Raw genomic sequence first — 72,089 nt, 5'->3', positions numbered from 1 at the left:
CCGGATGATCGTTGCACCAAGAGAACGGAGAACACCCCATTTGCTCCAAGAAGATAATTAGCATATTTCGTTTCTTCAACAGAACATTCACACTGCGTCTTTATTTAGTTTTCCTGCGTAAGAGGAATGTATGGTTTGATGAAGCATCACCGAAATGATTACAGTACTGTATGTAAAATTGCACTTTTGTACTACCATGTAATGGCAGATGGTATCAAGAATATAAACCCATTGGCATACACTTTGTGCTCTCTGCTGCCACCTCTGGGGGAAAGCAGTATGTTAGTTCAAAATGGTTTTCCAGGATTGGAATAACAGAGTTGCCTGTCCTCAGGTTGTGTGTGGTATTGCTGCCCAGTTTTATAGCAGTGAATCTGTATATTCATCAGCTCCATATATACAACCCAAATTTTCCAGACCACACTGGCTCTGAAAGAGAGACTGACAAACTCTACAGCCGCACTAAGCTCAATATATTGGGTTACAGCGCAGGTGAACAGCTTTAAAAAAAAGGGTTACTTACATTAATCGCTGCAGTACTTGCAGAGTTATGCTTTTTTGGTCTGTCAGTTTCTCTTTAAGCCTTAAAGGGGTACTCCTCTCCAAGACATCTTATCCCCTATCCAAAGAATAGGGAATAAGATGTCTGATTGTGGGGGTCCCGCCGCTGGAGACCCCTCCCCCTCCCCCCTCTCTTGCAGCACCCCCGTTTGTCAGCTGTACAGAATGAGAATCGCTCTGTGGCTGATGACGGGTGATGCAGGGGACGGAGTATTGTGACGTAATGGCTCCGCCCCTTGTGATGTCACGCCCCGTCCCCTCGATGAAAGTCTATGGGAGGGGGCGTGGCGGCCATCACTCTGTGATCCTCTCTCTGTGCAGCTGAGAAACGGGGGGTGCTGCAGGAGAGATTGCGGGGGTCCCATCTTTGGATATAGGATAAGATGTATAAGGGCGGAGTACCTCTTTAAGTCTGTGCAGTTCATAGGTAGGCTACACGGGGCACATCCATAGCATATTTCACAGTGTGGACGCGCCAATGGCAGCCGGTTGGGGACTGCAGAGCGAGCTCCCGGCTGCGGCTGGGTAGCTCTTTGTGTCCACTCGCAGTGGAGGATTTCCCGCTGTAGAAATCTGCTGCTATGTTCGGACACACAGAGCTACATGGCCGCAGCTGAGAGTTTACTCTGCCGTCCCTCTTGTGACTGCTGTCGGCGCATCCGCAGCATGAAATGCCATGCCATTTATTGATCTCACATAAACATTCAAGTTGGGCACTTTCCCTTCCTAGATATTCATGTTTACATATTCTAACAAAAAAAACACACACAAACAATTATAGTTAAAATATCAGCTTTATTCGTTCATAAGTCAAAGTAATTTAAAACATATGCAAACTCACAGTAACATGAATGTGGTCTTAAAGGGGTACTCCGGCCCTAATACATCTTATCCCCTATCCAAAGTCAGGCTACCTCTGGCAAGCACATGGAGGGCTGTGCGGCCCTCCAAATAAATGCCACCCCACACCACTACTGACCCACCGCCAAACCCGTCATGCTGGAGGATGTTGCAGGCAGCAGAATGTAATCCACGGCATCTCCACACTCTGTCACATGTGCTCAATTTGAACCTGCTTTCCTCTGTGAAGAGCACAGGGCACCAGTGGTGAATTTGCCAATCTTGGTGTTCTCTGGCAAAGGCCAAATGTCCTGCTCGGTGTTGGGCTGTAAACACAACCCCCACCTGTGGACGTCGGGCCTTCATACCACTCTCATGGAGTTTGTTTCTGACCGTTTGACCGTTTAAGTGGACACATGCACATTTGTGTCCTGCTGGAGGTCATTTTGCAGGGCTCTGGCAGTGCTCCCCCTTTCAAAAAGACGGCGGTAGTGGTCCTGCTCCTGGGTTGTTGCCCTCCTACGGCCTCCTCTACGTCTCCTGATGTACTGGCCTGTCTCCTTGTAGCGCCTCCATGTTCTGGACATTACGCTGACAGACACAGCAAACCTTCTTGCCACAGCTCGCATTGATGTGCCATCCTGGATGAGCTGCACTACCTGAGCCACTTGTGTGGGTTGTAGACTCCGTCTCATGCTACCACTAGAGTGAAAGCACCGCCAGCATTCAAAGTGACCAAAACATCAGCCAGGAAGCATAGGAACTGAGAAGTGGTCTGTGCCCACCACCTGCAGAAGCACTCCTTTATTGGGGGTGTCTTGCTAATTGCCTATAATTTCCACCTGTTGTCTGTTCCATTTGCACAACAGCATGTGAAATTGATTGTCAATCAGTGATTGACTTGGAGTTACATTGTGTTGTTTGAGTGTTCCCTTTATTTTTTTGAGCAGTGAACATTCAATAAACGAATCCAGAAAAACAATATATATTTTTGCCACTGAATGACCTAACAGGAACACAGTAGTATAAATAAATCATATTGAGCCCAGTAAAGACCCCAGGATATGTCTTGATAATAAAGCTGCATGCATTAACTAGATCCCTATAAATAACAAAATGTCAAATGGCAAAACTGTATGCTTTAGGATATGGCGACACTCCAGTGTTATTGTATCTAATAAGACACAACAACAGTGACTCTACTTACAGGACATCAATAGAAAATGCACAAAAAAAAGCAGCTATATCACAGCAATAAATACATAGGCAGGTATAATACAGACCAACTTTGGATGAACCCCAACATATATTTCACCCAAGCTTCATCAGAGGGAATGGAGAAGATGTTATAGTCAGAGTAGCTATACCACTACAAGTCATGGGCCTTGCATGTATTAAGTTCTCTCAAACATTTAAGTAGTGCACTTCCCTATCCTGTTGGATACTAGCTTGATGCAATGACATTTTATTCAGGCTTATAATTACATCAGACGCATTAACTAGGAATGTGTAGTAAATCAAGCACTTTCCATGTTTTCCTGTTTCTGCAGAAGACTCTGTTGCATTATAATTGCAGCTATGCTTTACGTCAGCACCAGGATTTATCTCATGGGATGCCAAACTGCTGGTTCAAAATGTACTAGAATAATAAGTACCTAATAGTAATACTACAAATTAACAATCCAGTTTTTACTTGAGTAGGTACAGCAGAGTTAGACTTCTACAGAACTCATAGAGAATAGTTCCCCACACAGGACCCCTCCATGAGAGTCACTATGTACGAGCAGCAAGTCAGCCATGTATCACATTTGAATTGCTTAGAGGAGTATTCCAGGCAAAAACTTTTTTATATATCAACTGGCTCCAGAAAGTAAAACAGATTTGTAATTTACTTCTATTAAAAAATCTTAATCCTTTCAGTACTTATGAGCTTCTGAAGTTAAGGTTGTTCTTTTCTGTCTAAGTCCTCTCTGAGGACACCTGTCTCGGGAAACGCCCAGTTTAGAAGAGGTTTGCTATGGGGATTTGCTTCTAAACTGGGCATTTCCCGAGACAGGTGTCATCAGAGAGGACTTAGACAGAAAAGAACAACCTTAACTTCAGAAGCTCATAAGCACTGAAAGGATTAAGATTTTTCATTGGAAGTAATTTACAAATCTGTTTAACTTTCTGGAGCCAGTTGATATATATAAAAAAGTTTGTGCCTGGAATACCCCTTTAAAGTTGACACTTCTTTAACCTCTTAAGGACCAGGCCATTTTACACCTTAGGACCCGGCCATTTTTTGAACATCTGACCACTTTCACTTTAAACATTAATAACTCTGGAATGCTTTTAGTTATCATTCTGATTCCGAGATTGTTTTTTCGTGGCATATTCTACTTTAACATAGTGGTAAAATTTTTGGGTAACTTGCATCCTTTCTTGGTGAAAAATCCCCAAATTTTATGAAAAATTTGAAAATTTAGCATTTTTCTAACTTTGAAGCTCTCTGCTTGTAAGGAAAATGGATATTCAAAATATTTTTTTTTTATTCACATATACAATATGTACTTTATGTTTGCATCATAAAATTGACAAGTTTTTACTTTTCAAAGTTCAGCAGCAATTTTCCAATTTTTCACAAAATTTCCAAACTCACTATTTTTCAGGGACCAGTTCAGGTTTGAAGTGGATTTGAAGGGTCTTCATCTTAGAAATATCCCACAAATGACCCCATTATAAAAACTGAACCCCCCAAAGTATTCAAAATGATATTCGGTCAGCCTTTTAACCCTTTAGGTGTTTCACAGGAATAGCAGCAAAGTGAAGGAGAAAATTCACAATCTTCATTTTTTACACTCCCATGTTCTTGTAGACCCAATTTTTGAATTTTTACAAGGGGTAAAAGGAGAAAATGTATACTTATATTTGTAGCCCAATTTCTCTCGAGTAAGCAGATACCTCATATGTCTATGTAAAGTGTTCGGCGGGCACAGTAGAGGGCTCAGAAGGGAAGGAGCGACAAGAAGATTTTGGAGAGTACGTTTTTCTGAAATGGTTTTTGGGGGGCATGTTGCATTTAGGAAGCCCCTATGGTGCCAGAACAGCAAAAAAAAAACACATGGCATACCATTTTGGAAACAAGACCCCTTGAGGAACGTAACAAGGAATTAAGTGAGCTTTAATACCCCACATGTGTTTCACGACTTTTGCATATGTAAAAAAATAAAATAAAATTTCACTAAAATGTGTGTTTCCCCCCCCCCCCCCAATTTCACATTTTTGCAAGGGTTAATAGCAGAAAATACCCCCCAAAATTTGTAACCCCATCTCTTCTGAGTATGGAGGTACCCCATAAGTTGACCAGAAGTGCACTACGGGCGAACTACAATGCTCAGAAGAGAAGGAGTCATAATTGGCTTTTTGAGAGCAAATTTTGCTCGGGGGCGTGTCGCATTTAGGAAGCCCCTATGGTGCCAGGAGAGCAAAAAAAAAACCACATGGCATACCATTTTGGAAACTAGACCCCTTGAGGAACGTAACAAGGAATAAAGTGAGCCTTTATACCCCCCCCCCCAGGGGTTTCACGACTTTTGCATACGTAAAAAAAAAAAATTTCACAAAAATGTGTGTTTCCCCCCAAATTTCCCATTTTGCAAGGGTTAATAGCAATAAATACCCCCAAAATTTGAAACCCCATCTCTTCTGAGTATGGAGGTACCCCATAAGTTGACCTGAAGTGCACTATGGGCGAACTAAAATGCTCAGAAGAGAAGGAGTCATATTTGGCTTTTTGAGAGCAAATTTTGCTCGGGGGGCATGTCGCATTTAAGAAGCCCCTATGGTGCCAGGACAGCAAAATAACCCCCACATGGCATATCAATTTGGAAACTAGACCCCTTGAGGAACGTAACAAGGGGTACAGTGAGCATTTACCCCCACTGGTGTCTGTCAGATCTTTGGAACAGTGGGCTGTACGAAATTTTTAATTTGCACAGCCCACTGTTCCAAAGATCTGTCAGACACCAGTGGGGTGTAAATTCTCACTGCACCCCTCATTACATTCCGTGAGGGGTGTAGTTTCCGAAATGGGGTCACATGTGTTTTTTTTTTTTTTGAGTTTGTCAAAACCGCTGTAACAATCAGCCACCCCTGTGCAAATCACCTCAAATGTACATGGTGCACTCTCCCTTCTGGGCCTTGTTGTGCGCCCCCAGAGCACTTTGTGCCCACATATGGGGTATCTCCGTAGTCGGGAGAAATTGCATTACAAATTTTGGGGGGCTTTTTTCCCTTTTACCTCTTGTCAAAATGAAAAGTATAGGGCAACACCAGCATGTTAGTGTAAACAATTTATTTTTTTACACTAACATGCTGGTGTAGACCCCAACTTCACCTTTTCATAAGGGGTGAAAGGAGAAAAAGCCCCCAAGTACGGCGATACCCCATATGTGACCCTAAACTGTTGCCTTGAAATACGACAGGGCTCCAAAGTGAGAGCACCATGAGCATTTGAGGCCTGAATTAGAGATTTGCATAGGGGTGGACATAGGGGTATTCTACGCCAGTGATTACCAAACAGGGTGCCTCCAGCTGTTGCAAAACTCCCAGCATGCTTGGACAGTCAACGGCTGTCCAGCAATACTGGGAGTTGTTGTTTTGCAACAGCTGGAGGCTCCATTTTGGAAACAGTGGCGTACCAGACGTTTTTCATTTTTATTGGGGAGGGAAGGGGGGCTGTGTAGGGGTATGTGTATATGTAGTGTTTTTTACTTTTTATTTAATTTTGTGTTAGTGTAGTGTTTTTAGGATACAGTCACATGGGCGGGGGATTACAGCGAGTTTCCCGCTGCGAGTTTGAGCTGCCGCGCAACATTTGCTGCATCGCAAACTTGCAGCCTTACCCACTGTAAGCCCCCTGCCCATGTGAATGTACCCTGTACATTCACAGGGGGGGGGAACCTCCAGCTGTTGCAAAACTACAACTCCCAGCATGCACAGTCTATCAGTGCATGCTGGTAGTTATAGTTTTGCAACAGCTGGAGGCACACGGGTTGGGAAACACAGAGTTAGGAAACAGACAATGTTTCCCAACCAGTGTGCATCCAGTTGTTGCAAAACCACTACTCCCAAACATTCTCAGGCATGCTGGAAGTAGTATATCGGCAACATCTTTAGAGCCAGATGTTGCCGAACTACAACTCCCAGCATACTTGGAGTTGTAGTTTTGCAACACCTGGAGGACTACAGTTTGCAGACCACTAATACAGTGGTTCCCAATCTGTGCCCTTCCAGATGTTGCAAAACTACAATTCCCAGTATGCCAAAATTGTCCAGGCATGCTGGGAGTTGTAGTTCTACAACATCTAAAGGGCCAGATGTTATAGAACTACAACTCCCAGCATGCCTGGACAGTAAGGGCATGCTGAGGATGTGTAGTTTTGCAACATCTGGAAGGGCACAGTGGTCTCCAAACTGTGGACCTCCAGATGTTGCAAAACTGCAACTCCCAGCATGCCCAGACGCCAATGGCTGTCTGGGCATGCTGGGAGTTGTAGTATACAGGGTCCATTACAGAAAGGCATGTCGCTTTACGGTGACGTGCATTGCTGTAAAGGGCCCGACCGCGGCTGAAGAGGAACTCACCTGTCGCCGCCACCGCCGTCTTCATCGCCGGGATCCGGGTCTTCGGGGAAGAGGTAAGTACCGGGGCTGGGCCCCAGCACTCCCCCGTCCCCCTCCGCGTCCTCAGGTCTCTCCGGACTTCCAGGGGCCGGGCAGGGCGGGAGGAAGTAACCGCCCCCCCCCCCCTGCGATTGGTCGGTTAGCTAACCGACGGATCGCAGGGGATAGGAGGAGGTGGCCGGCTTGCCACCTCGCTCCTATACTTCAGCATGGTCCTGGCTGTCTGTGACAACCGGGATCATGCAAAATTACTGGGCGGACGGGTCCCAGAGACCCGATCAGCCCGGTATCGCCGCAGATCGCAGGGGCGATTTCCCTCACGATTTGCGGCGATCGCCAACATGGGGGGGCAGACATGGCTCCCCTCGGTGTTTGCCCTGGATGCCTGCTGAAGTATTTCAGCAGGCATCCGCTTCCGATCTCTGCCCGGCGCGCGGCAGGGACCGGAAAACGCCAGGGCGTATAGATACGCCCTGGGTCCTTAAGGCCCAGGGTGTGAGGGCATATCCATATGCCCTGGGTCCTTAAGAGGTTAAAGGGAACCTGTCAGCCTGCATAAGTTCCTGATTTCCCTGTCTACTGCCATGCCAAGGGAAAAGTTACGGTCTGTGGCTACTGCGCCAAAGCCCCCTTGCCTGAAGAGCAGGAGCCAACCGTTTCATCTGCAGCTCCAGCAGTGGGAGCCGCATCAATCCAGGTGGTGGTCAATGTGAGCCCCCATATTTCTGGCTCACAATTGTAAAGGGTCTCCTGGATCCAGAGCATTGTGACTCCGTCAGAGGCTCCTTATCCACCACGCCACCTGATGAGGAAAGAAAAGGAAGTGTGGTGAGGGGTGTGAAGAGGGCAGATGTTGTCACTCTCAGGGCAGATGTTATTAACCCTTAGTATTCGTGATGCCAGAGCGTGGTTATCCACTACATCACCCAAGGTATGGCCGCTGGTTCCTGGGCCAGGCGCAGGGCAAATAATCACTCCGATGCAAGGTTACGGAACAATGGCAGCTTTACTGAGGCAGACAGATGTTATAATCTTTACAGCTCAGTTTAGGCCCAAGGAGATGATCAGTGACTTTAGGAGACTTGCAGGCTCGTTGGCACTTGGAGTGGACTTGGACTCAATTGTGCAGTCGCACGCTGACTTATCCTTGACAGACTTGACTATGCTGACTAGACTTCTCCCCTGTATTTAGGCTACCAGGCTTTGAGTTTCACCTGTAGGGGGTTCCACGGATAGCGGCTGCGTGGCTGCGTGGTAAGGTCTTGGTCTCCCTCAGGACACCAGACACTCTCAGGTCTTCACTCAACTGCACCTCAGCTAAGACTGACTAGGATATGTTACTTTATGTGCTCCGGCCGCACATGCTGGCTGTGAGCGCATGGTCCCGTTACCTGCTGCTGCCGACGGGGCTGGGATTCGCATCGCAGGACGCGCCCGCATGCAAATCCCAGTCCATCACACACCAGGTGCTTCTTCTGCCCCCGCCTCTGCTGCAGCAAGTTCATCCCGCTTTGCGGCGGGCTCTGGTGAAAACCAGCGGCACCTTAGACTCCGCTCCCTGGTACGGTCCGAGTCATCTGCCACACAGCTCCAGCGGATCCACTGGTGTTCCTGCCTTCTAAAACGTGAGTTTTACAGTAAGATCTGGCCATGGATTACGCTGAGGTACCCCTGCCCGAAGTTGTGGATCTTCCCTCCATTGTCGTACGTCAATCGCAGCAATTGGTCCGACAGGTGCAGCAACTTACCCAACTGTCTGCTATGATACAACAGCTTTTGGCCTTGCAACAGCAGCAGCACCCGCAACCTGTCCACCTCCCTCCTCCAGCTCCTGCAGTGTCTTCTGGCTCCCAGCTACGTCTACCATTACCCAGGGCCGGTTTTAGACTTAGCGTGGCCCTAGGCAAAATCAAAAGAGGGGCCCCAAAAGTTGTAATAGTGCACTAACCATATTTGCACATTTTTGGTCACTTCAAATACCATAAAAAATATCTAAAAAAGCTATTGAAAAGTCCCATCAAAACAAAAATGGTACCGATAAAAACTACAAATCACAGCGCAAAAAATGACCCTCATACATCCCCATATACAGAGTTATAGGGACCAGAATAGTACAATTTTATATTTTTGTATAGTTCCCCCACATTAGGTTGGCAGTATAGTTCCCCCCACACTAGGTTGGCAGTATAGTTCCCCCACATTAGGTTGGCAGTATAGTTCCCCCACATTAGGTTGGCAGTATAGTTCCCCCCACATTAGGTTGTAGTTCCCCCACATTAGGTTGGCAGTATGTCCCCCCACATTAGGTTGTAGTTCCCCCACATTAGGTAGACAATATAGTTCCCCCACATTAGGTTGGCAGTATAGTTCCCCCACATTAGGTTGGCAGTATAGTTCCCCCACATTAAGTTGGCAGTATGTTCCCCCACATTAGGTAGACAGTATAGTCCCCCCACATTAGGTAGACAGTATAGTTCCCCCACATTAGGTTGGCAGTATAGATCCCCCACATTAGGTTGGCAGTATAGTTCCCCCACATTAGGTTGCAGTTCCCCCTAATTAGGTTGGCAGTATAGTTCCCCCATATTAGGTTTGCAGTATAGTTCCCCCCACATTAGGTTGGCAGTATAGTTCCCCCCACATTAGGTTGGCGGTATAGTTCCCTCCCCCCCCCCCCACATTAGGTTGCAGTTCCCCCTAATTAGGTTGGCAGTATAGTTCCCCCATATTAGGTTTGCAGTATAGTTCCCCCCACATTAGGTTGGCAGTATAGTTCCCCCACATTAGGTTGGCAGTATAGTTCCCCCACATTAGGTTGGCAGTATAGTTCCCCCACATTAAGTTGGCAGTATGTTCCCCCACATTAGGTAGACAGTATAGTTCCCCCACATTAGGTAGACAGTATAGTTCCCCCACATTAGGTTGGCAGTATAGATCCCCCACATTAGGTTGGCAGTATAGTTCCCCCACATTAGGTTGCAGTTCCCCCTAATTAGGTTGGCAGTATAGTTCCCCCATATTAGGTTTGCAGTATATTTCCCACCCCCAATAGGTTGGCAGTATAGTTTCCCCCACATTAGGTTGGCAGTATAGTTCCCTCCCCCCCCCCCCACATTAGGTTGTAGTTCCCCCACATTAGGTTGGCAGTATAGTTCCCCCACATTAGGTTGTAGTTCCCCCACATTAGGTAGACAGTATAGTTCCCCCATATTAGGTTGGCAGTATAGTTCCCCCACATTAGGTTGGCAGTATAGATCCCCCACATTAAGTTGGCAGTATGTTCCCCCATATTAGGAAGACAGTATAGCTTCCCCACATTAGGTTGGCAGTATAGATCCCCCACATTAGATTGGCAGTATGTTCCCCCACATTAGGTTGGCAATGTGTTCCCCTACACTAGGTAGGCAGTATGTTCCCCCACATTAGGTTGCAGTTCTCCCCCATTAGGTTGGCAGTATGTTCCCCCCATTAGGTAGGCAGTATAGTTTCCCCACATTAGGTGCAGTATGTTCCCCCACATTAGGTAGGCAGTATAGTTTCCCCACATTAGGTGCAGTATGTTCCCCCACATTAGGTAGGCAGTATAGTTTCCCCACATTAGGTGCAGTATGTTCCCCCACATTAGGTAGGCAGTATGTTCCCCCACATTAGGTTGCAGTCCCCCTCCCATTAGGTAGGCAGTATGTTCCCCCACAAAGCCTGTGTTCCAGATCTTCTGCTATCCTCATTGACTACCTTGCCGCCTGCCCCGACCTTCTGCTACGTCTGACCTTGCCTCTGTCTAGTCCTTCTGTTCCACGCCTTCTCAGCAGTCAGCGAGGTTGAGCCGTTGCCGGTGGATACGACCTGGTTGCTACTGCCGCAGCAAGTCCATCCCGCTTTGCGGCGGGCTCTGGTGAAAACCAGTAGCAACCCTAAACCGGTCAACCGACACGGTCCACGCCAATCCCTCGCTGACACAGTGGATCCACATCCAGCTAGCCGAATCATAACAGTAGATCCGGCCATGGATCCCGCTGAGGTGCCGCTGCCAAGTCTTGCTGACCTATCCACGGTGGTCGCCCAGCAATGGCAGCAAATTGCCCAACAAGGACAGCAGCTGTCGCAGTTGACCGCCACGTTACAGCAACTTCTGCCACTGCTACAGCAGCAACCATCTCCTCCGCCAGCTCCTGCACCTCCTCCGCAGCGAGTGGCCGCTCCTAGCCTCCGCTTGTCCCTGCCGGACAAATTTGATAGGGACTCTAGTCTCCACCCGCATTGACATGCGTTTTTCTGAAAGACATCAGGAGCTCCGCCAGGAAAAAGATCTTGATCTCTGGGCACCTCTCTCACAGTATCCTTTGCAATCTACCCCTGTGCCTCCCGCCGAGGAGGCTATGCAAGTGGATCGGTCTCGCCTGACCCATGAAGAGAGGACTCGCCGTAGGGATAAAAATTTATGTCTGTACTGCGCTAGTACCAAACATTTCTTGGTGGATTTCCCTATTCGTCCTCCACGTCTGGGAAACGCACGCACGCACCCAGCTCACGTGGGTGTGGCGTCTCTTGGTACGAAGTCTGCTTCTCCACTTCTCACTGTGCCCGTGCGGATTTCTCCTTCTGCCAACTCCTCCTTCTCAGCCGTGGCCTTCTTGGACTCTGGTTCTTCTGGAAATTTTATTCTGGCCTCTTTGGTGAATAGCTTCTGCATCCCGGTGACCCGTCTCGTCAAGCCGCTCTACATTTCTTCGGTCAACGGAGTGAAGTTGGACTGCACTGTGCATTACCGTACAGAGCCCTTGCTTATGAGCATTGGACTGCATCACGAGAAAATTGAATTTTTCGTCCTGCCCAATTGCACCTCTGAAGTCCTCCTCGGTCTGCCATGGCTCCAGCATCATTCTCCCACCCTTGACTGGACCACCGGGGAGATCAAGAATTGGGGTCCTGCTTGCCGCAAGAAATGCCTCACGTCTGCTCCCAGTCCCGTCTGTCAGGCCTCAGTGTCTCCTCCTGTGCCTGGTCTCCCCAAGGCCTATCGGGACTGTGCCGTGCCTCCTCATAGCCCCCATCCTGGTGACACCCTGCCCCGTGACAAGCTTCACCCTCTGCCCCCCCTCCCCATTCCAACTTCTTCTGGATTACCGGCCGCTGATGTAGCTACCCAGGACTTTTTTTTTTCCAGAAGGAAACTCAAGAGGCGCCCCCTATGTTCTCTTCTCAGTTAAACGGACAAGGAGACAAAGAGAGGGGATACCTAAGGGGGGGGGGGTACTGTTACGCTGAGCGCTCCGGGTCCCTGCTCCTCCCCGGAGCGCTTGCAGCGTTCTCCTTTCTGCAGCGCCCCGGTCAGACCCGCTGACCGGGAGCGCTGCACTGTCATTCACGATGGGGATGCGATTCGCATAGCGGGACGCGCCCGCTCGCGAATCGCATCCCAAGCCACTTACCCGTCCCGGTCCCCGGCTGTCATGTTCTGGCGCGCACGGCTCCGCTCTCTAGGGCGCGCGCGCGCCAGCTCTCTAAGATTTAAAGGGCCAGTGCACCAGTGATTGGTGCCTGGCCCAATCAGTCTAATTAGCTTCCACCTGCTCCCTGTGTATATCACCTCACTTCCCCTTCCCTTCCTGGCCAGATCTTGTTGTCTTGTGCCAGAGAAAGCGTTAGTGTTGTCCAAAGCCTGTGTTCCAGATCTTCTGCTATCCTCATTGACTACAAACGTTGCTGCCTGCCCCGACCTTCTGCTACGTCTGACCTTGCCTCTGTCTAGTCCTTCTGTCCCAAGCCTTCTCAGCAGTCAGCGAGGTTGAGCCGTTGCTGGTGGATACGACCTGGTTGCTACCGCCGCAGCAAGACCAGAACGCTTCACGACACAGTTTTTTTCACTACACCGGCGCTGCAGGAAATGAGTGACATCCCTGATGCCGCATAGAGGACCCGGCAGGACACGTCACTCGTCATATTATTCACACAGCCCGCAAACCCGCCGTTTTAAAGTGACCGCTGCCGGGATCTTTAACAAGCAGCCATCGCTGCGGACACTTTAAAACAGTTGCCCCCCCTACTGAGCAGCCGGCAGGGGGCCCCCTGGGGGATGGGGGCCCTAGGCAATTCCCTGGGTTGCCCTCCCCACCCCCCCCCCCTAACGCCGGCCCATAGCTCTGTTTACTGGTATCCACGGTTACCTTCACAGAACACACACGTATAATAAAGGAGATGCGATGACGCAAACTAGAGGCCGAATGAAGTGGGTTGATCCCACGAAACTACCGGTGTAGCCTCCAAGCACTTCTAGAAGACGCCGATCCCACCCGTGTCCCCGGACTCCAAGGATGAATGACCGTAGCCCAGTGGTGAGTGCATACTACCTTTTTTCTTTGTATTACTTATGATACTGCAGCTTTGTAATGTGCACCGCGCAGGTGGTCGGATTATTAGGATACCTGGACTGCCATATATTGAAGCACACATGATTTAGATTTGCCGCAGCATATGAGAAGGCTTTAGACAGCAAATACCTCACGAGTGCCCCCATTCGCTCTCTTGTATGTTATCAGAACGGCAACAAGGCTCGAAAGAGGTCCACTGCACTCTCACACTAAGGCCAGCTGTTTGTGTTTTGTCAACTTCACAAGTTCAGTAAAAGCAGTTAAATGTAACCTTAAGTCAGTGTTTGTGTCTGGCCCAGGAAGACTGCTTCCCACCTTCAGACTGTGGTGGGCTGGCGTCTCAAAGTATTCAAGGTACGTCCTTCTAACACCCAGTAGTAATGTGATGTACCATCTGCAACTTTAGGAAGTGCAGCACAGTAGATAACAGGCGCTGTGGGGAAGTGAGGGAGGTAAGTAGAGACTGTTTTTTTTTATCAGACAGCCTGGGCACATTGGTTAAATAAGAAATAATTGGATAACCAATTTAACTATGGAAAGATACTGTGTTTTATTGCAGATCATTTATTTGTCCAGATATGTCTTGTGCATCTATAATCTTTGTTCCATAGAAATCATATCTCATACATGATGTAAGCAACGAATCAATTAGGGTTGCGCAACCGAAAATGGAGCAATGCGCAATAGTTGTTGTTATTTTTTAATTCACTTCTGGGATGTAAGGATATGCAAAGCAGCTCTCATACCACTGTTCATAGTGGCTTTCCCTTGAAAGTGTTTTGCTCCAACTAGGAGTCTTGGAAAATGACTGGGAATGCATGCCAACCCAGAGATCTCTTGAAATGAAAAAAATCCTACAGACATCTACAGACAACTGGGTTCTGGCTGATAAGGGAAATGCCTTGTTGTTGTATGACTAAAGGGGTAATGTTTTACTTTGAGGAGCAAAGACATGTGGGAGCTTAAATGCTATTTACACTCCACTGGGAAGAAGGGATATGCAAAGCAGTTCTGGCATGCCCTTAAAAGCGAATGGAGGAAAGTTATCAGAGTTGTGAAGTGATTTTCTACACTGTTCATAGTTGAAGTGTTTTTTTTTTGTGTACTTGTGCCCAATTTATCAAACACTATCAACCAACTAACTTGTCCACACACCTAACTAACTCATCCACACACCAACCTAACTTGTCCACACACCTAACCTAACTCGTTGTTACGTTATGCGCTCCGGCTGCACATGCTGGCCGTGAGCGCATGGTCCCGTTACCTGCTGCTGCCAGCGGGGCTAGGACTTGCATCGCAGGACGCCAGTCTGTCACTCACCTGGTGCTTCTCCTGCCCCCACCTCTGCATCTCTTCTCCGGCGCGTGTGTCCCTGTCCCCTAGGGCGCGCGCGCGCCGGAGCTTTAAGATTTGAAGGCCCAGTGCGCTCATTAGTGTAGTTCACCTTTGGCTCATTGATAAATTCCTCCACCCTCCTCACTTCCCTGCCGGATCTTTGTTGCCTTGAGCCTGAGAGAAAGCATTCCTATTATTGCCTTGCCATGTATCTGATCCTTTGCACTGTGACCTGACCTTGCTCCTCTGCCACCTGCTTACTGACCTCCTGCTATGTCCTGACTACGCTACTGTGCTGCCTGCCCTGACCTTCTGCTATCTTGACTACAAGCTGCCTTATCTCTCCTCTGCCTTGGGTTTCCTCAGCCGCCTGTGTGGGATAGCCACCTGGGTGCCGCCTGCCGCAGCAAGTCCATCCCGCTTTGTGGCGGGCTCTGGTGAAAACCAGTGGCACCTTTGACTCCGCTCCCTGGTACGGTCCAAGTTCATCCACCACACAGGTCCAGCGGATCCACTGGGGTTCCTGTCTTCTGAAACGTGAGTGTTACACTTGTCCACACACCTAACCTAAAGGGGTAATGTTTCACTTTGAGGAGCAAAGACTTGTGGAAACTTAGATGCAATTCACACTCCACTGGGAAGAAGGGATATGCAAAGCATGCTCTTAAAAGTGAATGGAGGAAAGTTATCAGTGTTGTGAAGTGATTTTCTACACTGTTCATAGTTGAGCTGTATGCTGTATGTTAAACTAGGTGCACACACATAACCTAACTCGTCCACACATCTAACCTAACTCGTCCACACACCTATCCTAAATCGTCCACACACCTATCCCAACTCGTCCACACACCTATCCCAAATCGTCCACACACCTATCCCAACTCGTCCACACACCTATCCTAACTCGTCTACACACCTAATCTAACTCTTCCACTAACCTTTCCTAACTCGTCCACATACCTAACCTGACTTGTCCACACACACCTAACTCATCCACACACCTAACCTAACTCGTCCACACACCAACCTCACTCATCCACACACCTAACCTAACTCGTCCACTCACCTAACCTAACTCATCCACACACCTAACCTAACTCGTCCACACACCAACCTAACTTCTCCACACACCTAACCTAACTCCTCCACTCACCTAACCTAACTCATCCACACACCTAACCTAACTCGTCCACTCACCTAGCCTAACTCGTCTACTCACCTAACTTAACTCGTCCACTCACCTAATCTAACTCGTCTACTCGCCTAACCTAACTCGTCCACTCACCTAACCAAATTTGTCCACACACCTAATAACCCGGTAGCGGACACAAAATAATAAACAATAATGGCTTTATTTGCTTTATTTTTATGTGTTTTAAGGGGACCTGTTCCCCTATTCCTCAGGTCCCCTCGAAATGCGTTGTCCCTTTTAAGGCAAATAAAAGGCCGACCAAGTGTCATCTTCTTAACCTACATGGTGAGAGCCTCCATTGATTCCTTGAATTGTCAGACAAACTATAAACCCTCATATCTTAGGAACGGGAGAACATATCAGAAAACCGTAAAAAGGGTGACAGTAAAACCTAAATTGTGGAGGTTGGCCACAGATCCTCTTTAAAGAGAACCTGTTAGGTTGAAAGCGCAGAAGAAAACTGCTTTAATTCATTTTGTTTCTTTTCCACCTATCTTTTCACACTTTTTTTCCTTACTTTCTTGCTATACATTCTCCTACTAGTGGTGACAATGTTGTAGTGCACCCCTATCAGATTGAGAGTGAGATCTGAAGTGTTGAGAGATGTTTTCTTTTGCCTATGTTCGGATAGATCTGGTTATCAAGTTCACTAGCGAGAAATCATATAGTAAAACATGAATAAGGGTGATTTCACACCAGGTTTGTGCAATAAGTTTTCCGTATACGATTTTTGTTAAAAAAACGCATTTCAGGAAACCTTATAAAATCGTGTGTAACCGTATGCGTTTCGAAACCGTATACGGGTTGGAAACGTATATGCTTTTTTATATATTGTCAAATACGGTAACATCCGTTTTCCAAGGCAAAAAAACGTATGCGTTTTTTTCCAAGGCTTTTCCAAGAATATATTTTCAATAAAGTTTTCCTTGTTCTGTTGAAATTCCAATAAAAAGGGGTTATGGTACATGAGAAAGGGGGGTGGGGTCTTCTGGCCACTCCCAGATATATCTTTCTAGAAGGTGGGGAGGAATTTTCTGTATGCAATGCGCATGTGCGAAAATTAAAAGTGCATTACGATTCCCGTATGCGCATACGGTTGTATACAGTTTACATTAAGGACAATGTTAAAAAAAAAAGTATACGCTCGTTATACAGTTTTCAACCGGACCTAAAACCGTGGTAGGCTACGGTTTTGGGTTCGGGAAAAAAACGTTCAAAACCGTACAAGAAGACAAATGGACACAACCGCATGGCTAAAAAACCATATGGTTTATAATGTTAACTCAATGAAAACGTTTTGAAATACGGTTCCATACGTTTTTTTTATTAAAACCATATACGGGAAACGTATTGCAAAAACCTGGTGTGAAAGCACCCTAATTCATATGGATTGTTGTGTTGGTTTTCCCTAGTGCATCATGATACTTTCAACAGTTCCATAGAGTACCGGACCTCAAAGTGGGCAGTGCTTATGCAGCCTTGCAATAAAATGGCCATGAATGTCAGTCTTCCTATGTTTGCAAATGAATCAAGGGTGAAAATAACAAAGAGTTTCTCGTAGTATCGATTCCCCATTGTGCACTCTGTAAATGTGCAGACATGTTCAGATAAGTTAAAGGGGTCGTTCCAGGTTATCTCCTAACCATATGATCACTAAGGATCCAACCTCTATGACACCTTGCAATTTCTAAAACGAGGATACGAGTCTCCTGTCAGAACAGACCAATGATCACCACCGAACAGTTCATTCTCTAAGGCAGGTGCTGGGTACTGCCAAGTTCAGCACTTTGTTATCTCTGGTAGCTGTCATAGAGAATGAATGGAGTTGTGGTCATGCATGTGCAATGCCACTCTATTCTTAGGGGTCCCTGAAAACAGGCCTTCCGCTGTCATACAGTTATCCCGTATCCTGTCTGTGGACAACCCCATTAAAGTGGACCTGTCGTTTGCAGAAAATCATTATATAATGTAGGTAAGAACATGTATATCTGTGATATACATTGGTAAAAAACAAAATTATATTTTTGGGTGAAAAAATGCTGTCTTGCCCATGCAGCTATTGTCTGTGTTCCCTGTGCAGAGACGAAATACAGGAAGTGTGGAGACAGGACATGCAGGGCTCTGTGCAGGCACCTGGCTTGTCAATCATCCTGCTGTGTGAGCCGGTAGTGTGTCAAAGAGCCTCAGTGGACAGAGCCCTGCTTGTCCTCAGTGCACAGAGCCCTGCTTGTCCCCAGTGCACAGAGCCCTGCTTGTCCTCAGTGCACAGAGCTCTGCTTGTCCTCAGTGTACAGAGCCCCGCTTGTCCTCGGTGTACAGGGCCCCGCTTGTCCTCGGTGTACAGGGCCCCGCTTGCCCTCGGTGTACAGGGCCCCGCTTGCCCTCGGTGTACAGGGCCCCGCTTGTCCTCGGTGTACAGGGCCCCGCTTGTCCTCGGTGTACAGGGCCCCGCTTGTCCTCGGTGTACAGGGCCCCGCTTGTCCTCGGTATACAGGGGCACCGCTTGTCCTCTGTGTACAGAGCCCTGCGTGTCCTCGGTGTACAGAGCCCTGCTTGTCCTCAGTGTACAGAGCCCTGCTTGTCCTCAGTGCACAGAGCCCTGCTTGTCCTCAGTGCACAGAGCCCTGCTTGTCCTCAGTGCACAGAGCCCTGCTTGTCCTCAATGCACAGAGCCCTGCTTGTCCTCAGTGTACAGAGCCCTGCTTGTCCTCAGTGCACAGATTCCTGGTGCTACAAACCAAGTATACATATATATATATATATATATATATATATATATGCTTGTGTGTGTGTGTTTGTTTGAAAGTATTTAAATGTATGCGGAGACTACATTTGGTTTGTTCATCTTTTTGACACAGTTCAGGTAGGTCACATGTATATCAGGATAGCCATTTACTGGTTTTCCAACTTATAAACATGGGATATGGCTTACACCATGGTGTATGGGGTAAAAGGTCAAAATACACAATCATTTCCATTCACATGCCCCCAATCCTGCTTTTTAATGCACATTAACATATACCCTATTTATTTTGGACCTGGTCTGCAACAAAATTGGGACTATTGACCCAAAGGGAGGAATGTTATCTGCACTTTGCAAAAACACATGCATTTACAGAGCATAGGAATGGAGTATATACTGTGCAGTGTGACATCCCTGTATCTATCATCACTATATAAAGCAGCACCACAAATTCTCTCTGCAGTTACAATAGAGTCCAGATTTTGATCATATATTTCCATGTACACGCATAAGGTGTGTGTTCATATAGACATCCATGGATTCTGGCACTTCCTCCATGGAGATAACACCCTCCAGCCTTTATAAAGCTGCACAGCAGCACTGTGTGGCAGTTCCCTCGCATAGCAGCTGTACAGGTGCACAGACCCAGGTAAGAGGGAATACCGAAGGAAAGTGGGAAAATAATAATTATTAATATTGTTTTATTGCTGAAACACTATATTATGTCATTTTATTTAAAACTCTATTATGCTTATATTATTAATTTCATTATTATTTGTTACCATTATCTCATTCATTCTATTTGTTAATATCATTATTATTTTTGGAAAACTATTATACATTTTAAAATGTGTGTGTGTGTGTATATATATATATATATATATATATATATATATGAATATATATTGTTTATTTATACATTATATATGTATACACACAAAATTTATATATACCAAATGATCTGACACCAAATTAGTTAGAAAAGGTCAATGTCAAGATTTCAATCACTGTAGTAAAAAATAAATAAATAACATACATAAATGATTTATATTAATTATACTGTATATTATATTATGCACATTAACCTATGCCCTATTTATTTGGGACCTGGTCTGCAACAAAATTGGGACTATTGATGACCCATAAATAAATAAAGAATAAATAGATAAAATACATAAATTATTTATATTAATTATACTGTATATTATAATATATATATGTGTGTGTGTGTGTGTTTATTTTTTTTTATATTGTATATATGTATATATTGTATGTATGTATTTATTTATTTTTTACTACAGTGATTGAAATCTGGCCCTCTTGACACTGATAATCCCAGAGGGGGTACTTACTTTTTCTAACTAATTTCTTGTCAGATCATTTGATCGGTAAATTATAAAAAATAAATAAAATAAATAAATAAATAAGGAATGATTTATTGTTACATTAGATGAAAATCTGATGAACTTCTAACATTTTAGGTCAAATTTGCTTATTATCATTGTATTTTACTTTTCTGTTAGTTTTATGTCTTATCTCCTATCTAGGAATAAGTTACCAGATGTATAAGCATCACGCTTGATGTATTAAGCTTCTGCAGCGGTGCTTTTTAACCACGGTGCCTCCAGCTGTTGCAAAACTACAACTCCCAGCATGCCCGGACAGCCTTCGGCTGTCCGGGCATGCTGGGAGTTGTAGCTTTGCAACAGTTGGAGGCACATTGTTTGGAAAACACTAGGGAAGATTTATCAAAACCTGTTTAGGGGAAGAGTGGTGCAGTTGCCCATGGCAACCAATCAGATCGCTTCTTTCATTTTTCACAGAGAGCTCTTTAAAAATGAAAGAAGCAGTCTGGTTGCCATGGGCAACTGCCCCACTCTTCCCCAAAACAGGTTTTGATCTATCTCCCCCACTGTTTTAGAGCAATTTTTACTTCTATTTTTCATGTGCTGTGGATGGGTATGAACTGCGTCTTTACGTTCTCAGGGCCGCTTCAATATGGAGTCTACGGAGGTGAAAAAATCGGAAGAAGGCTGGTTTGAATTTTATGGCTCCTTCACAGAGTTGTTTGAGTTCTTCTGCGATAACACCACCATCCACGGCACGATCAGACTGAACTGCTCCAGGAGGAATAAAATGAAGACCGGCTTTTGGGTTGTCCTTTTCTTTTGCTCCTTTGGGATGATGTATTGGCAGTTTGGAGACGCCGTCAACCAATATTGGGCCTATCCAGTTAAGATAGCTATTCAGATACAGTCCAAGAAAAATATATTTCCTGCCGTCACTGTCTGCAATCTTAACCCTTACAGGTATGACCACTTATTAAAGCAAATAGTAGAGGAAATAGGACCATGGGGATAGGAGTACGAAGGTAAAATGTATGCTCACTGAATTGCACCTTAAAGCGGTATTCCAGGCAAAACCTTTATATATATATATATATATATATATATATATATATATATATAGGAAAGAACAAGGTCCGGCACTAGGTTGCAGGTAAAAACTTCTTATTTCTTTATTTGAAGATTCTGCAGTACAGGGTAGAAAGTCTGACGCGTTTCGCTAAGGAGCTTAATCGTAGTCTACGATTAAGCTCTTTAGCAAAACGCGTCAGACTTTCTACCCTGTACTGCAGAATCTTCAAATAAAGAAATAAGAAGTTTTTACCTGCAACCTAGTGCCGGACCTTGTTCTTTCCTCTACAAGCGAGTAGCCGGAGGCGGTACCGGCCGGTCTACGGCACAGGTGGCGAGGTGGGCGTGCATGGGGTGAGCGACTCACAAATCAGCCTTTGAGAGATATATATATATATATATATATATATATATATATATATATATATATATCTCAACTGGCTCCGGAAAGTTAAACAGATTTGTAAATTACTTCTATTAAAAAATCTTAATCCTTTCAGTACTTATGAGCTTCTGAAGTTTTCTGTCTAACTGCTCAATGATGATGTCACGTCCCGGGAGCTGTGCATGATGGGAGAATATCCCCATAGGAACTGCACAGCTCCTGGGACGTGAGTCCTCAGAGAGCAGTTAGACAGAAAACAACAACTCAACTTCAGAAGCTAATAACTATTGGAAGGATTAAGATTTTTTTAATAGAAGTCATTTACAAAATCTGTTTAACTTTCCGGAGCCAGTTGATATATAAGAAAAAAGTTTTGGCCTGGAATACCCCTTTAAAGGGGTACTCCAGAGAAACAAAATGGTTTTCAAATCAACTAGTGCCAGAAAGTTATACAGATTTGTAAATTACTTATTTTTAAAATTCTTAATCCCAAAAATCTTAATCCTTCCAGTACTTATCAGCTGCTGTATGCTTCAGAGAACGTTTTGTAGTTCTTTCCAGTCTGACCACAGTGCTCTCTACTGACACCTCTGTCCATGTCAGAAACTGTCCAGAGCAGGAGAGGTTTGTTATGGGGATTTGCTCCTACTCTGGATAGTTCCTAACACTGACAGAGGTGGCAGCAGAGAGCACTGTAGTCAGACTCGAAAAAACCACACAACTTTCTCTGGAGACTACAGAAGCTGATAAGTACAGGAAGGATTAAGATTTTTACATAGAAGTAATTTACAAATCTGTAGAACTTTCTGGCACCGGCTGATTTGAAAATATTTTTTTCCCTCTGGAGTACCTCATAAAGTACATCTGTCACGTCTTTTATACATGTTTAATTGGAGACACATTGCAGTAGCTGTTATCAAGCCTATTCTTTGCTATATATCCATAAAAAATCCCTTTTTTAGACTGTTTCGAAGAGGCGAGGCTAAATGTCCCCTACACCCACCAACATCATGCTCGCGCCTCCTATGGATTGACACACAGAACTCACCGGCCCATGCCGATTCTGTGGTTAGTCTGGTGGGGCAAGCTGTGTTGAGGTAGCTTGCCCCCTGACTGGAGAGCAGTTAAGGGGTTAAGCAAGTTTGATAGAAGTTTCACTCCCCCTCCCCTATCTGTATCTGCCTAGTAATAGAAGTGCTATGTCCCAGGAGTGATGCACCTATCAGGGTGCTCAAGTTTTTCCCGGGCATTAGGGGCTCCTCCCCTGGGTATTTATAGTGCCGACACTCCCCTTCCCCCTCCTCTTTGCTGCCCAGGACCCAGAGTTTTGCCCTCCCTCCCTTTTTGTATTTATTTTGTTGTAAGTTACAGCTTAGCGGAAAGAAGATGGTGAAAGCGGGGTCAATCCGGGGTAGACCTGCACACTGGACGGTGTGGCAGCACCTCTCGGGTTGGCAAGAAGCCAACGGTGCCTTTTTTTTTTTTTACAAATATTTGTTATTTATATAGTTATTTTTATAAATAAAGCTGTGGCCGATCCCCACCCACACAAAGCTAAAAGTTGTTGTTGTCTCAGTTATTTATTTAATTATTATTGGTAATTGGAGAGGGTCAGCTACAAACCGTTAGGAGGTAAGTGGGTCTCAGACATATTTATTACATATGAGCAAACTACCCACAGGGTTGCCACGGGCTTGCGAGCCCAGGGAGTCAATCAACAGGAGGTTCCAGCATGATGTCAGCAGAGAGAGGTGTTGCAGCCTCAGGGCATAACAGACCCCATGCCCCATCTCTCTGACACTTACACACAGTCTAGAAAATATAATATAAAGCGACAAAAAGTATGCCTAGAATAAGCTTGATAACAGTTACTGCAATGTGTCTCCAGCTAAACATGTATGAAAGACGTGACAGATGCACTAAAGGGGTACTTTGGCAAAATTAATTTTTAAAACTTGTTAATAAAAACATTTAATGAAAAAAAAAAGTTTATTTTTTTTAATGCCGGTAGCCTGGGCATGTTGAGAAAAAAGATTTTTGCCCCTAAAGGCTTCATGTCTCCCTCGGGTTGGCATAAGGGGATAAGATGTTAGATCACGGGGTTCCTGCCGCTAAAGACCCCAACGATCTCCTGGCTTGCAGCTACAGCGTACGTAACACAGAAGCCTGCAGCTTCCGCGTTCGTGACATCATGCCATGCCCCCTCCATTCAGGTCTATGGGAGGGTCGTGACAGCTAGTACAGAGCCGTCACGCCTCCTCCCATAGACTTGAATGGAGGGGTCATGACGGCCTGCATCAGTTGTCACCAACCCAAATGACAGGGGTGCCGGCCCGGAGATCGGGACCCCTGCTATCTGACATCTTATAGGGGAAAAGATATGTGCGGCGGAGTACCCCTTTAACCAATAGCTCTGAACACTGCATTGTAACAGACTGAGGTTGCCAATTTTTGTGATCCTACTCTATTGGAGGGGTCCCCTAAAAAAGCCCATAAGAAGCCAAAAAGTGTATTTTTTTCCTGTAGTGCTACCACAGGAGAAATACGGCAAGGTGTGGACATGATGAGACCTCCTCAGGGATAGACTCTCTCTTAGAAGACAATCCCTTTATTGTCTAATAGATGAGGTCCTGGTAGGGGGATTGCCAACTATTTAAAAAATGAGTTTTCTAAGGCCATGTCTACACGTCCAGAATGTCCACACGGAAAATCTCGCTAGGACCACAAAAGAATGCGCCGTCTCATAGAGGGCTATGCATTCCGTGTGGAGTCTGAATTCAACAGGACTCTGCTGCAGCAGAATCTCTGTGCCGAATTCCAATGCGGACTCCGCCACAGAAATTCCGATGTGTGAACATGGCCTTAACCAGACAACATCTTTATTCTGAGACTTTCAGCTGCCCAATGTTGTTGTTTTATGACTTCAGGTATCTCTGAGAACCTTATTCAGCATATTCCGTTTTGCCCTCAGTTACATGCCCTTAAAGAGCTCTTTTAGTATCAAACATTTTATTATATTATGCTGGGGGCATGGTCAAAATAAAAAATAAGTCAAATTTACGTACCCCAGTCTAATGTAGCTCCCATTCCAGCGACATGAGTTCCCCTGCTGGTCACCGCTGGTTGATACTTTTTAGATAAGATGTCTCAGCAGGCCATGCCCGCTCCGCCAATCACTGGGCACATTGGCATCCCGTTTCAGCCAGTAAGAGCTTTTCTAAACACCAAAATTGCACCAAGCTTGTCACTAAGCAGATATGTCATGTCTCCATCTAGGTTTGGACAGGTTAATGAATATCTTAACCAGCTGGATCATCTGGCAGAGGAAACACTGAGCACGATGTATGGTTACAATGGTTCCCTGCATTTATTCAAGGAAAGAGAAATTATTGATCTTGAGGACATCATGAATAATATGACTATTACAGACAATGGAACTTTTCGTTTAGACAAATCAATATGTCTGATGAAAATTACTACGGAGGATGGGACCCAAAACACTACCAGATCAAGGCAAAAAGTGGGATTTAAACTGGTAAGAGACTGTTATACCTGCCCCTAGAGTCCTATTGTTTATGACCAGCACTAGTGACTGATGGAGGGATTTGGGATGTCCGCAAATAAACTTCAATTAGAAATAAAACATAGGTAGATGAGCTCAAAAAAAGAGATAATGGCCCAGATTTATCAATCTACCTGCAACCAAAACTGTCTGGTTATGCACATAACAACCAACCGATACCTTAAAAGAGTGGTCTAGTGCAGACTATTCCAACTTCATTGTGCCCGGGCTGAAGGAAAAATTAAACAAACTTTCACTCACCTTCCTGCGTTCCCCCAGAGCGCCGCTACAGCTGATCGGTCCTCCAGTCCCATATTCTGCCTTCTTCCTGTGCACCTACCGTCACACGGCACTCAGCCTATCACTGGCCGCAGCAATGTCCTGCCTCGACCAGTGATAGGCTGAGCGCCGTGTGACGCTCCGTGCACAGGAAGAAGGCAGAAGACAGGACCGGAGGACCAATCAGCTGTAGTGGCGCTCCGGGGGAATGCAGGAAGGTGAGTGAAAGTTTATTTTCATTTTTTTTCAGCCCGGGCACAACGGAGTTGGAATAGTCTGCACTAGACCACTCTTTTAACAAGCTCTCTGCCTTAGTTCACGTAAAGCAAAGGTATTGAAATCAACAGTTTTAATGGGTTCTATGAGACTTTGAGGCCAAATGTAGCGTTATGTTAAACCATGGACTAATACCCTACAACTTTTGTATTCCTTACATGCAGAATTTGTTACGGATCAGTTGCAGGTGACATTTGAGTGCTATATGCAGGATAGTGATGAGCATTTGATGATCCATGGGGTCCTACCACTAGAATCCCAATAACCACAAGAACAGAGGTCCTGTGTCCACCTGATTGAATGGAGAGGTGGTTGGATATGTGATGGTTGGACATGTGGGCAACCATTCTATATAACACTTCAGCTAACTTTGTCAGGCCTGTAAAGTTGAAAGGAGCATTAGCGCACATGTCCAACCAATGCTCTTTCTAAATGGGGGACACCGGACCCCTATTCTCATGATTTCAGAATGGGAAAATATCTGCTGAGGGTAAGCAGGTAATCTGTAGGAAATATAGATTTTCTGATCTGTTCACATTTTTGGTATGTATTTTTCAAATTTAAAGGGGTACTCTGTCCCTAAACATATTTTCCCCTATCCAAAGGATAGGGAATAAGATGTCTGATCACGCCTTGTTTGTATAATCTCATACATCCCCTTTAGGTTCACACATATAGAATCCATCGCATATTTGATGCGTAAGATTTGAAACTGTAGACTTTATGCTGCAGATTTCAATGTAAAGTAAATGACTGAACAAAGCTTCATATGCTGCGCATCAAGTATGTACAGGATCCTGTACGTGTGAATACACCCTTAAAGTATTAAACAAACAAGATTCTAACCAGTCACTGCATACCATATGACCTGTATGCTTCTCTTTGTTAGTGTGATTCTTCTGGGAAAGACTGCTACAACCGCTCATTCTGGTCAGGAGTGGATGCACTTCATGAGTGGTATAAGTTCCATTTTATGAACATCATGTCCGAAATCCCCTTGGTGCTTCAGATACCGGATAGGTTGGTGAAGAAGTTCATTTTGACTTGTGACTTCAATGGATTCATATGTGACAGGTTTGTGCCCAAAATACCTATTTGTAAAGTTTGGGTTGTTTCTATATAAAAGATGAATAAGTATTATGTACAATCATTTATATTTTATCCGGTGGAGTGGACCAATACTAGTATATTTGTAACCATATTTGTAATAGTCCCATAATGTGAATTTTTAAAGGAGTAGTCCAGTGGTGAACAACTTATCCCCTATCCTAAGGATAGGGGATAAGTTTGAGATCGCGGGGGGGTCCGACCGCTCGGGTCCCCTGCGATCTCCTGTACGGAGCCCCGACAGCCCGTGGGAAGTGGGCGTGTCGACCTCCACACGAAGCGGCGGCCAACACGCCCCCTCAATACAACTCTATGGCAGAGCCGAAGCGCTGCCTTTGGCAATCTCCAGCTCTGCCATAGAGATGTATTGAGGGGGCATGTCGGCCGCCGCTTCGTGCGGAGGTCGACACCCGCTATCTGGCCGGAGAGCCTGGCCCCCGTACAGAGAGATCACAGGGGGCCCCAGCGGTCGGACCCCCGCGATCTCAAACTTATCCCCTATCCCTATTTTTTTTTCACAGTATACCACAGTGATCACCCCTCTCTGCTTCCAGCTTGTGTGGTTTAAAGAAGACTTCTAATACTACTGTGTGAGACTGGCGTGCGAATTTTCGCATATGCTTATGCCAATTTTTGTATATGCTAATTTTGGCATACGCGAATTTTCGCATATGCGAAAATAAAACGTGAATATTACGAATATGCGAATTTTGAGAATATATGACGAATATTCGTCCATATATTCGCGAAATATCGCGAATTCGAATATGGCCTATGCCGCTCAACACTACAAATATCTCTCAGTCTGCTGACTGGGAGCACATAAATTGGTAAGCTTTGTGATTTGATCCGTTTGTGTGGTGTTGTGCGGCGACTGTTGTTGCTCCAGTGCTGTGTCTGCGGGATGATGTGGCAGAAATCTGAGGGGCTTAGTATTTAGCGAGTTAGCCGGGCTACTGGGTCACTCCCCTGTTGGCACTGGTGTTGCAGTGATGGTGGTCGCTGGGCCACACTACGACTTTCAGGTTAGGGACCTATCTCAATGAGGTGGCCATGAAGTGGCAAGAAATGTTGGAAAATTTCACCAAAATCCATAACTACATGATGTTATTTTTTTTTGTGGAAATGTGACCATATTCCTTTTCTTTTTCCAAATGTATAGTACTCTGAAAAAATTCTCTCAACAGAACAACAGTTTTATAAAGGTTTTTTTTTATTAGTAATTAGGTACCCATCTGAGGTATCGGCCCCAAATTAAAAAAAAAATTGATTTGCAATATATTTTTGGTAAAGAAAACAAAATGAGACATTCAAAAGTACAATTGGTCCCACAAAAACAAAACAAAAAAAACTGATATGGCTCTTTTATTGGAAAGTCAAAAGCGTTAAGGCTTTTAGAAGGCGAGGAGTTAAAAAATCATAACACACAAATGAGAACTGGCTGCGTCTTTAAGGGGATAAATTAAAATCCTTCATTTTTTGAGGCTAGTGACATAAATTCATACAAGTATGACACGGAATAGTGAGAGGGTTTGTGTGAGGAGAGTTCCTTCACAGTGATTGACTGCCAGGAAGAACTGACAGAGGCATGAGGAATCTTCTATGTTATCCCCCAGTCCCATAAATAAAAGACAGAACAAGATGGCTACACATAATGGGGTAGATTTATCAAAACCTGTCCAGAGGAAAAGTTGCTGAGTTGTCCATAGAAACCAATCAGATCGCTTGTTTCATTTTTGAAAAGGCCTCTGAAAACAGAAAGAAGCGATGTGATTGGTTGCTATGGGCAACTCAGCAACTTATCCTCTGGACGTGTTTTGATAAATCTCTCCCATAATATGTAGACTGAGGCCATCTAAGGATTAATGACATGTATCCTTGGACTCATCACAAGAAAGCAATATAAATCATAGAAGCAGCATTACAATATTCCTGCTGATATTGTAGTACAAAAATCTATGTAGAAACCCAAGAATAACAGCAAAACACATAAAAATCAACTTCTACCTATCTTCGCGGTCTATGTTTATTCCCACGTGCAGGATCGATGCCAATCTTCTAAGAGTTAATGAGGCCTGTAAGCCTGTCTATACTAGAACACGAGCTGTGCCTGTCCAACAAGATAAGTTAAAAGAAAACTTTTATGGTGTCCAATAACCGGCCAGTGAAAAGCAACGAGAGGTAACTCGATATTTATAGCAGTACGTCTCCCTTTTATGCTATTTATAGAATAGAGGCCTCACATTGTTCTTTCATGGAATGAGACATAAGATCACTTTAACTCAAGATAGCGGAGGGGTAGAGGAACACCTGGGTCAGGCTAAGTTCACATTGCCATTTGCATCCGTCCCGTTCAGCTCTTTTTTTTTTTCTTGCGCAGAACGAACCCTAAAAGGGGTCGGAGCACAATGGACACTGCCGGGTCATGACGGACTCCAGTCACTTGAATAGGGAATGTTGGAGATACGGTAGTTTACCAGAGAAAAAAAATGTGCATGTGCTATTATTTTCTACACTAAACCCCCGTCGTTCTGACGGAATTGCTGACAGAATTCTGAATAGTGGGGCATGACGGTGTGGTGGCCCAGTACAGGAGTTGCTCTCCTGTACCCTTTTCTGTCCTGTGTGGTGGACTCTATTTCAGTGCCCCTGAGTCCACTTCCAGTCCACCAACCCTAAATGGTTAACTGGGCCTTATGTGATTTATTAATCTGCCTTTTTAATGTTCATATGCCTTTAAATGTTGTTACCAAATCATGTAACCAGGGAAGGTGTCAGTGACCAGGTGACTTGTGTGGTGACCTATAGGACCCCTCCAAATTGCTCCCTCATTAACCAAGGGAGGAGCTAGCTTATTCAGATGAGTTTAGACCTTGCTGAGGAACAGTACAGTCAAGACCTGAGAGTGTCTGGTGTCCTAAGGAGACCTTGGCCTCACCATGCAGCTACGCTTCCACCAATCGTGTACCCCTTCAGGTGAAATTCAAAACTTGGTAAGCAACCATAGGGGAGAAGTCAAGTCAGTCATAGTCAAGTCTACAAAGTCTGCTAAAGTCAGCGTGGGTCTGCATTATTCAGTCCAAGTCCACTACAAGTCCCAGCGAGCCCGCAAGTCTCCTTAAGTCACTTGTCATCTCCTTGGGCCTAACTGAGCTGTAAAGACTATACCATCTGTCTTCCTCAGTAAAGCTGGCATTGTTCCATAACCCTGCATTGGAGTGATTATTTGCCCCGCGCCTGGCTCAGGAACCAGCGGCCATACCTTGGGTGGTGTAGAGGATAACCGCGCCTTGGCGTCACGAACACAAAAAGGGATAATTCCATCTGCCCCTGGGGTAATAACATCTGCCCTACCATCAACACCCTCACCACAGTGGCAATGTGAGCTTAGGCTTAATATATTTTGGTAGGGATGGGGGTCAATCATCACTGAAGTTCTTTTTCCGACCAGAGAACGTGGCTAGAATATTGCTTTTTGTTTAGTGGGGGTCTAGTTCAACTACCAGGAAGCCCAATGATCTTCAGAATGAAAGGGCCATAGTGCTTGTTTAAGGTGTTATCCCAAGATTAAAATTATGCCCTACCAAAAGGAAAGGGGATAGCTAGCTAATCGGTGGGGGTCTAACTGCTGGGACCCCCACCATTCATAAGAACAGTGATCAATTTTCCCTGAATGTAGTAGCAGCAGCGTGCAGGCTCAGCCAAAACTCCATTCACTGTCTATAGGACTTCTAAACATAGAAGAATTCAGTGCCCAACAATGTTCAGAAGTCCCATAGAGAGTGAATAGACCTATGGCTGAGCATATGTGCTTCCTATTCATTCACTTAAGGGACAAGGAGCCTCCATTCTTGTGGTCAGTGGGGATCATAGTGGTTGGACTATTCCCTATCCTATCCTAACTATTCCCTATCCTATGCAGATATAGTAGAAAGTAGTTGCAGCACCGCTCAGTCCTAAGAAAAAAATGGGTGCCAACGTCCAGACCAGATCAGGGCCTCCTTTAGACAAAAAACTCCAATGACGCAGCACTCCAATAAAAAAGGTGCATTTATTCACACATATCTCAATACAGCAACGTTTCTGCTCCTATGGAGCCATTTTCAAGCCTAGTGATACATACAGCTTCAGGGGTATTTATACCCAAACCAGGTGCAAAATACAATTAAAGTGCCACAAGTGAATCATATCACAATCAATAAACAATTACATAAATATTCATATATTAAACATTATTTCATATTCGTGTTATACATCATAAAGTGCATTGTAAGTGTCAAAGTGCATAAAGTGAATCAGCTTGAAAAAAAATCATTCCACAGGAACTGTGCAAAAATTCATAATATTAATTCCTCCTAATTAATCACAACATCTGTGTGCAAATTATAATTTTACATAAACAAATGATTATGTATGTAAAACTTACCACCTCCTTCATTTGTTTATGTAAAATTATAATTTGCACACAGATGTATATTGTGATTAATTAGGAGGAATTAATATTATGAATTTTTGCACAGTTCCTGTGGAATGATTTTTTTTCAAGCTGATTCACTTTATGCACTTTGACACTTACAATGCACTTTATGATGTATAACACGAATATGAAATCATGTTTAATATATGAATATTTATGTAATTGTTTATTGATTGTGATATGGTTCACTTGTGGCACTTTAAAGGGTACCTCTCATCCCCAAAAATTTTTTGATATATTATAGATTAATGTATGCAGAATAACTTTACAATTGCATGTTATTAAAAAAATATGCTTCTTTCTATTTAATTTTCCACTTTGAAGAAATGACCACTAGGGGTCTCCCTACCAGTCCTGGCAGCAAGCATTTCAGACTCATGCTGGAGTCCTAAACACTACGAGCTGCCAGTCTGCTTTGTTCACAAAGGAGAACACTCGGAGCTGCCAGCCTGCTTTGTTCACAGCCTGTTTGGCTGTGAACAAAGCAGGCTGGCAGCTCTGAGTGTTTGGGACTCCAGCATGAGTCAGAAATGCTTGCTGACAGGACTGATCGGGAAAAATACAATAGAAAGAAGCATATTTTTCATTAACATGCTATTGGAAAGTTATTCAACATTCATTAATCTAAAATATATCAAAAGTTTATTTGATGAGAGGTACCCTTTAATTGTATTTTGCACCTGGTTTGGGTATAAATACCCCTGAAGCTGTATGTATCACTAGGCTTGAAAATGGCTCCATAGGAGCAGAAACGTTGCTGTATTGAGATATGTGTGAATAAATGCACCTTTTTTTTATTGGGGTGCTGCGCCATTGGAGTTTTTTATTCCCTATCCTATGGATAAAGGATAACTTATAATCCTGGCAAAAGTCAGACCCCCTATTATGAACATGAATAACAGGAGGAGACCTAAACCAGCTATTCAATACTCGTAGTCATCAGCCTAAAATGTATAGTTCACTAGTCTACGTTTTCTTGTTGGTTTTAGTGATTTTTAGTTCATTGACCCTCCTAGCTCTATTCTGGGCCACCTGTACAACCTCATGGACCACCAGTAAAATACACATGGAAATCAGCTTTATGTTACATATGATTTATAATGATCTCCATTGAGCTGCATAGAATATAAACAAAGTGCTCATTTTGTATATTTAATAACGCTCTTCTACAGGTAAAAAGTTGCGAGCATGAAAACAGCTGTTCTTACATAATTTTGGGGTCCTAAAAATGAAAATAACATACAAAAATGTATATTGGCTCTAGTTTCCATGCTATAAGCCACCAACTAATGAAGTAAGGTTTATACAATGCATGATGCAACTTACACCATAGATTACATAGTCCGTATTGGTGACCAATAGAAACCGCCAAGATGATACAATATTATCTATTATTACGTCACAAAAATTTTATAAATGTTCCAGTATCTGTTGCTTGGCGAGTTCAGGCTGGGTTCACACTGCATTTACTAACTATGGGAACCGGCCCTCTTCTAATTTTTGCCCCTTATTCGGTTTTTAGTCCGGTCAGAAAATCGGATACAGGGCAAAAATGAGCCGACCGGAGTCACTTGAGAGCCCTTAGCCTCTCTCCCATGACTAAGTCAGCGTGAGCTGACGAAACGTCGGGTTGTGGAGGGCTATCGGTGACAGTTTTAACTAGCAGCCAGTAGTGGTCATTTCAGGACTATTAGATGCACCCACTGGATAAACCATAGAGTACAAAGACTGTATACTTTATGGGTGCATCTTAATACCAAACTCACACACTTGGCTGTGTTTTTAAACACACATTCACAAGGGATACTTTGTTTTAATAGATATTAATAAAGTATTAAGTTTTAGGGGGGGTTTCTAGTTTAGGGTTAACCCCTTGGGGGGCCACCCCTAAAGGTTGTTGATACTATTGGATGCCCTGAAATCCCTCAGGGAGTTTTGTTGTTGGTTTATGGTTTTCTATTGGTCACCAATACGGACTATGTAATCTATGGAGTAAGTTGCATCAGGCATTGTATAAACCTTACTTCATTAGTTGGTGGCTTATATCATGGAAACTAGAGACAATATACATTTTTTTTAATGTTATGTTCGTTTTTAACACTCCAAAATTATGTAAGAACAGCTGTTTTCATGCTCGCAACTTTTTACCTGTAGAACAGTGTATTTGCCTATTACCTGTAGTTGGAAAATGTTAAATATCCGTTGCATAAAAACTAGAGCCAACTAACAAATTTCATTATTATACTGTATTTGAATTCATCATGTGAAATTAATTAAGAAATGGCACATTTGATTTCTGAAACCCAAAAAAAAATTTGTACAACAGTGTAATCCTATTGAGATAAAACAAAAAATAAATAAATACATAACAGCTTTCTTTCAAAAACAGCGCCACACCTGTCTTCAGGTTATGTGTGATATTACAACTTGTACCCATTCACTTCAATGAAACTGAGCTGCAATACCACAGATAAACTGAGGACAAGAGTGGTGCTGTTTCTGGAAGATAATTCTGATAACACCTTTAAAATGGATCTGAATTCTTAAAACAAACTGTATAGTAAAATAAATGGATCTTCATTATACAATCATTGCAATGACATTTAGAACTGGTCCTAAGTACTAGAAACTGGCAACAAAACTAGGCTTTATACTGGCATTGTCTATTTACCATTACATCGTATATGAACGTTACAGTAATATTATTGTTCCAAAATAGCTATACTGTATATAGATTAGTAAATCTCTCTTTTCTGCCATTTATAGAACACTAGGTCACTCACACTATTCTTTCTATTCTTAAGAGTCTATTTGTCATTGTGATACTACTTCCATAGAATACCATATAGGAGAATGTGGATATTGTTCCTATAATCTGTGTGGTTATTGATGCCAAAGGTTATTTTTCGACTCACACAGTAAAAGGGTTCAAAATGGAGGCGGGAAAGAGGAGAATTTAGTTTAAAGGGGTACTCCGGTGGAAAACATTTTTTTATTTAAATCAACTGGTGCCAGAAAGTTAAACAGATTTGTAAATTACTTCTATTTAAAAAATCTTAATCCTTCCGGTACGTATTAGCGGCTGTATACTACAGAGGAAATGCTTTTCTTTTTGGATTTCTCTTCTGTCACGACCACAGTGCTCTCTGCTGACCTCTGCTGTCCATTTTAGGAACTGTCCAGAGTAGGAGAAAATCCCCATAGCAAACATATGCTGCACTGGACAGTTCCTAAAATGGACAGCAGAGGTCAGCAGAGAGCACTGTGGTCGAGACAGAAGAGAAATACAAAAAGAAAAGCATTTCCTCTGTAGTATACAGCTCCTAGAAAGTACTGGAAGGATTAAGATTTTTTTAATAGAAGAAATTTACAAATCTGTTTAACTTTCTGGCACCAGTTGATTTAAAAATAAAAAGTTTTCCACCGGAGTACCCCTTTAATATATCTTATGTTTGTGGTGGGTTGGCTCGAATGCCAGGAACCCCACCAACCTTAAGAGTAAAGCAGACCAGTACATGGTGGCCTGGAGGGATGCTTAGCCGTTGTAACCCAAGTAAATGCCACTGGGTAAATACTGATCAGTCGTCACGCCCCCTCCCATAGACTTGCATTGAGGAGGCGTGGCTGTGATGTCACGAGGGGCATATCTGACCCCCGCAGCGCGAAAACAGTGTTCGGAACATTTAATTCCGAACACTGTACAGTGGAGTACCCCTTTAAGGGAACATTTTACAGTATAAAACAACTTTGGTGAAGCTTCGGCACTCCATGTATTGTGTACATGGAGGGAAGGAGTAGACCTAAACTGGCCATCTAACAATTGTGGTAAAGTTAATAGTTACGTTTTCTTGTTGGTTTCACTGATTGACTTTTATGGATAGGATGCATAGAAGAAGAAAAGAAGTATTGGTGTATTGTGCCATAGGTTTGTTCTTTTCATAGTTCTGTCTTTCTTATTCCCCAATAGTAATTACTCATATTTTCACCACCCAACCTACGGTTCCTGCATTACTTTACATGGAAACATGAATGACAGCAAACTATGGACAGCAATACATCCTGGCAAGATGTACGGTAGGTTATAGAATATATAGTCTATATTTCAAGATGGGTGTTGACCATGGTGGCCATAATTACAGGGGCGAACTGGTAAGGCCTCGCTCCTTCTTGTAGTCTATAGTTGTGGATACATTATTCAGCACCTTCCACTTTATATACATATGGCCCTCATAACCCGTACTGTTTAGGTTGTATAACAGCTCGATTTAGATTTTGTGAATATTATATAATATTAAGATTGCATATACCGTACATGTTTTATATAAGTTGAGCCCATGGAAATCCAGTCAACATTGACAGTATATAAACCGGTCAGAGAATCCAAATTCAGAAACATAGTTAGTTTGATTGAATAGGTTCTTACCAGCACATGTGGTTTGTGTGATAAAAACATTACTTTTGTGGAAGTAAGTGTCTTATGTCTTACGATGGAAGGGTTTAGGCTGTGATAACTACAGTAGAATCTCCCTTAGCGGACACCTCCCAATAGCGGACACCTCCCAATAGGGGACACCTCCCAATAGTGGACACCTCCCAATAGCGGACACCTCCCAATAGCGGACACCTCCCAATAGGGGACACCTCCCAATAGCGGACACCTCCCAATAGCGGACACCTCCCAATAGGGGACACCTCCCAATAGGGGACACCTCCCAAAAGTGGACACCTCCCAATAGCGGACACCTCCCAATAGGGGACACCTCCCAATAGTGGACACCTCCCAATAGCGGACACCTCCCAATAGGGGACACCTCCCAATAGGGGACACCTCCCAAAAGTGGACACCTCCCAATAGCGGATACCTCCCAATAGGGGACAGTTTTTAATTCCCCATTTAAATTTGTATATAATTTAATATATAATATAAGGTATAATATAATATTAATACATAAGTAAATATATAATATTAATAAAATAATGTAATAATAATAATAATAATACAATATTCAGCTAGTGCTGAAATATGATCTACTTGACTTTATCCATGATATATTCTCTTGGTACAATCACTCAAAGATTACATATACATGTTTTATATAAGTTGAGCCCATGGAAATCCAGTCAACATAGACAATATATAAACCGGTCAGATAATCCAAATTCAGATACATAGTTTGGTTGAATAGCGACACTTTCTTACCAGCACATGTGGTTTGTGTGATAAAAACATTACTTTTGTGGAAGTAAGTGTCTTATGTCTTACAATGGAAGGGTTTAGTCTGTGATAACTACAGTAAAATCTCCCTTAGCGGACACCTCCCAATAGGGGACACCTCCCAATAGCGGACAGTTTTTAATTCTCCAGCAGAGTCCCATAAGACTTAATGTATTTGCACCCTCCTAATAGGGGACATTCCCAAAAGTAGGTGCAGACACACTTTATAGGGGACAAAACTCTCCCAATTGGAGACAAAACACTCCCAATAGGGGACATAACACTCCCAATAGGGGACAAAACACTCCCAATAGGAGACAATACACTCCCAATAGGGGACAACCAGGCTTATGTGCAGGCCCTACCTTGTACACAGGGCCGCTGTCAGGGGGTACAGCCAATACATCAGTAAGGGGCCAAGAAGGTTCCCTGATATCAAATGCTTTGGAAAAATCCAGATATACGACATCCAGCGATTGCCCCTGGTCCAGTCTGGAGCTCACCTCCTCATAAAAGCTGATCAGGTTAGTTTGACAGGACCGATCCCTCATAAAGCCATGCTGATATGGAGTCATACATTTATTTTTATCAATGTACTCCAAAATAGCATCTCTCAACCCTCAAACAATTTACATACAATGGAGGTTAAACTAACAGGTCTATAATTCCCTGGGTCACATTTTGACCCCTTTTTAAATATTGGCACCACATTTGCCATGCACCAGTCCTGTGGAACAGTCCCTGTTACTATGGAGTCCCTGAATATTAAAAATAGGGGTCTATCTAGTACATTACTTAATTCCTTTAGAACACGGGGGTGAATGCCATCTGGACCTGGTGATTTGTCTATTTTGATTTTTTGTAGGCGGCACTGTACTTCTTCCTGGTTAGACAGGTGACCTGTACTGGGGAGTTTACCTTATCTTGCTGTATTTCACCTGGCATTTCATTTTCCTCGGTGAATACAGTGGAGAAGAATTTTGTTTAATATATTTGCTTTTTCCTGATCCCCGTCTATAATTTCTTCCTCATCATTTTTTAAAGGGCCAACACTTTCATTTTTCACCTTTTTGCTATTGATATAGTTAAAGAACATTTTGGGGTTAGTCTTACTCCCCCTGTTCCAAATCATCCCCCCTCTGGCACAGACGGGATCAGGGGGAAATGATGTGGCACAGGGGGTAAGGGGGGATGATTTGGCATAAAGCACAGAGGGGATAAAGTGGCACAGGGTATAAAGGAGGGGTGACTTGGTACAGGGGGTGATAAGGGGTGATTAAATGTCACTGGGAGATTCTACTGTAATACTGCTTTTTATCGTGTTTTTAGGTAATTTTAGTATTCGGTCATTTAGAAAGATTTTTGAGCTTTATTTCTCAATAGGGGACACTTTTTTATTCCCCATGAGTGTCCGCTATTGGGAGATTCTACTGTATATATAATAAGGATGGTCCTACATGACCATATGTCTCATTACTATTGATAGAAGTAAGGTCTCCTGCCTATTTATAGGGTTTTTATCCTTCCCTTTCCAAAAAAAAAAAGTATAAGAAATGGGTCATTGCACAAGATAAAAAAAAATATATAAAAAATACAGAACATGCATTGTCAGCTTTATTGTTGAATTTTAAAAATATGCAAATTATACTTTATTTTAGGATTGTCCTTGATCCTTAAAACAGACCAGAATGATAACATGCCCATTTTGTCGAGTGCAGCGGGGGCTAAAGTCATGATTCACAGCCCTGACCAGTCCCCTTTGGCAGAGCATGAAGGGTTTGATATATGGCCCGGGACCGAGACTTCAATCAGTATTAAACAGGTTGGTGAATGATCCAGGTTTTCTGACAATAATCAGTTAAAGGGGTGTTCCAGGCAAAAACATTTTTTTATATATCAACTGGCTCCGGAAAGTTAAACAGATTTGTAAATTACTTCTATTAAAAAATCGTAATCCTTCCAATAGTTATTAGCTTCTGAAGTTGAGTTGTTGTTTTCTGTCTAACTGCTCAATGATGACTCACGTCCCGGGAGGTGTACAGTTCCTATGGGGATATTCTCCCATCATGCACAGCTCCCGGGACGTGACATCATCATAGAGCAGTTAGACAGAAAACTTCAGAAGCTAATAACTATTGGAAGGATTAAGATTTTTTAATAGAAATAATTTACAAATCTGTTTAACTTTCTGGAGCCAGTTGATATATATAAAAAAGTTTTTGCCTGGAATACCCCTTTAACTTTGTATGATTTATGTGACCTTTTTTTCAAGGTGGTTTGTGACCCTGGGATTCTGTCCTGTGTAAGTGGCGGCAAGGTGCCGACATCAATTGCCTTCTGTGTATGGACCAGTGTTTTCTAATCAGGGTGCCAATGGCTGTCCAGGCATGCTGGGAGTTGTAGATTTGCAACAGCTGGAGGCACCTTGGTTGGGAAACACTGGTATGGACTTTTTGAAGATTATATTCACAAAGGTATTTCTTAAAGGATTGTCTATTTAGAAGAATCATTGTTATACACCCCATTGTGAGTTAATAGAGGAGAGTGATTACTTTTCTTGTTCTGGAGGACCTGTCCTGTCCTGTATTACACAGATAACACATTGATGTGAATTAGTGCAATGTAATACTTTATGTCCCCTGTGGGGGTGCTGCAGGTAATTTTTTTCTTTTTTTTTTTTTTATCAACTGGTGCCAGAAAGTTAAACAGATTTGTAAATTACTTCTATTTAAAAAAATCTTAATCCTTCCAGTACTTATGAGCTTCTATATGCTCCACATGAAGTTCTTTTCTTTTTGAATTTCTTTCCAGTCTGACCACAGTGCTCTCTGCTGACACCTCTGTCCATGTCAGGAACTGTCCAGAGTAGGAGAAAATCCCCATAGCAAACCTCTCCTGCTCTGGATAGTTCCTGATATGGACAGAGATGTCAGCAGAGAGCACTGTGGTCAGACAGAAAGGAAATTCAAAAAGAAAAGAACTTCCTCTGTAGTATACAGCAGCTAATAAGTTCTGGAAGGATTAAGATTTTTAAATAGTAAACTTTCTGGCACCAGTTGATATAAAAAAAAATCCACTGGAGTACCCCTTTAATGGGATTGTCTGGGACCACCCTTTTCTGGGACCATGAGCAAATTTCAGTTTTTTTCATTAAACGGGTTATCCAGGAAAAAACTTTTTTTTAATATATCAACTGGCTCCAGAAAGTTAAACAAATTTGTAAAAAACTTATGAGCTTCTGAAGTTAAGGTTGTTCTTTTCTGTCTAAGTGATCTCTGATGACACCTGTCTCGGGAAACGCCCAGTTTAGAAGCAAATCCCCATAGCAAACCTCTTCTAAACTGGGCGTTTCCCGAGACACATGTCATCAGAGAGCACTTAGACAGAAAAGAACAACCTTAACTTCAGAAGCTCATAAGTACTGAAAGGATTAAGATTTTTTTAATAGAAGTAATTTACAAATCTGTTTAACTTTCTGGAGCCAGTTGATATATAAAAAAAAAGTATTTTCCTGGATAACCCCTTTAATGTCAATAGAGAGACATGTAATATGTGGGGTGTAGTTAAAGGGGTTATCCAGGAAAAAAAAACTTTGTTTATATATCAACTGGCTCCAGAAAGTTAAACAGATTTGTAAATTACTTCTATTAAAAAATCTTAATCCTTTCAGTACTTATGAGCTGCAAAAGTTGAGTTGTTCTTTTCTGTCTAAGTGCTCTCTGATGATACCTGTCTCAAGAACTGTCCAGAGTAGAAGCAAATCCCCATAGCAAACCTCTTCTACTCTGTGCAGTTCCCAAGACAAGCAGAGATGTCAGCAGAGAGCACTGTTGCCAGACAGAAAACAACAACTCAACTTCAGCAGCTAATAATTATTGGAAGGATTAAGATTTTTTAATAGAAGTAATTTACAAATCTGTTTAAATTTCTGGAGCCAGTTGATTTAAATTATATATATATATATATATTTTTTTTTTTTTTTTTCCTGGAATACCCCCTTTAATAATAGGTATGACTTTTGTTTTAGCAAGGCACAGAGTTACCCATTATTACAATGTACTAAAGTATTGTATGCTGTACATGGAATATAACAGTAATTGTACCCAATGTTTATGGGTTCCCACAGGATCAGGTGAATCGCTTGGGAGCACCATACAGTGAATGCACTTTTGATGGTAGCGATTTAGGTTTCCAGCTGCTGTACAATTCTTCATATACACAACAGGTGAGCTCAAACTATTCCTGTGTCAATGTTTATCCAGAAATGTAGACCAATCCTTAATTTTAACCCCAAAGTGTAAAATCCACATGAACTGTCTAGTGGGGTCTGTAAGGAGGGCAGACCTGGTGACCTGTGACCTGTGAGGAACCTGTACCACGGTTCTCTCTCTCAAAAGACTGTTATGTTCCATGCCGTTGCAAAAAATATACAGTAAAGTTACTTCAAGTTTACTTCATAAAATCTGCTGTGGACATTCCGTTATTTCTCCCTGCCGTTTGTGGGACGGTTGGCGGTAGGACCATTACAGTGAGGAAACCTCACCCTGGCGTCACGACATTCAAGGGTTAACACCACCAGACCCTACACCGTTACCGCAACACCCAAGACCACCACACAAGTCTATGGGAGGGGGCGTGGCATTGAGGGGGCGTGACGTCACTACGGGGCGTGTGCGTGACGTCACGACCCTCGCTGACTGCACCCAGCATTCCGAACAAAATGTTCCGGACGCTGGGGCAGTGGATACCCCTTTAAAAGAAAATGGCCGCTATACATGATGTAGTGGTCTTCACTGTATACAAGGAGTTACAATAATCGGATGTTCTAGTTAGATAACAATCATTTTCCTGCCTTTTTAGACTTGTCTACAATCTTGTTTCCAATTCAAAATGATAGAGAAGTGCGGGTGCGGATATTACTTTTATCCATTGCCTCCGGGGACGGAGTACTGTGACTACAACAAGCATACTGGATGGGGTAAGGAGCATCATGGGAAAAGATCTATATGCAAAATGTAGACTGTTTCCATTACATTTATAGTATTTATAGGCAGGGTAATGTTTTTTTTTAATAACTTCTTTATTTTGTGAAATACTTACCTGCCAAATTTGCCCCTTGCACCCAGATTTTTTCCTCATTTTATGTCAACTCTCATTTGTTATCCAAGGTTCTTTGTAACGCATAACCTTGTTATAATAGGCGCCATCTGTTAATACATGCGGTGGGCTTTTGCTTAAACACAACAATCCTTCTACACAGACAGGGGGAGATTTATCAAAACCTGTGCAGAGGAAGAGTGGTGCAGTTGCCCATAGCAACCAATCAGATTGCTTCTTTCATTTTCCACAGGCCTCTTTAGAGGCCTGTGGAAAATGAAAGAAGCAATCTGATTGGTTGCTATGGGCAACTGCACCACTCTTCCTCTGCACAGGTTTTGATAAATCTCCCCCACAGAGCTTAAAGGGGTACTCCGGTGGAAAAGCTTTTTTTTTTTTTTTTTTTTTCAATCAACTGGTGCCGGAAAGTTAAACAGATTTGTAAATTACTTCTATTAAAAAAATCTTAATCTTTACAGTACTTATTAGCTGCTGAACACTACAGAGGAAATGGTTTTCTTTTTGGAACACAGCTCTCTGCTGGCATCACGAGCACAGTGCTCTCTGCTGACATCTCTGTCCATTTTAGGAACCGTCCAGAGCAGCATACGTTTGCTATGGGGATTCTCCCCTACTCTGGACAGTTCTTAAAATGGACAGAGATGTCAGCAGAGAGCACTGTGCTCATGATGTCAGCAGAGAGCTCTGTGTTCCAAAAAGAAAACCATTTCCTCTGTAGTATTCAGAAGCTAATAAGTACTGGAAGGATTAAGATTTTTTTTAATAGAAGTTATTTACAAATCTGTTTAACTTTCTGGCACTAGTTGATTTAAAAAAAAAAGTTTTCCATGGGAGTACCCCTTTAAAGAATCTGTGAACTGCAATTCCTGTTCTAAACTGCCGAGACTGTTTAATAGTTGTTAGGGCAAGAAGTAACATGGTACCTTTCATAAATCTGCTTGGGCTTCCAGAAGGTTGAAAAATGCCTAAAGGGGTATTCCATGCAAAAACTTTTTTATATATATCAACTGGCTCCAGAAAGTTAAACAGATTTGTAAATTACTTCTATTTGAGAACGGATTTCCGGTTGCATACGGTTTAATACATTTTTTGAAAGAAAAAAAAACAGATACGGTTATATGTTTGTCCTTAATTAAATAAAGTTCTTCTTGTTCTTTTTGTGGGAAGAACTATCGGTGTGCACTGCGCATGTGCAAACTGCAAAACCGTATTGTGCAAATCGGATGGAACCGTACGCACATACGGTTCTGTACGGTTCCCATTGACCACCATTTAAAAAAAAACGTTGTAGACTGTGGTTTTGTGTACGGGGAAAAAAACGGATAAAACCGTAAATGGTGCAAAACGTACAAAACCGGATGCTACATTTGGCATACGGTTTTCAATGACATGTCTATACATACGGTTTGCAATACAGTTCCATGCGGTTTTTACACTGAAACCGGATACGGGAACCGTATTGCAAAAACGAGATGTGAATGCAGCCTAAGTTAGAGTCGCTGGCCATATACTTTATCAGCGCCCAATAGCGAAGCAACTAAATAAAATATGACATTCCTAACATGCTATTAGTGTCTCTCTCGAAGCAACACAGATTGTGCTGTAGCAGACATACATGGCTACCTACCACTGCAGGTCAGCACATCCCTAGAGGAGATACCAGGGCTCCTGGACTGTCACAGGTATAGGCGCATGTACTGTTAGCCCACGTGGCAGCTCCCTCCAGATGACTTGGCCCCAAGATTTTACCCTTGGCTTGACAGTAAAATTTCTGGTGGAAAACTTTTTTTTTTTTTTTTAATCAACTGGTGGCAGAAAGTTAAACAGATTTGTAAATTACTTCTATTAAAAAATCTTAATCCTTCCAGTACTTATTAGCTGCTGAATACTACAGAGGAAATTCTTTTTCTTTTTGGAACACTGCTCTCTGCTGACATCATGTCCACAGTGCTCTCTGCTGACATTTCTGTCCATTTTTGGGACTGTCCAGAGCAGCATATGTTTTCGATGGGGATTTTCTCCTACTCTGTACAGTTCTTAAAATGGACAGAGGTGTCAGCAGAGAGCACTGTGCTCGTGATGTCAGCAGAGAGCTCTGTGTTCCAAAAAGAAATTAATTTCCTCTGTAGTATTCAGCAGCTAATAAGTACTGGAAGGATTAAGATTTTTTTAATAGAAGTAATTTACAAATCTGTTTAACTTTCTGGCACCAGTTGATAAAACAAAAAAAAAAAAAGGTTTCCACCGGAGTACCCCTTTAATTATTCCTAAATATTTGCTACTTGGGGATTTTTGTGATCGGATCCTGGAATATTCAGAATAACTGATGCAGTGGGGTGATCCACTCACACACCATACAGTATGGTTCTAACCAGTAGGGACCCTGTCATTGACTTGTTGTTACTTTCTTTAACATATAAGCCAAAATGTTCTGATGTAATAGTCTTAATGCTAAGTTTTATTATATACTCCCGTGAGGACATCACACAGAGGGATAGAAACGTCTCGGGAGTGGTGTGATAGACTGCACGGAAGAACAGTTTTACACTTAATATCTGTAGCAGTGTATACAAGGCCTGTGACTTTCATATTAGTTTGGTATTAAAGGGGTATTCCAGGCCAAACCTTTTTTTATATATATCAACTGGCTCCGGAAAGTTAAAGAGATTTGTAAATTACTTCTATTCAAAAATCTTAATCCTTCCAATAGTTATTAGCTTCTGAAGTTTTCTGTCTAACTGCTCAATGATGATGTCACGTCCCGGGAGCTGTGCATGATGGGAGAATATCCCCATAGGAACTGCACAGCTCCCGGGACGTGAGTCATCAGAGAGCAGTTAGACAGAAAACAACAACTCAACTTCAGAAGCTAATAACTATTGGAAGGATTACGATTTTTTAATAGAAGTAATTTACAAATCTGTTTAACTTTCCGGAGCCAGTTGATATATAAAAAAAAGTTTTGGCCTGGAATACCCCTTTAATTATTTTCCCCTCTTGTCTTTTTATGGCAGTGGGCTAACACTATTTATTTATGGTGCAATAAAAAAAAAATTGAAATAATAGTTATATTTTAGGTACCTCTCCTTATACTTAATGAGTGTTTGGAAAGTACTGACAATATTGATAAATATTGTGATCACTGGCAGGACCAAAGGGGTATTCTTAAAGGGGTATTCCAGGCCAAAACTTTTTTTATATATATATATATATATATCAACTGGCTCTGGAAAGTTAAACAGATTTGTAAATTACTTCTATTAAAAAATCGTAATCCTTCCAATAGTTATTAGCTTCTGAAGTTGAGTTGTTATTTTCTGTCTAACTGCTCTCTGATGACTCACGTCCCGGGAGCTGTGCAGTTCCTATGGGGATATTCTCCCATCATGCACAGCTCCCGGGACGTGACATCATCATTGAGCACTTAGACAGAAAACTTCAGAAGCTAATAACTATTGGAAGGATTACGATTTTTTAATAGAAGTAATTTACAAATCTGTTTAACTTTCCGGAGCCAGTTGATATATATATCTATATATATATATATATATATATATATATATATATATATATATATATAAAGGTTTTGCCTGGAATACCCCTTTAATATATGCCATTAGGGACCAATAAGGAGGAGAAGGAGTCCTAGTATTCTAGCTGATTTTGAGAATTAAAGAGTACCTGTCATGATCTTGATACATGTTATAATCCTCCCAGGTCACTGCCCCCATCATGATAAACCACCCCTGCCTTTATTTTTATTATTTGTTAGTTTTCTATCTTGATATTGTTCATATTTTCATCTCCGTGAGCTCCACAGACAGGGAAGAGGCATCCCCCAGCAGGTGTGACATGATCTGAAACCCTGCTGGGGAGAACTTCCTCCCTCTCTCTGGTACACAGCCGAGAGTAGTTCAGTGTGAAATGAGCTGTGATTGGCTGAGGTCGCACACACCCCCTTCAGCTCTCTTGTTACGCCGAGCGCTCCGGGTCCCCGCTCCTCCCCGGAGCGCTCGCTACACTCTCTCCGCTGCAGCGCTCCGGTCAGATCCACTGACCCGGGGCGCTGCGATTCTGCTGCCAGCCGGGATGCGATTCGCGATGCGGGTAGCGCCCGCTCGCGATGCGCACCCCGGCTCCCGTACCTGACTCGCTCTCCCTCGGTCCTGTCCCGGCGCGCGCGGCCCCGCTCCCTAGGGCGCGCGCGCGCCGGGTCTTTGCGATTTAAAGGGCCACTGCGCCGCTGATTGGCGCAGTGATTCCAATTAGTGTCTTCACCTGTGCACTTCCCTATATCACCTCACTTCCCCTGCACTTCCCGGCCGGATCTTGTTGCCATTGTGCCAGTGAAAGCGTTCCTTGTATGTTCCTAGCCTGTGTTCCAGACCTCCTGCCGTTGCCCCTGACTACGATCCTTGCTGCCTGCCCCGACCTTCTGCTACGTCCGACCTTGCTTCTGTCTACTCCCTTGTACCGCGCCTATCTTCAGCAGCCAGAGAGGTTGAGCCGTTGCTAGTGGATACGACCTGGTCACTACCGCCGCAGCAAGACCATCCCGCTTTGCGGCGGGCTCTGGTGAAAACCAGTAGTGACTTAGAACCGATCCACTAGCACGGTCCACGCCAATCCCTCTCTGGCACAGAGGATCCACTACCTGCCAGCCGGCATCGTGACAGTAGATCCGGCCATGGATCCCGCTGAAGTTCCTCTGCCAGTTGTCGCTGACCTCACCACGGTGGTCGCCCAGCAGTCACAACAGATAGCGCAACAAGGCCAACAGCTGTCTCAACTGACCGTTATGCTACAACAGTTACTACCACAGCTTCAGCAGTCATCTCCTCCGCCAGCTCCTGCACCTCCTCCGCAGCGAGTGGCCGCTCCTGGGCTACGCCTATCCTTGCCGGATAAATTTGATGGGGACTCTAAGTTTTGCCGTGGCTTTCTTTCCCAATGTTCCCTGCATCTGGAGATGATGTCGGACCTGTTTCCCACTGAAAGGTCTAAGGTGGCTTTCGTAGTCAGCCTTCTGTCCGGAAAAGCCCTGTCATGGGCCACACCGCTCTGGGACCGCAATGATCCTGTCACTGCCTCTGTACACTCCTTCTTCTCGGAAGTCCGAAGTGTCTTTGAGGAACCTGCCCGAGCCTCTTCTGCTGAGACTGCCCTGTTGAACCTGGTCCAGGGTAATTCTTCCGTTGGCGAGTATGCCGTACAATTCCGTACTCTTGCTTCAGAATTGTCCTGGAATAATGAGGCCCTCTGCGCGACCTTTAAAAAAGGCCTATCCAGCAACATTAAAGATGTTCTGGCCGCACGAGAAATTCCTGCTAATCTACATGAACTTATTCACCTAGCCACTCGCATTGACATGCGTTTTTCCGAAAGGCGTCAGGAGCTCCGCCAAGATATGGACTCTATTCGCACGAGGCGTTTCTTCTCCTCGGCTCCTCTCTCCTCTGGTCCCCTGCAATCTGTTCCTGTGCCTCCCGCCGTGGAGGCTATGCAGGTCGACCGGTCTCGCCTGACACCTCAAGAGAGGACACGACGCCGCATGGAGAACCTCTGCCTGTACTGTGCTAGTACCGAACACTTCCTGAGGGATTGTCCTATCCGTCCTCCCCGCCTGGAAAGACGTCCGCTGACTCCGCACAAAGGAAAGACAGTCCTTGATGTCTACTCTGCTTCTCCACGTCTTACTGTGCCTGTGCGGATGTCTGCCTCTGCCTTCTCCTTCTCTACCGTGGCCTTCTTGGACTCTGGATCTGCAGGAAATTTTATTTTGGCCTCTCTCGTCAACAGGTTCAACATCCCAGTGACCAGTCTCGCCAGACCCCTTTACATCAATTGTGTAAACAATGAAAGATTGGACTGTACCATACGCTTCCGCACGGAGCCCCTTCTAATGAGCATCGGATCTCATCACGAGAGGATTGAACTTTTGGTCCTCCCCAATTGCACCTCGGAAATTCTCCTTGGACTTCCCTGGCTTCAACTTCATTCCCCAACCCTGGATTGGTCCACTGGGGAGATCAAGAGTTGGGGGCCCTCTTGTTCCAAGGACTGTCTAAGACCGGTTCCCAGTAACCCTTGCCGTGACTCTGTGGTTCCCTCAGTAACCGGTCTCCCTAAGGCCTATATGGACTTCGCGGATGTTTTCTGCAAAAAACAAGCTGAGACTCTACCTCCTCACAGGCCTTATGATTGCCCTATCGACCTCCTCCCGGGTACTACTCCACCCCGGGGCAGAATTTATCCTCTCTCTGCCCCAGAGACTCTTGCCATGTCTGAGTATGTCCAGGAAAATTTAAAAAAGGGCTTTATCCGTAAATCCTCCTCTCCTGCCGGAGCTGGATTTTTCTTTGTGTCCAAAAAAGATGGCTCCCTACGTCCTTGCATTGACTACCGCGGTCTTAATAAAATCACGGTTAAGAACCGCTACCCCCTACCCCTCATCTCTGAACTCTTTGATCGCCTCCAAGGTGCCCACATCTTTACTAAATTGGACTTAAGAGGCGCCTATAACCTCATCCGCATCAGAGAGGGGGATGAGTGGAAAACGGCGTTTAACACCAGAGATGGACACTTTGAGTATCTGGTCATGCCCTTTGGCCTGTGCAACGCCCCTGCTGTCTTCCAAGACTTTGTCAATGAAATTTTTCGTGATCTGTTATACTCCTGTGTTGTTGTATATCTGGACGATATCCTAATTTTTTCTGCCAATCTAGAAGAACACCGCCAGCATGTCCGTATGGTTCTTCAGAGACTTCGTGACAATCAACTCTATGCCAAAATTGAGAAATGTCTGTTTGAATGCCAATCTCTTCCTTTTCTAGGATATTTGGTCTCTGGCCAGGGACTACAAATGGATCCAGACAAACTCTCTGCCGTCTTAGATTGGCCACGCCCCTCCGGACTCCGTGCTATCCAACGCTTTTTGGGGTTCGCCAATTATTACAGGCAATTTATTCCACATTTTTCTACCGTTGTGGCTCCTATCGTGGCTTTAACCAAAAAAAATGCCGATCCCAAGTCGTGGCCTCCTCAAGCGGAAGACGCCTTTAAACGACTCAAGTCTGCCTTTTCTTCGGCTCCCGTGCTCTCCAGACCTGACCCTTCCAAACCCTTCCTATTGGAGGTTGATGCCTCCTCAGTGGGAGCTGGAGCTGTTCTTTTACAAAAAAATTCTTCCGGGCATGCTGTCACTTGTGGTTTTTTTCTAGGACCTTCTCTCCGGCGGAGAGGAACTACTCCATCGGGGATCGAGAGCTTCTAGCCATTAAATTAGCACTTGAGGAATGGAGGCATCTGCTGGAGGGATCAAGATTTCCAGTTATTATTTACACCGACCACAAGAACCTCTCCTACCTCCAGTCTGCCCAACGGCTGAATCCTCGCCAGGCCCGGTGGTCTCTGTTCTTTGCCCGATTTAATTTTGAGATTCACTTTCGTCCTGCCGATAAGAACATTAGGGCCGATGCTCTCTCTCGTTCCTCGGATGCCTCAGAAGTTGAACTCTCTCCGCAACACATCATTCCACCTGACTGCCTGATCTCCACTTCTCCAGCCTCCATCAGGCAAACTCCTCCAGGAAAGACCTTTGTTTCTCCACGCCAACGCCTCGGAATCCTCAAATGGGGTCACTCCTCCCATCTCGCTGGTCATGGGGGCATCAAGAAATCTGTGCAACTCATCTCCCGCTTCTATTGGTGGCCGACTCTGGAGACGGATGTTGTGGACTTTGTGCGAGCCTGCACTATCTGTGCCCGGGATAAGACTCCTCGCCAGAAGCCCGCTGGTTTTCTTCATCCCCTGCCTGTCCCCGAACAGCCTTGGTCTCTGATTGGTATGGATTTTATTACTGATTTACCCCCTTCCCGTGGCAACACTGTTATTTGGGTGGTCGTTGATCGATTCTCCAAAATGGCACATTTCATCCCTCTTCCTGGTCTTCCTTCAGCGCCTCAGTTGGCTAAACAATTTTTTGTACACATTTTTCGTCTTCACGGGTTGCCTACGCAGATCGTCTCGGATAGAGGCGTCCAATTCGTGTCTAAATTCTGGAGGGCTCTCTGTAAACAACTCAAGATTAAATTAAATTTTTCTTCTGCATATCATCCCCAGTCCAATGGACAAGTAGAAAGAATTAACCAAGTCTTGGGTGATTATTTGCGACATTTTGTTTCCTCCCGCCAGGATGACTGGGCAGATCTCCTTCCATGGGCCGAATTCTCGTATAACTTCAGAGTCTCTGAATCTTCCTCCAAATCCCCATTTTTCGTGGTGTACGGCCGTCACCCTCTTCCCCCCCTCCCTACCCCCTTGCCCTCTGGTCTGCCCGCTGTGGATGAAATTTCTCGTGACCTTTCCATTATATGGAGAGAGACCCAAAATTCTCTCTTACAGGCTTCTTCACGCATGAAGAGGTTCGCGGATAAGAAAAGAAGAGCTCCTCCCGTTTTTTCCCCTGGAGACAAGGTATGGCTCTCCGCTAAATATGTCCGCTTCCGTGTCCCTAGCTACAAGTTGGGACCACGCTATCTTGGTCCTTTCAAAATTTTGTGTCAAATTAATCCTGTCTCTTACAAACTTCTTCTTCCTCCTTCTCTTCGTATCCCTAATGCCTTTCACGTCTCTCTTCTTAAACCACTCATCCTCAACCGTTTTTCTCCCAAATCTGTTCCTCCCACTCCTGTTTCCGGCTCCTCGGACATCTTCTCTGTCAAAGAGATCTTAGCCTCTAAAAAGGTCAGAGGGAAAACTTTTTTTTTAGTGGACTGGGAGGGTTGTGGTCCTGAAGAGAGATCCTGGGAACCTGAGGACAACATCCTAGATAAAAGTCTGCTCCTCAGGTTCTCAGGCCCTAAAAAGAGGGGGAGACCCAAGGGGGGGGGGTACTGTTACGCCGAGCGCTCCGGGTCCCCGCTCCTCCCCGGAGCGCTCGCTACACTCTCTCCGCTGCAGCGCTCCGGTCAGATCCACTGACCCGGGGCGCTGCGATTCTGCTGCCAGCCGGGATGCGATTCGCGATGCGGGTAGCGCCCGCTCGCGATGCGCACCCCGGCTCCCGTACCTGACTCGCTCTCCCTCGGTCCTGTCCCGGCGCGCGCGGCCCCGCTCCCTAGGGCGCGCGCGCGCCGGGTCTTTGCGATTTAAAGGGCCACTGCGCCGCTGATTGGCGCAGTGATTCCAATTAGTGTCTTCACCTGTGCACTTCCCTATATCACCTCACTTCCCCTGCACTTCCCGGCCGGATCTTGTTGCCATTGTGCCAGTGAAAGCGTTCCTTGTATGTTCCTAGCCTGTGTTCCAGACCTCCTGCCGTTGCCCCTGACTACGATCCTTGCTGCCTGCCCCGACCTTCTGCTACGTCCGACCTTGCTTCTGTCTACTCCCTTGTACCGCGCCTATCTTCAGCAGCCAGAGAGGTTGAGCCGTTGCTAGTGGATACGACCTGGTCACTACCGCCGCAGCAAGACCATCCCGCTTTGCGGCGGGCTCTGGTGAAAACCAGTAGTGACTTAGAACCGATCCACTAGCACGGTCCACGCCAATCCCTCTCTGGCACAGAGGATCCACTACCTGCCAGCCGGCATCGTGACATCTCTGAACTCTACTGTACACTCTATACAATGTGCTGAGCTGAGGTCCCACCTGCATTTCCTGACTTTTGTCTCTGCCAGCCTGCTGCAGGAGACAATCTGCTGGCAGGACCAGAAGGAGGACCCCCTGGTGGCCAAACTTCAAGGGGTTAATTTAACACATAACTTATCAAAATGTTATTAATAAGTATATTGGAAAGGTAATTCAAATAGGCTTATCTATAATATATTCATTTTTATTACTAATGATAGGTACCATTTAAGTAACAGCAATGCTAGGAAAGCCTTTCGGCCCTTAAAGTCATCCAATGGTATACCTACCTAAAACAAAGTGAGCATAGCCAATGAAAGCTGAATGGGTGCTGCCACCTACAGTCTATTTTCCCACTGATCAATGTAGAATAGCCCCATGAAATAATGCTGTCAGGATTGTACACAGTGCTCGATCTTCTGGACCAATCTGGATCGCTGGTTATTCTGTTGTCATTCTCTTCATTTCAGGATATTGCTTTTATCGACTGTATAAGAATCTGCTAGATCACACTCATGACTGTTTTAAGAAGTGCCCAAAGCAGTGCAGGTAAAGTGATTTTTGGATTCCATTATAAATGAGGCTTATAAATGGGAATAGTATTGTATACCTGATGTTATATATATATATATATATATATATATATATATATATATGTATACAAATGTCAAATGTAAAATGTGTATTAGTTGACGCCCTTTTATGCTATCTTCCACAACTTTTTCATATAATCTGTGTAAGGATTTCACCCTGGGGATACCTCTAGGATCGTCCTTGACACAGCCACAGGACACATTTCTACTTCATTCTGCAGGCAAACAACAGTTCTTAATGCAAGTCTGGCTCCTCGCCAGCTTTATTAGACAGGTTGCAGGATAAATAAAAGCATAACACAGGAACAAACAAAATCCTAGACCATCCAGTCACTAACTAAACAACCCAGCATGCCCTGACTATCAACTGGAGGGCTTTTCCCTGCCAGTTAAAACATAAGTTTCCTGCAACCTTTCACTCACTGTTCACACACAACGTTTGCAGCCTCTTGCTGTGGGTACTAAGACTCCTTGTCTTGTCCACTTCACTGTTGTGGGTGTCACTCCAAGCCCTGGCTGTGTGCTCATCGCAAGGACCCCTGCCTCCCCCCACAGCCACCTTGCTGTCTTCTGGGGAGAGCCCAGACTATTCTGTTTCCTTTCCTTATATGCAGACTGCTGCAGGCCTCATTAATTAGGCACCTGATGAGCATCCCTGCTTGTTCACCTAGGATAAAGGACTGGGAAAAACACCCTTTCATTGCCCTCAAACCTGCCTCAATGCCACATCTGTTACTGCAAATAGACTTTTCTATATGAGAGTTGCAAATGCAAATAGTTGGAGAAGCTAGGCCAGTGTTTCCCAACCTGGGCACTTCCAGCAATTGCAAAACTAAAACTCCCAGCATACCCGAACAGCCTTCGGTTTTCCGGTTATGCTGGGAGTTGTGGTTTTGCAACAGCTAGAGGCACCCTGGTTGGGGAACACTGGATTAGGCATTAGCCTTGCAGAGGAAAGTTGGTATTAGATGGTGGCTACTGGTAGTAAGTAGGTTGGACAGCTTGAGTCTGCAAGAAGAGGAGCTGCATCCATCAAGCCTTTCTCTGTTCTTAGAAGGCTCCAAGCAGGAGACACCTACCTCTATGAAGTCCATATGCCATTATAAGGTCTATGGACAGGGGTAGTCTTCATGAGACAACCCTTCAAAGCGTACCTGTCATATCACAGAGAAAAAAAACCTTATATGTGTTACTCACTAAGTCATTCAGGTTCTTTACATGTCTTTTATATGTGTCTAGCTTTGGTATTTGGCTCACAAATGTCTCTGTTCTGCTTCTCACTCATTCTGACTTCCACTGCTTAGGAAGGAGCGTATCCTAGGCAAGCACTGAGCCTGCCCTCACTCACCATGCATTCACTTCCTTCCTGAGTCTGCTGTGCTGTGCTGGGTCTCTTCATCCAGTCACTGCAGGCTGCTCTGTAACCCCCTCCTCTCTGTTTTCATGCTGCAGTCTGATAATACAGGAGTGGGCACAGAGGAGTGCTAGTCCCGCCCTCACTTACTGGACTTTGTCCCAGCCTGTGCTTCAGCTGGGACAAAGATAATGCTGCAGTCGGACAGGATTATGTTCTGGGTAGTATGGGGACCCCTATTGGTCTTTTTTAAGACATGATTTCTATAAAAAGAAAATCCTATTTTTTATGAAGTATATTAAACTGGTTAGTGTTTTGTCAAGATGTACAACATATAAAATGTTTTTCATTTTGACAGTGCTCTTTTAAGTGAACACCTCCACAGTATAGAAAGAAAAGTTTAGAGACAAGAGAAAATACATTTATGTGCTAAAAAGTCTGTTTTCTGGGGGGTCTAGTCTGGCATCTGTCTTGGGGGTCTGGCTTTGGGTCAGGTCTGATACTACGTCTTGTTAGGGTCTGGGTTAAAGGGGTTGTGCGCTGCCCTGCAGTTCGGAGCTCCGCTCACAGCGTCCGGAAGTTCATTACTCCGAACGCTGTGTGCGGGCTTCCGTGTTCGCGGCCGTCCGGGCATGCTGGGAGTTGTAGTTTAGCAACATCTGGAGGTCCGCAGGTTGAAGACCACTGCTCTATACTCTATTATAGTGTGTCATAAATTCTGCATCTTTATTTTAACAGTGAAACAATGTATCAGCTGTCAGCAGGCACTGCTAAATGGCCAACATCTGTGTCTAAGGTGAGTGCTATTCCTTTATCTAGATCATTGTAGGCCTCAGCATTGAAAGGGGTTAACTCCTTAAGACAACCTCTGTAAGACACGTGGATGACGTAGTTAGAGTTCCCCCACTCTAAACGGGTCTGTATGGTCTCCAGGTCATTCAGTACGTAACATGTAGGCCGGACAAGACTTCTGGCCCTGTGATGACCACCTAACTGTTCAGCAGCTTTTTAGGAACAAGGTTGTTTTAACAGGGGTACTCCAGTGGGGAAAACAATTTTTTTTAACCCCTTAAGGACCAGGGGTTTTTCCATTTTTGCACTTTAATTTTATCCTCCTTACTTTAAAAAATCATAACTCTTTCACTTTTGCACCTAAAAATCGATATGATGTTTTGTTTTTTTTTGCACCACGAATTCTACTTTGTAATGACCCAAAAATCTACGACAAAACGTGAAAAAAAATCACTGTGCGACAAAATAGAAGAAGAAAAACAGCATTTTGTAACTTTTGGGGGCTTCCGTTTCTAAGCAGTACATTTTTCGGTAAAAATGACACCTTATCTTTATTCTGTAGGTCCATACGATTCAAATTATACCCTACTTATATAGGTTTGATTTTGTCGTACTTCTGGAAAAAATCATAACTACATGCAGGAAAATGTATACGTTTAAAATTGTCATTTTCTGAACCCTATAACTTTTTTGGGCTCATTTTTTGCGCCGTGATCTGAAGTTTTTAGCGGCACAATTTTTGTATTGATCGGACTTTTTGATCGCTTTTTATTTATTTTTTCATGATATAAAAAGTGACAAAAAATACACTATTTTGTGGTTTAATTAACAATATATTTTTATAATTTGGACATTTCCGCACGCGGCGATACCATATATGTTTATTTTTATTTTATTTTATTTACACAGTTTTTTTTTTTAGATCTATATGGGAAAGGGGGGGGGGTGATTCAAACTTTTATTAGGGAAGGGGTTAAATGATGTTTATTCTCTTTTTTTTTTTCTTTTTTTTTTTTTTTTGCAATGTTATAGCTCCCATAGGGACCTATAACACTGCACACATTAATCTTTTACATTGATCAATGGTTTCTCATAGGAAACCATTGATCAATGATTCTGCCGCTTCACTGCTCATGCCTGGATCTCAGGCACTGAGAAGTCATTCAGCGATCGGACAACAGGAGGCAAGTAAGGGGACCCTCCTCATGTCCTACAGCTGTTCGGGATGCCGTGATTTGACCGCGGCGATCCCGAACAGTTCCCTGAGCTAACCGGCATTGGTTTACTTTCACTTTAGACGCGGCGTTGAACTTTGAACGCCGCGTCTAAAGGGTTAATAGCGAGCGGCACTGCCGCGCACTATTAGCCACGGGTCCCGGCCGTTGTTAGAGGCCTGGCCCAACCCGCCGTGGCCCCTGCGTTATAGTAAGGGTTAGGACTTAGGATGTACCAGTATGTGTTTGGTCCTTAAGGGGTTAAAGGAGATGTCCGGTGCTCACTTTTTCTTATTTTATCCGTTCCGGGCTGAAAAATAAAAGAAAACAAATTTTCTCTTTCCTGCCTAGGCTCCCCCGGTGCTTCAGTACAGGTGTTCGGTCCCCGGGCTGTATTCTTCTTACTTCCTGTTAGCCCGGCACGTCACACGGAGCTTCAACCTATCACCGGCCGCAGCGATGTCCCGCCTCGGCCTGTGATAGGCTGAAGCTCCGTGTGACGTGCCGGGCTAACAGGAAGTAAGAAGAATACAGCCCGGGGACCGAACGCCTGTACCGGAGCACCGGGGGAGTGCAGGCAGGTAAGAGAAAGCTTATTTTCTTTTCTTTTTTTGCAGCCCGTAATGGATACAATAAGAAAAATGAGCACCGGACATGTCCTTTAAATCAACTGGTGCCGGAAAGTTAGACAGATTTGTAAATTACTACTATTTAAAAATCTTAATCCTTCTAGTACTTATCAACTTATCAGGGGAAGTTGTAGTGTTCCTTTCTGTCTGACCACAGTGCTCTCTGCTGACACCTCTGTCCGTGCTAGGAATCCCCATAGCAAACATATGCTGCTCTGGACAGTTCCTAAAATGGACAGAGGTGCCAGCAGAGAGCACTGGGGTCAGACTGGAAAGAACTACACAACTTTCTCTGGAGCATACAGCAGCTGATAAGTAATGGAATGATTAAGATAAAGGGAGTACCCCTATAAAAGACAAGTCCTCTATGATATCTCTATTTCAAGTATCTGCTTATCTTGTTGCAGGACTGGGTGACCGGAGTACTATCCAATAGGACTGGCTACAACAGGACTAGTAATAGGTAAAGTGTGACATCTATGTTCCAGTTACCAATACATTTATGTCCGTACATAATTGGTACAGAAAATCAGTACATGCAATAGATGGAGATATGTTTTTGAACCACCCTCTTTGGTAAAGTTTTTGGAAATTCTTTTGCATGTTTTTATTTTAGCTGAACTAGTTTTAGAAGATTGACAGCAATGCTGTGCAGATTTGATGCTACGATTAGAGATGAGCGAACTTACAGTAAATTCGATTCGTCACAAACTTCTCGGCTCGGCAGTTGATGACTTATCCTGCATAAATTAGTTCAGCTTTCAGGTGCTCCGGTGGGCTGGAAAAGGTGAATACAGTCCTAGGAAGGAGTCTCCTAGGACTGTATCCACCTTTTCCAGCCCACGGGAGCACCGGAAAGCTGAACTAATATATGCAGGATAAGTCATCAACTGCTGAGCCGCGAAGTCTGTGATGAATCAAATTTACTGTAAATTCGCTCATCTCTAGCTACGATGTTATAAATTGGTTAAAAAATGTGTAAACACATACAGTTCCAGAATATGAGATTACAACTTTTACTTTGATCTCTTCTAGAAATGATATTGCAAGGCTAAATGTATATTTCCAAGAACTGAATTTCCGCTCATTCGACGAAACCCCTGCAATAAACGTAAGTGTTTAGAGATTAAAGGGGTTATCCAGGAAAAAAAACTTTTTTTATATATATCAACTGGCTCCAGAAAGTTAAACAGATTTGTAAATGACTTCTATTAAAAAATCTTAATCCTTTCAGTACTTATGAGCTGCTGAAGTTGAGCTGTTCTTTTCTGTCTAATTGCTCTCTGATGACACCTGTATTGGGAACCGCCCAGTTTAGAAGCAAATCCCCATAGCAAACCTCTTCTACTCTGTGCAGTTCCCGAGACAAGCAGAGATGTCAGCAGAGAGTACTGTTGCCGGACAGAAAACAATAACTCAACTTCAGCAGCTGATAATTATTGAAAGGATTAAGATTTTTTAATAGAAGTAATTTACAAATCTGTTTAACTTTCTGGAGCCTGTTGATTTTCCTGGAATAACAATATAGCTCTGCTTACATGTTGGCGGCATTGTCCCACCATTAAATGATATTGCATAGATTAATGCTTCCCAACCAGTGTGCCTCCAGCTGTGGCAAAACTACAACTCCCAGCATGCCCGGACAGCCGTTGGCTGTCCGGGCATGCTGGGAGTTGTAGTTTTGCAGCAGCTGGAGGCACACTGGTTGGGAAACACTGGCATAGATCATACAAAAATAAACAATCTCCATTTATCTGCAGTAAATAAAATTAATCCATCCACTGATGAGGGCTGACATTTACTTTTATAGCATAGTGCCACCTAGTGTTCAAAGTAGATAGCTATGTGCACGTCCACATGATCTGAATGTGCTGTGTGCTTAGTCACTCTCCCCAAATGTGTCTGCATATCCTTGTTTCAGTGTAGAACAGCAGTATAGACCTTTAAAGGGGCACTCCGCCCCAAGACATCTTATCCCTTCCCCCCACAAACAGGCATCTTTATCCCCTATGCTTTGGATAGGGGATAAGCTGTCTAGGGGCGGAGTACCCCTTTAATAAAGTGGATCCCATAATACTTATCTTCAGGTTAAAGGGGTACTCCGGTGGAAGACAATTATTTTTTAACCAACTGGTGCCAGAAAGATTTGTAAATTACTTTCTATTAAAAAAAAATCTTCATACTTCCGGTACTTATCAGCTACTGTACGCTACAGAGGAAGTTCTTTTCATTTCAAATTTATTTTCTGTCTGACCACAGTGCTCTCTGCTGACACCTCTGTCCGTGTCAGGAAGTGTCGAGAGCAGGAGAAAATCCCCATAGTAAACCTCTCCTGCTCTGGACAGTTCCTGACATGAACAGAGGTGTCAGCAGAGAACAGTGTGGTCAGACAGAAAAGAAATTCAAAAAGAAAAGAACTTTCTCTGGAGAATACAGCAGCTGATATGTACTGGAAGGATTAAGATATAATAGATGTAATTTACAAGTCTGTTTAACTTTCTGGCACCAGTTGACTTAAAAACAAAAAAAAATTCCACCGGAGTACCCCTTTAAGTACTATAGCTGCCAGAAGAAGAAGGAGACTGATTCAGCCCCCAGCATTGCAGATTTGCAGCAGCACTAAAAGGGGAACAAAGAAAGCAAAAAACAGATGAGAAATGTATATTTTTTATTTGCTAGAAACTCTGCAAATTATTTTAAAACTGTTTTTTTTTTTTTTACTTTTTGGTACTTATGAGTTCAAGAATAATACATTTAGGCCGCTTTCACACTAAAAAGTTGCTCCGTTTTAAAGACCCCTTATAATGTCCCGTTAAGAAAACCCTTAAAAACCACCGTTAAACGGCCATTACAAAATCCCATTCAAGTCTATTGGATTTTTACATTATCCGTTTTCACCCGTTATAGCCGTTATGAATAACGGACATTATTTGTGACGGAAGAAAAAAACGTTACATGCACTCATTTTTCTTCCATCACAAATAATGTCTGTTATTCATAACGGCTATAGTGTGTGAAAAAGGATAATGTAAAAATCCCATAGACTTGAATGGGATTTTGTAACGGCCATTTAACGGTAGTTTTTTAAGGGTTTTCTTAATAGTGTTGCTCGCGAATATTCGCAATACGAATTTTATTCGCGAATTCGCGCATATTCGTGAATATAGCGCTATATATTCGTAATTACGAATATTCGTATTTTTTTTTTTTTTTCACAGTACACATCACAGTGATCACCCCTCTCTGCTTCCAGCTTGTGTGGTGTAAAGAAGGCTCTAATACTACTGTGTGAGACTGGCGTGCGAATTTTCGCATATGCAAAAATAAAACGCGAATATTACGAATATGCGAATATCCGCGAATATATGACGAATATTCGTCCATATATTCGCGAATATTCGCGAATTCGAATATGGCCTATGCCGCTCAACACTATTTCTTAATGGGACATTATAAGGGGTCTTTAAAATGGAGCAATCTACAGTGTGAAAGGAGCCTTAGATATGGCACTCTATCCTAAGAAGAAAAAGCAATAGCCCTGAACTGAGTTCAATCAGAATAAGTTCCAAATGTCCTCCTTCCAAACATATTATCCCATTCCATCTGACATTGGCATGAAGAGGTGCAACTGCAAGATGGAAAGGCGGGGGGGGGGGGGCCTCTCAGCGGATAGCACTAAATCACAGACACTAGTGATCCCCCCCATCCTGACAAATCTGAATGGCCATGTCCTTTACGATCAATTTTATTTTATTGCTCCAGCGTGTCAGATATGAAAACACTAGGCAACTTTGCAAATCGTTTTTAGAGAAGTTCTAGTTCTAGTTACCCTTTTCTAATATACTTCTTAAAAAATGTATCACTTATTTATAGAAATCATGGCTTATAAAAAAAAAGACCACTAGGGGTCCCCATACGATCCGGAATCCTGTCTGGGTGCGGCATCATCTTTGTCCCAGCTGAAGCACAGGCATGGATAAAGTCTAGTAAGTGAGGGCGGGACTGGCAGTCCTCTGTGCTCACTCCTGTCCTATCAGACTGCAGCATGAGAACAGATAGGAGGGGGTTACAGAGTAGCCTGCAGTGATTGGATGGAGAGACCCAGCACAGCAGACTCAGGGAGGAAGTGAATGCATGGTGAGTGAGGGCAGGCTCAGTGCTTGCCTCGGACACTCCCCTTTCTGAGCAGTGGATCTCAGAATGAGCGAGTAGCAGAACAAAGGGGTTTGTAAGCCAAATACAGAAGCTAGACACATAAAGCATCTGCATGAACCATTGAGTAACATATAGAAGGATGTTACGCTTTAATCTGCTTACAGCTTAAATGGAACTGTACTATGTCTCTGTGTAAAGGAAAGCAAACAGTTCTGTAGGCTGCGGCCATGTTCTTTTCTATAGATTAGCAAATAGTATTGGACAGATGAAAGGTAACATAACTGCAGGATCATGCTCTACATTGAATTTTTTGCAGCTTGTAGCTATGGAGAAATATACATCTGCATAGGAGCTGTAGACCCAAAATGGTAGGAAATTTAAAAAAAAATTAACAAAAAATGTATAAATACAAAATTGCCTTATTGTTTAAGAGAATTAGAGCAATAAAAAATGACTGCAAATGTTTAAAACTAATAACTATTATTTATGTGTTTTCATGTTCACAGATTTTCAATCTGCTGTCTACTATGGGGAGCCAATGGAGTTTCTGGTTTGGATCTTCAGTGCTGTCAGTGGCCGAGCTGGCAGAGTTGGTGTTTGACGTGGCCGCCATGTTGATCATAATTGGCTACAGTAGGTATAGAAAGAAAAAGGAAGAAACGCAGAATGTGAATGTATACGTCATCCCGACAGATGGAACGTCCAACCTCGATGAAAGAACTTTAACCAACAACTATAATGCACCCAACTACCGAGACTGCAAGATAGACTCAAAATAGACTAAACCTGCATAGATCTAATGATGTGATTACAGAAGGACTGGTAGGAGGGTAACGGGATGTTCCTCTCTCATGTACACGTTCATGTACAGAACAAATAGACCTGCAGTTTGTCATGGTCAACTGGGTGAGGCCAGCGGGACTGGACTCCAATGATGATGTAATATACAGTAGATACAGGGTTGTGTACTACTAAATGGGTGCGAGGGTCAAAATGTGCAGAACACATATATAGTAGCTTGTTGACCTCCATTTTTGGTTATTTGGCATAGTTACAACAAGGAGAAAGCGTATATAGATCAATAGAACTAATTTTATTGTACATATATGCAATTCACAAACATTTAAAACAGTAAAATAGGAAGAAAATATATAGATATCCAATCATATATATAGTAAACTCCGGGGATAACCCAATAGAGAAAGGAGATATGGAGGCCAGAATAATAGTAGCAGATACATGGGTCCTATTGTAAATCAGTATATACGGTGCTTAGGACTTAAAGTGCAAAGCTGCATAAAGTGCTATTTCCAGATTGGCACCCTGGTAGTATTAAATATATTGCACATATAGTGGGACAAGTCAGGCTAACACAAAGATACAATACAATAACAAGTGCCTAGTGGCTAAAATGAAGGCCTCCAGCACCCAACATTTCGTCACCAGACTTCTTACCTTACTACTGGGGTGACACACTGTAACAAACCTCCTCCTCATGTAATCACATTACTTCTGGGGTGACACACTGTAACAAACCTCCTCCTCATGTAAATTACCTTACTACTGGGGTGACACACTGTAACAAACCTCCTTCTCATGTAATTTCCTTACTACTGGGGTGACACGCTGTAACAAACCTCCTCCTCATGTAATTTCCTTACTACTGGGGTGACACGCTGTAACAAACCTCCTCCTTATATTATTTCCTTACTACTGGGGTGACACACTGTAACAAACCTCCTCCTCATGTAATCACCTTACTACTGGGGTGACACACTGTAACAAACCTCCTCCTCATGTAATTTCCTTACTACTGGGGTGACACACTGTAACAAACCTCCTCCTCATGTAATTACCTTACTACTGGGGTGACACACTGTATCAAACCTCCTCCTCATGTAATTACCTTACTACTGGGGTGACACACTGTAACAAACCTCCTCCTCATGTAATCTCCTTACTACTGGGGTGACACACTGTAACAAACCTCCTTCTCATGTAATTTCCTTACTACTGGGGTGACACGCTGTAACAAACATCCTCCTTATATTATTTCCTTACTACTGGGGTGACACACTGTAACAAACCTCCTCCTCATGTAATCACCTTACTACTGGGGTGACACACTGTAACAAACCTCCTCCTCATGTAATCTCCTTACTACTGGGGTGACACACTGTAACAAACCTCCTCCTCATGTAATTACCTTACTACTGGGGTGATACACTGTAACAAACCTCCTCCTCATGTAATCCCCTTACTACTGGGGTGACACACTGTATCAAACCTCCTCCTCATGTAATCTCCTTACTACTGGGGTGACACACTGTATCAAACCTCCTCCTCATGTAATCTCCTTACTACTGGGGTGACACACTGTAACAAACCTCCTCCTCATGTAATCACCTTACTACTGGGGTGACACACTGTAACAAACCTCCTCCTCATGTAATCACCTTACTACTGGGGTGACACACTGTAACAAACCTCCTCCTCATGTAATTACCTTACTACTGGGGCGACACACTGTAACAAACCTCCTTCTCATGTAATTACCTTACTACTGGAGTGACACACTGTAATAACCCTCCTCCTCATGTAATCTCCTTACTACTGGGGTGACACACTGTAACAAACCTCCTCCTCATGTAATTACGTTACTACTGGGGTGACACACTGTAACAAACCCCCTCCTCATGTAACCACCTTACTACTGGGGTGACACACTGCATCAAACCCCCTCCTCATGTAATCTCCTTACTACTGGGGTGACACACTGCAACAAACCCCCTCCTCATGTAATCTCCTTACTACTGAGGTGATACACTGTAACAAACCTCCTCCTCATGTAATCTCCTTACTACTGAGGTGACACACTGTAACAAACCTCCTCCTCATGTAATCTCCTTACTACTGGGGTGACACACTGTAACAAACCTCCTCCTCATGTAATTTCCTTACTACTGGGGTGACACACTGTAACAAACCTCCTCCTCATGTAACCACCTTACTACTGGGGTGACACACTGCAACAAACCTCCTCCTCATGTAATCTCCTTACTACTGGGGTGACACACTGTAACAAACCTCCTCCTCATGTAATTACCTTACTACTGGGGTGACACACTGTAACAAACCTCCTCCTCATGTAATCACCTTACTACTGGGGTGACACACTGTAACAAACCTCCTCCTCATGTAATCTTACTACTGGGGTGACACACTGTAACAAACCTCCTCATGTAATTACCTTACTACTGGGGTGACACACTGTAACAAACCTCCTTCTCATGTAATTACCTTACTACTGGAGTGACACACTGTAATAACCCTCCTCCTCATGTAATCTCCTTACTACTGGGGTGACACACTGTAACAAACCCCCTCCTCATGTAATCTCCTTACTACTGGGGTGACACACTGTATCAAACCTCCTCCTCATGTAATCTCCTTACTACTGGGGTGACACACTGTAACAAACCTCCTCCTCATGTAATCACCTTACTACTGGGGTGACACACTGTAACAAACCTCCTCCTCATGTAATCACCTTACTACTGGGGTGACACACTGTAACAAACATCCTCCTCATGTAATTACCTTACTACTGGGGCGACACACTGTAACAAACCTCCTTCTCATGTAATTACCTTACTACTGGAGTGACACACTGTAATAACCCTCCTCCTCATGTAATCTCCTTACTACTGGGGTGACACACTGTAACAAACCTCCTCCTCATGTAATCTCCTTACTACTGGGATGACACACTGTAACAAACCTCCTCCTCATCTAATCTCCTTACTACTGGGGTGACACACTGTAACAAACCTCCTCCTCATGTAATCTCCTTACTACTGGGGTGACTCGGTTGTGCTGGCTGGGCAGGTGCTTCGGGTGGGCAGGGGCTTCCAATGCTAGCTGCCTACTAACTTTCTTTCAGTAAGCAGAGCGGAGCCCCCATGAAGAGGGCGCTCTAGGCAGCTACCTATTTTGCCCATAAGCAGAACCGACCCTGTACATGTTTCTCTTGCTCAAAGCCTCAGATCCCTTTCAGTTTTTTATTTCTTTTTGCAATGTCATGTTGTGCTCGTACTAGCTGTACGAATGCCCAGTGCACATTTCACCTTCTCCACATTTCATACACCTATCACCGAATCTCTTCCTGAAGGTACTTTTTGTCTTTTTGTCCTTGGCGTGGTTCCTGGGTGATAAAATTATCATTACCACGCCTTATCAATCTGCTTCCCATCCGGAACCAGAACTGACTGGCCATCGGAAACCTCCTCAAGTCCAACGACATTTTTGGGTGTATTTTTTTTACTGCGTTAAACGTTAACTGGCTCTTTAGATCTTAAGACGTTATTGATGTTCCCAAACACACGCACACTACTGAGAAAACATTCGCTGAGCGTTCGCAGTGTTCAGACGATGTTATCTCAGGGGCAGCGCTAAACAATATTATGTCTGTTTATTTATGGCGGCAATTTACTCCAGCGCAAAGTCACACAAGGACGAATATTGCGGTTATGTATTTGTGTGTAATATACATAATGGGGGAGATTTATCACAACCTGTCCAGAAGAAAAGTTGCTGAGTTGCCCATAGCAACCAATCAGATTGCTACTTTCATTTTTGAAAAGGCCCATGCAAAATGAAAGAAGCGATCTGATTGGTTGCTATGGGCAACTCAGCAACTTTTCCTCATTCCTCAACTTTCCCCCATTATCCTATTTATCTAAAATGCATCCAATTTTCAGATTTCCTTTCATTTCGATAAACAGGGGAGAGCTAGGTCCAGCTGGGGGGGTCAAGGACTTTATCAGTAAAATTACAGATGCCTTTATGTGAATATTCTGATTCTGGATCATCGGAAATAGACAAAAAAATAAAAATAACTATATAAATGTATTAAAGGGTAGTTCTAGTGCAGTGGTCTCCAACCTGCGGACCTCCAGATGTTGCAAAACTACAACTCCCATCATGCCCGGACAGCCGTTGGCTGTCCGGGCGTGCTGGGAGTTGTAGTTTTGCAACATCTGGAGGTCCGCAGGTTGAAGACCACTGTTCTAGTGGTTCACTTCAATATCAAGTTAGTAGCCTAGAATAAAAAAGTAATAAGCTCCATTCTCTCCATTCATTTTAGAGTAATTGCAGAGTAGGGGGAGATTTGTATTACTGAAGGATTTTTACCTTTTTTTTCTTTGTACAAGAGCAAATAGACTGATATATAAAACGAAATATTATTATTTTTATTAATAATAATATTAATAATTATAAAAGTTGTTTTTTGTTATTATTATTCATAATAATAATATATAATGTATATATAATTTTATACATTATTATTATCATCATTATTATTATTAATAATAATAATAATAATAGTTATTGTTTTTGTTGTTATTATTATTAATAATATATCATGTATTTATAATATTATACATTATTATTATTATCATCATTATTAATAATAATAATGATGATAATAATAATTGTTATTGTTTTTGTTGTTATTATTATTAATAATAATAATAATAATAATATATAATGTATATATAATTTTATACATTATTATTATCATCATTAATAATAATAATAATAATAATAATGATGATAATAATAATAATTGTTATTGTTTTTGTTGTTGTTATTATAAATACATTATATATTATTATTAATATTATACATTATTATTATCATCATTATTAATAATAAATGATGATAATAATAATAATTGTTATTGTTTTTGTTGTTATTATTATTAATGATAATAATATATATATAATAAATATATATAATATTATACATTACTATTATTATTATTAATAATAATAATACTTATTATTATTTTACAATAATCAATAATAGTAAAAAAAATATATATTACAAATAATAATAATATAATCATTATATCTGAGACAAGAAATTGCAGGCTTTCTGTTTGCATCTTGCTAGTCAATAAAGTCCTGTGATCACAGCAGCCGTGAAACTGATTCTAGCAGTGTATGGGTGTTTAGAGATGAGCGAAGTTACAGTGATTCGATTTGTCACGAACTTCGCGGCTCGGCGGTTGCTGACTTTAGCCTGTGTGGTGGACCAGCTGTGTATGGCGGGACCACGGGTGTAACGATGTAGGTGGTGGGGCCAGATGGTAATAAGCCCTGGGGCAAGATGTTATTAACTCCTAGTGTTTGTGAAGTCAGAGTGGTTTTTGGTACCGGAACCACACGAACGGTATCTACGCTATTCCAGTGGCTAGTAGTCAAAGGAGAGTCCACAACCAAGTTATGGTTTAACTGAGGCTTTACTGAGTTCAGACAGATGGAATCATCTTTACAGCTAAGGCCAGATTCCCAGAGAGGTGGCCAGAAACCCAGAAGGACCTCATAGCTTGCTGGGACCAATTGTACTTGTAATAGATTTGAGACAATAATCTTGAAACTTGACTATATGCAGGACTTGACTATTTGTAGTGACAGCAGACATAGACTTTTGACTTACTGGAATGACTGTAGCTTTGTGGCCTTCCAGAGGCTGGTCACTGGTAATGAGATCTGTACTGGCTGGTTCTCAGTAAGGGAAGAGAGTGAATTGTAATGGACGCCTCTTTATATAGTGGGGGGCTGGACTAAGGCCCATTGGTCAAGCTGCGGGTCATAGGTTAAGCTGGTGCTCTCTGGGAGAACATGTGACAACAAATCATGTGACTGCATAACATAACATGTGACAGACTTACAGGTCCTTGAGACCTCCCACAGGTCCTCTGCTCTATCTATACATTAGGATCCTGTCTATACATTAAAGGGGTACTCCGGTGAAAACCTTTTTTCTTTTAAATCAACTGGTGCCAGAAAGTTAAACATATTTGTAAATTACTTCTATTAAAAAATCTTAATCCTTCCAGTACTTATTAGCTGCTGAATGCTACAGAGGAAATTCCTTTCTTTTTGGAACACTGATGACTTCACGAGCACAGTGCTCTCTGCTAACATCTCTGTCCATTTTAGCAACCGTGCATAGTAGATGTAAGCTAAGGGCAGCATGGTGGCTCAGTGGTTAGCACTGCTGCCTTGCAGTGCTGGGGCCTTGGGTTCAAATCCCACTAAGGACAACAATAAATAAATAATTATTATTATAACGTCAGCAGAGAGCACTGTGCTCGTGATGTCATCAGAGAGCAATCCAAAAAGAAAATAATTTCCTCTGTAGTATTCAGCAGCTAATAAGTACAGGAAGGATTAAGATTTTTTAATAGAAGTAATATAAAAATCTGTTTAACTTTCCGGAGCCAGTTGATTTAAAAGAAAAAAGGTTTTCACCGGAGTACCCCTTTAAAGCAGTATACACAACATTCTGGAAACAGGGGGAGACCCTGCAGGGGAGCCTCCAGGTCTCTGAGGGTCTCAACCTGACAGGGCCTAAAGATAGTGCAGGACCATGTCCGGTACTGGGACATTACACCTGCATAAATTGGTTCAGCTTTCAGGTGCTCTGGTGGGCTGGAAAAGGTGGATACAGTCCTAAGAGACTCTCCTAGGACTGTATCCATCTTTTCCAGCCCACCTGAGCACCTGAAAGCTGAACTAATTTATGCAGGCTAAAGTCAGCAACCGCCAAGCCACGAGGTTCGTGACGAATCGAATCACTGTGAGGCTGGGTTCACATCACGTTTTTCAAGTACGGTTCCCGTATACGTATTTATTATTGAAAACGTATGGAACCATATTGAAAACCGTATACATAGACAAATAATTGAAAACAGTATGGAACCGGATGCATCCGGTTGTGGACGGTTTGCTTGCAATACGTTTTTTTTTTTTCTGTACTGAAAACCGTTTAAAAAACGTACTGCAACCGCATATGGGTTAGAGAACCTCAAGGAAGACAACTCATAATGGAATGCAATGAGATGCTTTCCTCTGATGGTTCCCTATATCTGCACATGTGACATTCCAAATGATCGTATGAGTCCTAGTGCCAGATACTTACCTCCAAATGCTCCCGCTGTGATCCTGGCTCCTGTGCGTCGCCATCGCAACCTGACTTTGGCTTCACTTCTGGACTCTGACTTGAATATTGACGAGCTAGTTTGGTTTGGACCCGGCCAGTTGACTAGGGTTTTTTCTGTATCTGCCTTGTGCAGTCAGTGTAGGGAACATAGCCCAGTTGGGGGTTTACATTTAGGACAAATCCAAGTAAGCATTGACAGTGGGCTGGCATTTGTTCAGGGCCCCTTTTCCCATTTTCACTTCTATTAAGTTACAATATAGAAACCGATCTACCTCATTTTAAAACCAGTTTATCCAGGAGTATGGCCTGTCAATTGGTGGATTGTGCTAAATGTCATTTCAAAATAGAATACATGATAGATGTATATATGTGGCAATATAAATATATAAGAAAATCATATTGATTGAATTCTAATAATTTCTCTTTTCTTTATACAATGTATCATATGCTATATTTGCAGATATTTTGTCGATGTATGATGCTATATTTGCAGATATTTTGTCGAAGTATGGTATGGTAGGCATGTATGTATGGTATATGTACCTATTGTTCATCAATAAACTGATTAACATGTAAGAGTTGTGTTGGGTCTTTTATTGGAGAGAAAATATGTGTATAGTTTAAAGGGGTACTCCGGTGGAAAACAATTTATTTAAAATCAACTGGTGCCAGAAAGTGAAACAGATTTGTAAATTACTTCTGTTCAAAAATCTTAATCATTCCAGAACTTATGAGCTGCTGTATACTACAGAGGAAGTTGGGTTGTTCTTTCCAGTCCGACCACAGTGCTCTCTGCTGCCACCTCTATCTGTGTCAGAAACTGTCCAGAGCAGGAGAGGTTTTCTATGGGAATTTGCTCCTACTCTGGACAGTTCCTGAAACAGACAGAGGTGGCAGCAGAGAGTGGCAGCAGAGAGCACTGTGGTCAGACTGAAAAGAACAACTCCACTTCCTTTTAATAGAAGTACCGTATTTATCGGCGTATAACACGCACTTTTTAGGCAAATTTTTTTAGCCTAAAGTCTGCGTGTTATACGCCGATAAGCCGCTTCAGTTCAATGATTTAAAGCGGGTGCTTTAAATCAATTAACTGCAGCGGCTTTGCAGGTGCAGAGACCTGCTGTCGCTGCCTGATTCTCGGCCCCTGCCTGTCCTGGGGTCTAGAGCCCTGCTGCCGGCCCTTCTCTCCCCCTGGCTATCAGTGCCGCTGCCCGTGCCAGATACCAAAGAACGGTCAGAAACAGTGTATCGGGGTATATGCATGCACACACACGCACCCTCATTTTACCAAGGATATTTGGGTAAAAAACTTTTTTTACCTAAATATCCTTGGTAAAATGAGGGTGCGTGTTATAGGCCGATAAATATGGTAATTTACAAATCTGTTTAACTTTCTGGAGTCAGTTGATATGAATTTAAAAAAAAATTTCCACCAGAGTACTCCTTTAATGTGTATATGATCTGTGACAAAGGACCAGAAGACAAAGGTTCTGCCTTAAGAAGAACCAGGAGAGTTGGTAAACTGGTCATAGGTGTACTTGGAGAATAGACTCTTAATGGAAAATTGACTTAGGAACGTAGACATGGGTAGAACCTTAACTTAAAGGGGTACTCCAGTGGAAAACAATTTATTTTAAATCAACTGGTGCCAGAAAGTTAAACAGATTTGTAAATTACTAATAATCCTTCCAGTACTTATCAACGGCTGTATGTTCTACAGGAAGTTCTTTTCTTTTTTAATCCGTAGAAAAGAGAAAAGAAAACCAGGGCAACTCACCAAATACGCAAACTTCAAGCTTCTTTATTGATCCATGAAGGGTATAAACAGTGCAAGACACGGGTGGACAAACAACAGGGGGACGTTCGTTCGGGGCTACGGTGCCGTTTCGCAAGATATGCTTCAACTGGCCCACATCGTCTTCCAGCCGGAAACACATTTAAATAACCCTCCCCTCCGTTGCCATAGAAATGAGCCAAACAAAAGGAAAGTGCAATTAAAAATGTTAAAAACAACTGTGTGATACTCCTAAGATTTTCATTTATGTTAGTAATGCACTGAGCTCAGTACGTTCATTAAGACCTAAAGGCCCCATTGCTTCCAACCGAAGAATCCATTTAGTTTCATTTCTTAACAGTATTTCTTCTCTATTTTTCCCAGCAATACCATGTTCGATCCTTTCAAGTCCGGCAAAACGGAATCCATATTTTTCTTTAGAATGAAATTCATTAATATGTTGAATAAATCTAGTGGCTCCGATGCCGGTTCTGAGGGATCGAACATGTTCGCGGATTCTGTGAAATAAGGGCCTTTTTGTCTTCCCAATATAAAATAATTTACATTTACATACCAATGCGTAAACCACATGAGAGGATCTGCATGTAATACATTGTTTCACATTAATAGTATTACCTGCTAATTCTACAATTCTACATTTCATATTTAGAGAGCAAAATGAACATGAACCGCAAACAAAATTCCCTTTTGGGCGTAATTCAGACAGCCAATTCTGTCCCGCTGCGTTTTTTCTTTTTTTCAATAAGTCTCCAACTGTTTTAGTTTTTCTATATGTAACAATCGGTTTTTCATTAGTAATTACTGCTATGTCAGCATCTTCTTGTAAAATATACCAATTATTCGTAATAGCTTTTTTCACTATATTATTAATAGGAGTATTTGAAAAAGAAAAAACGCAACGTTTGTTGTTTTTTCTGTCTTTCGTTTTCAGCAAAACTTCTCTTGGTATTCGATCTATTTTCTTTCTTGCATCTACAATTAAATTAAGAGGATAACACCTCTGTTCCAAACGATACTGTAAGTCATCTGCCTGTTTTTGAAACAGTATGGGACTGCTGTTAATTCGTTTTAATCTGACTAACTGACTGTATGGGATACTATTTTTGACCTGGGGGGGATGAGATGATTGATAATGTAACAATGAATTTTTGGCAATCGATTTTCTAAAACCAGATGTCACTATATTGCTATCCACAATATCTATCTGTACATCTAGAAATTCAAGATGTTGATCTCCAAATACATATGTAAAAAACATATTAACTCCGTTCACTTGATTAAGATACTCAACAAAGGTAGCAAATTCCTCCTGTGAACCATCCCAAATAATAAAGAGGTCGTCCACATATCTGAGAAAAAGTTTAATTTTACCAATAAAGGGGTTCTTGGATGTGAACACCCACCTGTCTTCCAACATGGAGAGGAAAATATTAGCATAAGCACATGAGGTGGGAGACCCCATGGCTGTACCATGTGTCTGTCTATACCAATCCCCTCCAAACTGGAAGACATTATTACTTAACACGAATGTAAGGGCTTCAGTAACAAATTCAATAAATTCAGGTGACTTGCCCGTTTTCCGTAGGATAGTGGTCATAGCCCCCACACCCGAATCCAACGGGATTCGGGTGTATAGGCTCTCCACATCCACGGAACACAGTTTTAACCCAGGTTGCCAATGAAAATTATTCAAAATTGTAATTAAATCTCCGGTGTCCCTGAGATAAGAAGGTAATTCTCTCAATAAAAAAAATATTTAATTGTAGATGCAAGAAAGAAAATAGATCGAATACCAAGAGAAGTTTTGCTGAAAACGAAAGACAGAAAAAACAACAAACGTTGCGTTTTTTCTTTTTCAAATACTCCTATTAATAATATAGTGAAAAAAGCTATTACGAATAATTGGTATATTTTACAAGAAGATGCTGACATAGCAGTAATTACTAATGAAAAACCGATTGTTACATATAGAAAAACTAAAACAGTTGGAGACTTATTGAAAAAAAGAAAAAACGCAGCGGGACAGAATTGGCTGTCTGAATTACGCCCAAAAGGGAATTTTGTTTGCGGTTCATGTTCATTTTGCTCTCTAAATATGAAATGTAGAATTGTAGAATTAGCAGGTAATACTATTAATGTGAAACAATGTATTACATGCAGATCCTCTCATGTGGTTTACGCATTGGTATGTAAATGTAAATTATTTTATATTGGGAAGACAAAAAGGCCCTTATTTCACAGAATCCGCGAACATGTTCGATCCCTCAGAACCGGCATCGGAGCCACTAGATTTATTCAACATATTAATGAATTTCATTCTAAAGAAAAATATGGATTCCGTTTTGCCGGACTTGAAAGGATCGAAC

General features: G+C 43.1%; 1 protein-coding gene across 1 annotated transcript; it reads left to right on the top strand.

Moving 5' to 3' along the window:
• Positions 1-15,234: 15,234 nt before the first annotated feature.
• On the top strand, positions 15,235-62,691 carry SCNN1D (sodium channel epithelial 1 subunit delta). Its single transcript, XM_056543602.1, has 13 exons — positions 15,235-15,314; positions 20,699-21,021; positions 24,791-25,049; positions 26,521-26,705; positions 35,183-35,289; positions 38,089-38,252; positions 40,557-40,655; positions 41,291-41,408; positions 51,649-51,727; positions 53,864-53,921; positions 56,168-56,223; positions 56,796-56,871; positions 60,422-62,691. Exons 2-13 carry the CDS (start codon positions 20,711-20,713, stop codon positions 60,692-60,694), a joined length of 1,785 nt encoding a protein of 594 aa, XP_056399577.1. The 5' UTR covers positions 15,235-15,314; positions 20,699-20,710; the 3' UTR covers positions 60,695-62,691.
• Positions 62,692-72,089: the final 9,398 nt, after the last annotated feature.

Source organism: Hyla sarda, chromosome 10 (assembly GCF_029499605.1).
Source record: "Hyla sarda isolate aHylSar1 chromosome 10, aHylSar1.hap1, whole genome shotgun sequence".
NCBI lineage: Eukaryota > Metazoa > Chordata > Amphibia > Anura > Hylidae > Hyla > Hyla sarda.
Note: the sequence above shows the minus strand (reverse complement) of the source record. Positions and strands in the feature narration are given on the sequence as shown.

Coding starts and splice junctions, on each gene's coding strand:
- SCNN1D (XM_056543602.1), top strand. CDS start 20,711: ATGGAGTCTACGGAGGTGAAAAAATCGGAAGAAGGCTGGTTTGAATTT. Junction 26,706..35,182: donor AATGGATTCATATGTGACAG/GTTTGTGCCCAA, acceptor ATTCCCCAATAG/TAATTACTCATATTTTCACC. Junction 38,253..40,556: donor CTTCAATCAGTATTAAACAG/GTTGGTGAATGA, acceptor GGGTTCCCACAG/GATCAGGTGAATCGCTTGGG.